Source organism: Arachis hypogaea, chromosome 4, assembly GCF_003086295.3.
Source record: "Arachis hypogaea cultivar Tifrunner chromosome 4, arahy.Tifrunner.gnm2.J5K5, whole genome shotgun sequence".
In the NCBI taxonomy this organism is placed as follows: Eukaryota; Viridiplantae; Streptophyta; class Magnoliopsida; order Fabales; family Fabaceae; genus Arachis; species Arachis hypogaea.
In genome coordinates this window covers 125,298,564-125,370,652 of record NC_092039.1, presented here as the reverse complement: position 1 = coordinate 125,370,652, position 72,089 = coordinate 125,298,564, and the positions used below count along the sequence as shown (strand labels likewise).

The following is a 72,089-nucleotide window of genomic DNA, read 5'->3' as shown; positions in this document are numbered from 1 at the left end:
TCTAATTCTTATCAATATGTATAGATAGTTTTAATTTAAAATTTTAAATATATCTAAACAAATTTAGATTGGTCGAGTGATTAGTTTAATTGTCCGCTTAAATAAGTGTTAGGAGTTTGAATTTTATTTCGTGTGTGTAGCAATTCATTGGCCCTCTTAAACGAAACTCAAAGTCATGATAGATTAGTTCTTAACTTATTAGATATTGTGAAGAACCAAAAAAAATATATCTATACCTAGACTTTATTATTTTTTTGTCCCCACAACTAAATTTTTCTGGATCTATCACTGATCATAGCTATACTTATATTTTATAATAATAAATATTTCCTTTAAAAAATATTTTTTTACTAGTTTTTATTATTTTTTTCTTTTGTATAAGTGAATATTAAAAGTTCAATATAAAAATAGTTTATTTTTACCAAATAAAATTTTTTTTTGACAAATCTGTCTAACGAATTTTGTAATTTTTTTTTAAAGTCTATGACTCAGTATTTTTAACTAATAAGTTTTACAAAAATTTTGATCTGACATAATATAACGAATCGAATCGAACCAACCCTAAAACATATTTTAATTTATTAAACCAGCCACCCCCACAAACTGTTGTTGGGTAGTCCAATTCGCCTCCTTCCCCTAATGGTGTGTTACGAAATATTTGCCTGCTTCAAATCATATTTTAATTTATCAAAATTCAGCTCTAATTTAAAAATAAATAAAAATAAAATAGAAGAGAGAGTATTTTTAATAATTTATCTTGTTGTAGAAAACTAACCATATTTTTAACAACCAATAATTGTTAAAAATTTCACTATCAGACATATGATGTCAATTTTATTTTCTTATATAATTATCAAAAACAAAAGTTAAGTTACTTTAATTAATTTTGTGGTGATATATGAAAACCACAAAATTGATTTCATATATATATAATCTTTCGGAGACCACCTTTCCGGAATCCTCCACTCGCGACAAAAAAATAATATAGAAAATTAAACCTTCAAAAAATGTCCAAGAAACTTCCATGAAAATATGCCAGGAAATATGATGGTCTATAACCACAAGAAAGAAACAACAATTTTATATTCAATCATATTTCAGGTTTAAGGCACCTTTACATATATACGTTAAAAATATAATTATCATATATTTTTTTTATTATTTTAAAATTATAGAATAAATAATTTTATGATATAATATTAACTTCTATAACTAAAAGATATATGTCTTTTATGAAAGAAGATTGTGTGCTCCTACAATAACTTGACCCCGAATCACTTGTTGTCAATTCAGATGCTACCAAAGAAAAGAGGATCGTGGAGAGATATATGTCAAGTACAAATAAAAGAGCAACATGTCAAGTAGAAGATGATTGATAGCTTTGCTATGGAAGTAGGAAATAGTAGATTCACCAGATTTTAGGAGGATACATAACTCCAAGTGGAAAAGCCGAAAGACTCATTTCCGATACTCTTCTTTATTTCAACCTAAAAAGGATAAGTAATTAGGGACTGTGGGTTCTGAGATGGGAAAGAGTGGGTCTGACACTTCCAATAAAGGAGAGAATTACGTCAATGGGAGACTGATACATTAGACCAGCTGCTTCAGGTTTTGCAATCTGTTAGACTAATATCAGATGTGCCAGATAGAGTAGTGTAAAAATTTGACAAGGAAGGAGTTTATTCTACTAACTCATTTGTGCAGGTATTGCAGGAACAGACCTTGGATGAGGAGTTTCACAACTATAGATTCACAAAGGACATTTGGAAAGGAATAGTTCTACTTAGGGTCGAACTGTTCACTTGGTTTGTGTTAATAGGAAGGGTCAACACAAAGGATCGGCTAAGCAGACTGGGAATCCTACAACAGAATGATAATTTATGTGTATTGTGTAAGAAAGATGTTGAGAATGTACAACATTTATTTGTTACTTGTGAATTCTCTTGGCAGGTGTGGTGTGCATGGATCTCAACTTTTGGACAGAAGTGGATTGCACCAGGTAACTTGAAAGAGCACTTTGAGAGTTGGAGATCCATGCCAATGAGAAAGGAGCAACGAAAGTGTTAACTAGTTGGGTTCTTTTTAGTGGTATGGATTATTTGGTTACGACGGAATGATGTCATTTTTCATAGCAAGACAACAAGGGTTGTAGACTGTGTGGATCAATCGTTTTCATGTGCTACAGAGTGGTGTGGTTAATAACTCATGTTGTTAATGGCTATGGTAGAGATGACATAAGAGTTAATTGTTTCATGTATCTAGACTGGTTACTTTGCCCTACTCACTACAAGAAAAAGTAATATTTGTAACAAAAAAAATTGTTACAAAAAATCGAAATTTTGAAACAAAAGGATTTTGTAATAAAAAAAGGAGCTGTTTCCCGTTATAAAAAAATTTTGTAACAAAAAATGGAACTGTTATAATTCAAGGCAATATTTTGTAACATATTTTTCTGATATAAAAAATCAAAAGTCGTTACAAAAGTGATAACAAATTTTAATCTTCAAAATATTTTTTGTGACAATATATTTTTTCCTATTATAAAATTTTGTTACAAAATGTAACTTGATTTTGTAACATTTTTTTCTTTAGTTACAAAACACTATTTATTTTGTAATAATTTTTTTAAATTATATTATTTTTTAATTAATTAATATATTAACTAATTTACTCAACAAGTCAACATTCATATAATATATAATAACATAGATAGTTCAAATATCTTTCATTTAACAAAGATTATTTTATAAATCTTCAACATATAAATATTAAAGTACAAACTAACAAGACACATTGAATAACCCTAATGAACTAGATAAATACATAGGACAAGAAAAAAACAAAGAATTATAAATCTCCAAAATATAAACTACAAATTATAAATTCCATCATGTTCATACATCTTCTTTCTCATAGAGAAGCTTTTAATAAGTGCCACATACTTGAAAAGACGACCAACAATAACAATATGATGTCAATTAATACAATTCTAAAAAATTGTCTAGAAAATTTGAGCTTTACTATCTCTAATACCTATAGTTTCAAATTATTCAATTAGCACATACATGTGAGGAAATCACACAGCCAACATAACTAAATGGTTCAACTCAAATTAAATGAGACCTGCAACATTGAAAACAAGACACTTTGCAGAGCATGGTTCTTCATGTCCTGTCATCTAAAGTTTGAAACTCCATGAACAATGGCAGAGTTTTGCCAATATCAACAATCTGCTGAAATTCAAAACCTTATTACATTATCAACCAAAGGTATAAGCACATGCTTATCAAAGCATCAATATCCTCATCACAGAAACTATACACCCATCCTAAATTTTCCATTCAACAAAAAAAAAAATCAATATACTTGGCAAAGAAACAAGAAATTAAACACACCAAGTTTCACTATATATTAAAATCCCAGAAATTCTAAAGAACTCCATCAGTTGGTTGCAGGTATAATTATATTCAACCAATTCAAACTTCAAAATTAATGCAAAGCAGGTAAACAATAGATTCTATCATAACTTACCTCACCAGCACCAACAAGGATATATGATCCTACAGTTACATCATGTACAGAAACACTCTTGCACACCAAGTTGAATGTATTAGGAAGCTTATCACCACTAGTGTCAAGAACAAGCGTCTGGTTCACGAACGGCAGTGACGACGGAGCACGAACGGCGACGGCAACGGCTTCTTCCTCCCACTCATGCTCCTCCTCTCTGCCTCAGACTCAATGATGGCGACGCGTGGAAGGCAACTCCCTCTCTTGCACGGTTTGTTCAACGGCGTCCCCTTCTCTCCTCTTCGTCAGTGGAAGCGGCGGCGGTTTCGCAGTCCACAGCAGCGTCAACGGTGGTGGCGAGACCCACGGCACCGGTGCTGTCTTGCTCTGCTTCTCTCTTCTCCCACAGCTCTGATTCTCCCTCTCTTCCCTCAAGCTCTCACCATTTCTTTCTTTTTCTTTCTTTTTTTTTTCTGTGTTGGTGAGGGGTAACAAGGTGAGAGTGGGTGGCGGTGGTAGAGGGCTAGAATTTGTGTAGGTTAATGTTAAATTAGGGTTTTGGGTAGTTTAGAAAATCTAAATAAAAATAGGGTAATAATATAATTTTATAAAATAAATAAAAGGATAGAATAATAATAAAAAATTAAATTAAATATAAAATATTCATCTTTAAAATATCTTTTAATTATAAATTTATAAATTAATTTCAATTAAATGCTAATTAAATAAAAATTGGGGATAAATAAATTAATTTTTCTTTATTTATAAATAAAATTAAAAATATAAATATTTAAAATTAAGACATATAAAATATTCACTATTTTTTAATTATAAAAACTCTAAATCAAAATAAGATTTTACTCAACTTTTATATAAAAATCTCCATAATACAATATTAAATAAATATAATGCATAATAAATAATTAATTAATAACTTTTAAAAATTTAAGACTCTCACTGTGAGAGAGGTAGAATTAGAATTTTTACTTTTTATATTTATTTTTATTTTTAAATTTTAATTATTTTTATTTATATTTAATCATTAATTTTTTAATTTAAAAAATTAATTTTTAATCAACATTTAAAATTTAATTATTAGTAAAATTATATATTAATTTTATAAAACATATAAAATAATATATATCATTTTTAAAAATAAATCATTTAATCTTTAATTTTTTTATAAAAAATAATTAATTAACACAAATAATATTTTAAAAAATAAAATTTTTTAAATAAAATAAAATTATCTTAAAGATTTTAACATTTTAAAATAATTTTTTTAGTTACAAAAATTCTTGTATTTTGTGACAAACAAATAACTTGTTACAAACAATATTGAATTTTGTGAAAAATTAAATTTTTGTTACAAAATAATTGAAGTTTTTGAAACAAATGAATTTTTTGTTACAAAATATTTTAAACTTTTGCAACAACTTTATCTTTTGTTACAAAATATTTTAAAATTTTGCAACAAAATGTTAGTTCGTTACAAAAGCCAATATAATTTGTAACAAAAAAATCAAGTCGTTACAAAATATCAAAACGTTTTGTAACAAATTGTATTGTTGTTACAAAACATTATTATTATGTACCAATTACTAATTTTTGTTACAAAAAAAATTTTTGTAACAATTTTAAATTTGTTACAAATGTTCCATTTTCTTGTAGTGACTCGAGAGTTGAGCTCTTTCTTTTCAAAAAAAAAAAGTACTATTATTTTCACTCCTATAAATTTCACCTATAAACTTCAAAAATATATTAAAGACAGATTTAACCTTTTAAATAAAAATTAGAAACCAAAACTAATAACTCTTATTCTAAAATTTTTCTAGCTCAATTTATTTTTACATTCAACCAAACATAAGTTATTTTTAAAAGGGAAATAAATTCATTATTACAGAATGAACGAGGGGTATTTAAGTAAATTAAGAATTATGGTCGCAATCCCATCGTTTACGTATCTAATATAGTATTACTGTTGTACTTTCATTTGTACTCTATAAATTCCACACTATCTCCATCTTCCATCGCATCCAAAAAAACGCAAACTAAACTAGTAAACTCCATTCTCAAAAAACAAAGGTTACAAAAAATATAACCATAGAGAGATATCAAAATAATTTTGTGAGAAAATTCACTTATCAGAACATGAGAACTACTCCATCATCATCATCAAACAACTCAACAACTTTGACAGATTCAGCAAATGATTTGAGAAACTTCCATTCTCCAACTCCTTACTTGTTCGGTGGGTTAGCACTCATGCTGTTACTCATAGCGGTATCACTACTCATCCTAGCTTGTTCTTTCAGGAAGAGATATTCTTCTTCTTCTAATAATTCTTCACCTTCTAGTAGCGATGAAGAAAATAATAATAATAAATCAACAAAAATAGTGATGGATTTGGAGCCTAAAATTGTTGTGATTATGGCCGGTGAGACTAATCCTACTTATTTGGCTGAACCTGTTATTTCGTCAGTAGCTACAATCTCAGTCACAGCTGCAACTACTGCGAGTCACTTGGAAAATCAAACTCCTTTAAACTAAGTACTAATTACATAGATTAGACGTTACCATGTGTATTACACAGTATAAAAAAAATATCATAACTACTGTTATTCATCTTTCTTGAGTTTTTAGAACTTTTTATAGTGTACTCTAATTTTCTAGTCAATTATCATATATGTACAGTATTTTTGTAGGCTTCTTGTTGTTCTCATCAACTATATTAAAGAGTAACAATGTTTAGATGTTATTAATTAATTTCTTATATGTTTTATTTGTATTTTTTTTATTATATTCTTTTCTTCTTGAATTTTGGCTATTTTTTCCAATTTTTTTATCGGATGGAGTAAGTTAAATTTTATAATTCGTAATGAAAGATTGGTTGGACCAGACAAATTACATGAGTTGTTAATTAATTATCCTTATTGAAATATATAATAAACACATAGAAAGAAGAAAGAATAATATAGATAGATATTATTAAAGAAAATACTAATAGTATTAGCTAGTTAGTCATAGTGGAACTAATTAATTATCCGTTTCTTGTATATAAGTCTCTGTTTTTTAACAAACTTTAATTTTTAATTTGAAGTTAAACAAACTCACAAATACACAATTGATTAAAGCTTGATATATAAAACTATTTTGCTCACAATGCAACTAGAACTAAGTCTTATTTAAATTTTGTTTATTAAAAAAATATTAATTTAATTTATACAGACTTTAATTTCTACGTATATATAAAATTAAATGTGAAGTAACGTAAGCAAAAAACTCACATAATGCTACATTGCCACGCATAGAAGCAAAATGAAATTGAAAAGGGCCTCAAATGCGGTGGAAGATACGAGGGAATTGTAGCAAAAGGAAGATGGGAGCGTCCTACCATTCAATTTAACAAAATATTATTGAAGATTGGAACCCTAGTTAATGAGAAAAGTTCAACAAAAATGGGTCAATTCAGATGTCTCATCACTGAAGCTGTATTTGGAAAGGAAAGTGAAATTAAGAAAGAGAGAGATGAAATTTAAATTATACATTTATATTATATTTGATTCAAAATATATAAAATTAAATTATATTTTAGTATTTTATTTAATTTAAAATAAATATAAAAATAAAATAAAAATACATATTAAAATATTTTTTTATTATTAAAAAATATTATTAAAATTTTTATTTTTATTTTAAAAAATTTTAGTTCTTATATTTTTATTTTTTTAAAATATTAAAATGATTGAAATTTTGTATCATATAATTAAAATTTTAGTTTTAATTTTTTATTATTTAAAATTTAAAACATAATATTAAATTTTAATCTTTGGGTCTGAATTCTAATAACCGAAAACAAACATTACCTAATAGATATTAAGAATAAGACAAAAAAAAAAATAAATTAAAAGACTCTTCATGCAAGTCTTTCCATCTATTATAGTATTTAACCATTTATAGAAAAAATTGAAATTAAGTTATTATAGACACTTGTTATTAATACTATATGATAGAATAATGGAATAATAAATATAATTTTTCTTTTAACTAAGGATATCAGGTTTTAATTTTTTGCACAAATTAAATAACTGAGGAAAGCTCAGTATACAAATTAATTTTTAATTAATTAATATCAGTTATTTTTTATTATAAAATTTTTTTAAGAGAATTTAAAATTTATAATTTAAAATTTAGAATTTAAGATTAAAAAAATAAAAAATGACTAATATTGTACCAAAACTAAACACTAGTTGATGATGATGGCATGCAGAAGCTATGCTTGTTTGCATAAGCACTTCTGATGACGTGTGAATGGGTTTTGATAGTGATCAATGCTTATTTTCTTCAAAGTAATAAGAATATGGAACCTAATTGTCATCATCTATATATCATATTTTGTTGGTTAAGAAGCTTGAGTGCATGACCAATATTATTTCCTAAATTAAAAGTTGGATAGAAAAAGATGTAACTAGTTACATAATAAGCATATTTTTCAAATTAAGACAACATACTTTAACATATATTTTCTTCCTTTGGTTGAAAATTTATTTCATTAAGTCATTAGTAGATAGATTAGTATAACAAGACGTGGCGTCTCGGAACTCGGAAGTGTGTATTCAATATATATATTCATTTGGAATTATTTATTAATTAATTGATGCAAATTAGTCAAAGGGAAATTCAAATAGTAGTAACAAAACTAGCAATCAACTCCACAACAATCTACATCATCTTCTTTTCGTAGTGGGAGACAGATGAGAAACATTATTATATTATTTAAATTTAAATTCGTGATGATTTCACTTCCAATGGTGACCACTATTCCAACTAGGTTTCACATTTTTCTCGCTGAGTTTGACATTGGTATTAATTATTTGATAATTAATTTGATGCGTGGACACTAAATCAAAACCAAAGTTGGTTGGTTTCTTTCTTGTTTTTGATTCAATTGTGGCCGCATATATATAGATAGCCCTCAATAATCAAATCCAATGGGCTAGCTTAGACAATCAATTGATAAAATGATGATAATATCAAATTATTGTTTTTGTTTGTTAAACTCAAACTTAATTTATTCAATAGAATCAAATTTGTTAATTAGGGTAAAGTTCATTTTATTAGGATAATTTTGTTATTATCTGTTTATTTTTATATTTTTTTTATCTAAAATATGCAATTATTTATATATACGGAGCACTTACACTGCTATTACATGTTATTTATTAGAATTGAGATTTGTCTTACATCTCTAAAAAAATATATTTTTTAAATAATTTATAACGGTAAAATATCTATTACTCTTTCAGCGAGCGAATTAATTTTTGAGTTAAACCAGATTCAATTTCAATTTTAACATAATATCAAAACTTATCCAATTTAATATTGTTAAGTCATTTATTTACTAATGTGAAAAAAAGTTTAATAAATATATAATAATGTACCCAAAAAAAAGTTTTAAATGTGAGATTTTTATTCATTTTGTGAGAAGAGAGAAACATGTGGGGCTTCTCAATAAATTACAAAAAAGATATCAATACAAAAGATGTTATCCTTGAAGTTCAACATTTTTTTATTAATTAATTTGGAACAATTGAGATAGTATATATATTTAAATTAATTAACATATATTATTACTTAATACAAAGAACATAACATGCACAAAGAATATATTTCTTGCAAGACAGAAAGCTATTCCATAAAAATCTCCACATTGTCCTTCTTCAAATGTTTCCTTCTCATGACAATACTTCTTGCCAGATTGCCTTATGTATGTGTTAATTACAACAACATAAACAATAAATTATATAAAAATATGATCAAATTAAATCATATATGCATAACCGAAATGTTTGGTAATTAAAGAAAATCAGCCAAAAATAGCATAATTTATCTTATTTAACATTTATTAATTGTTGCGACAAATAATAAATACTAAATAAAGTAAGTTTTAGCTATTTTTTTGTCTCTCTAGCATTACCCATGCATAATTGTTATTGGAATCAACAAGAAGTATAACGCATGTAATATAGCACAATTTGTAATATTGCATTGTAATAATAATATATGCTATATTATATAATGTATATGGTAATAAGGCATTGTTAGCCTAATGATTAATTAAAAGGAATAATTTTTTTATAAGCAATTAATTATTAGGATTCTCTTTCCACAATGAATTCCTTCAATTCTGTAAGGATTTTAACAATTCTCCCAATTCTGGTCTTGTCACTATTAATAATGGTTTTTAAATAAATAACTTATGCTAGCTAATAGTTAATTCATTAATCTTCTTAAATAAGTGTTCGAATTTAAATCCTATCTTATACATGTAAAAATTAATGAATTAATCATAAATTCTTAAATAAAATTAACGAATTAATCTTTGATACGTAGAGTTGGAAGATATATTATGTGAAAAAAAAAATTGGTTTTCAGTGAAAAGTGAATAATACTGTTTTCTATAATTTCAACTCCCAACATTAATCCCTATATATATATACATACACTCTTTTTTTCAGCATGTAACAACATATATATATACAATACAAATTAGATATTCCAAAACATCTTTAGTAGTTGAAGCAAATATCATCTTTAAACAATGATAATGACAAATACTATTTTATATAAGTAGTAATTCATTATTTAACAACATAGGTATATATCTTTTTTGTTTTCCACAATGATAATGACAAATATATAAATTAAGTAAGCAATGAAAGATTGTTTGAAAGAGAGCAGCATGAGCATAAATATACACTCACATTGCAATCAAATACACGTTTGATTTCAATGAATGAATTCCTTTCAATCTCAGGTGACTCATCATTATTCATATTCTTTTTTGCCATTAACACTACTCTTATTAGCTAATAAATAAAGTAAATATAATCCTATATAATCCATAGTTAATTGTAGGAGACTAGCGAGTAGGGAAAATAAAGCATTCGAAATTCGTTTCCAAATTGGTTTCTCTGTGGGTTGGTGGACGCGACAACCGGGGTTCGCAAATTATAAAAGTTGACATTACTAATTTTTTTTATTATTATTTTCCATACAATAATGATAATTATTTGACAAGAATGAATGACTCAGATCCTATATCAAGTGGTGGCTGTGATGCCCTTTCAGGACATTATTTTTCTTCACCCCTTTATTCAACAACAATAAAATAATTTCCCACTAAAAATGTTGGATAGATTTAATGGTAAAATAAAGTGGCTTTTTGAGATATGAGAAATTATTATTTTTCTCTAGCAATTATTTTTTTTACTTTCTATGACATCTTTTAAGGAGTTAAACCCTAAAATAGTCTTTGAGATTGACGTCGTGCACTAAAATCATTTTTGAGATTCCAATTACACCAATTATATCCCTAAAATTGAAAAAAGTGTACTATATTAGTCTCTGACCCATTTTCCCTTAACGACGTGATGACATGGCTGAATGATGTGAACGATAAGTGACACGTATCACTCCATGATTTGGCCACGTGTAATGATATGATGATGTGGTGACCAGTGACACATGACATTCTGATATGGATAGTTATGCCACGTGTCACAATGTTATTTGGCCACGTATTGCAACTGTATTTGTCCATGTGTCATCCATTATGCCATCGTTGTAGATGCACTAAATCAGTCCCTCACTTTACATTTAGTGACTCATTTTAGTCCCTGAAATTGAATGCCGTGCACCAAACTAGTCATTTCACCATTTTTTTCTATAAATTCAAAATTCTCAATATTTTTGAATGCATTAATTTCAATTCTATTTTTTCACATGTTATTCAAATAAAAGTGCTTTTATAAAATATTTTTTCTCTTGCGAATACCCTCACCGCCGACTTGGAATTGACGTGAAGGCATTTCAAGCACGTTCACTACTATTTCCGACATCTTTCAGTGCTTTTATAAAATATTTTTTTCTCTTGGGGATACCCCTAACCGACGTCTTGGAGTTGACGTGAAGGCATTTCAAACTTCCCTCATTACTATCTCCGACCTCTTTCGTTTAGACTGCAGAGATCAGAGATGATAGTGAGAGTGTTTGAAGTACCTTCAATCTAGCTCATTTACACATAACGAAAACGTGTATTTCATAAGAACAAAAAATATATATTTTTATTATTGATTTCTTGTTAAAAGCACATGTTTTCTTATAAAAAAATGTGTCCAATCAATTATATAATTATTTTTTATAATAACATACTTATATATTACAAAATTTACTAAGGTTAAATTATTAAAAAAATTATGTAATTAAAACTTAAGTCTTGAAAATTTTTATGAAAGCACCTGTATTTAAACGATATATGAAAAAATATCATTGAAATTAGTGCATCTAAAATATTGAAAAATTTCAAATTTAAAAAAAATGAGAAAAAATTGGTGAAGGGACTAGTTTGGTGTACGACATTTAATTTCAGGGACTAAAATAAGTCACTTAATGCAAAGTGAGGGACTAATTTGGTGCATCTATAACGATGACACATGAGCGAATACTGTTGCGACACATGGCACAAAAGACACGTGGCCAAATAACATTGTGACACGTGGCACAACTATCCCATATGCATGCCACGTGTCATTGGCCACCACATCATCTTATCATTACACGTGGCCAAATTATGGAATGACATATGTCACTTACCGTCCACATCATCAAGCCATGTCATGACGTCGTTAATAAAAAATGGGTCAAGGACTAATATGGTGCACTTTTTTCAATCTGTGCACGATTCCAATCTTAGGGACTATTTTAGGGTTTAATTCTCTTTTAACTCGTCAGACTAATGATTAATTTGTCATGAATTTGGACTCAATTTAAAAATTTGTCGTAGACTAATGAATTATTACATATTTACATATATAAAATAAAAATTTAAAATTTTAACACTTTTTTAAACGGATAAATAAACTAACAATCTGCTCCACCGACTCAAGTTAATTTCTCTAGTAGCTATTATTAGTAATAAATAATAAATGAAGTACAATCATTTTTAAAATATTTATTTTAATTTAATTTCATACACTATAAATAATGATGTTTCTTAAAATAAAAATAAAAAAATTAGGAATTCTATGTTATTACAAGTGATGGTTCTACTGATTTAATTTGCTAACTCTGCATAGAAAGGATGATAAATTATATTTAAAAAAATGAGATGGTAAATAGTCAATCTTTTAAGAAAATATAAAATTAAATAAGTCTTGCAAAGTAAATGAAATATACAATATATAAATATGATGACTAGATGACATGCATCTCATTCATGCACATACCTAGTCATACGTAAGATCTTCATTATTTGCCTAATTCAATATAATTTAATAGTAGGTTCTACTAAAATATTATATATTGTATCGTTCATAATATAGTACCAATCCAAAGTTGTTCAAGTACATGTATGTGAATTTGAGAAAAAAAAGCAGTGCAAAAGAATAGAGAAAATATAAGTAAGAAATGTAATGGATATTCCAAGGAATATTATTCCAATAGTTACCATTTTATAAAAAATAAAAATAAATAAAAAAAAATCTGTACTCACAGAGGGGCCGACCTCTACAGTTACCCAAATCTAATTAAAGGTAGCAGCGAATGCCATGTATGTTGGGATAGAGAATTTTCTTTTCTTTTTTTTCTTTTTCTATTTAAATATATTTTTATTTAATTTTACTTTTAAAACTGTATTGGTTTGGAGTTTGGACACTAATACTGTATTTAATTTTGAAAATAAAATAAGATAGGATACTGAGAATAAAATATAAAAGATATAAATATAAAAATTAGTATTTTTATATTTTATTTAATAAATAATTATAAAAATTTAATTTATTTTTTATTCTTACAAAAAAATTTTAAAAAATATAATAATAAAAATATAATTATAAAAATTTAATAAAAATAATAAAAAAATAAAATAAATTATATTTTTTATTAATATTTTTATGTTATTTTTATTAAAAAATATAAAATATACTAATTTAATGTCGATAAATATAATATCTTTATTCATATTTTATCGATAATTATAATTTGATATATATATCTATATCCCTATTTTAATATCTTATGTCTATAAATAATATGCACCAGACTAAAAGTAACCCTTAGCTTTATTCTAAATTTTAAAGGTTTAAGAATGACTTCAGCTCTATCATTCTTCATCAACAAACACCTAAATTTAAACTAATAATAAGTGCAGCTATGACCTTAAATAATAATTATTATGAAGCTAGGGAACTGAGATGACAAGTATCTAATTCTTGTGTGTGTTCGTCTCAAGAGAGAGAATGTATGTGTCATATATATGTATGTGTGTGTTCAGTAACCATTCGTGCGTGCAGATATATAATTTAATTTAAAGATATTTTACTTTATTTCGTACTAAGAATCAAAGGGTTTTATTTTAAAAATTATGAAAAAAACTTTATTTATTCTATCATATACTAATCAAGCTCAAGCATTTGCTTCAAAAAAAAAAAAAAAAAAAACTCCGGTCATCAAGAGATAGAGATATAATTATATTTTAAAGTTAAATTAGTCAAATTTTTAGTATATAATAAAACTGTAACATTAATAGTAAAATATTAATAATAATAAAATAAAATAAAAAGCAGGTCAGAAATTGAGTATACTAAACTCCAAATTAAAATAGTATAATGGGTTCATTTGTTTAAATTTTCAAAGAGAAGAAAATTTTTGTGAATAATAAGTACTTATATTTTTAGTTATATTTTTTTATTTCTAAAAAAATAAAAAAAGTTTCCATTTTATTTTATAACGTGCTTCTCCTAAAGTTGAACGATGCACCTTATTATTATGGCAGTTAATAATTAGTGTTTTTTTATTTCTTAAACAAAGAAAAAGTTATACTTCAATTCCTATTTATACAAACTCGCTAGCAAGTTCTACTTATGTGAATTTGAGTTCCATGGTTGAGTTGACAATTTGATCATGACTCATAAATTAAATCCTGTAGATTATGACTTATTATTAGTGTGAAAGTCACTCTTTTTGTAGCAAAATGATTGAAAAGTCCATTTTAATAATTAGATCAAACAAAAAATAGAGCAAGGTTTAATTTTTTAATTTCAATCACTTCTCAATCCTGATATTGATTCTTGACCAATCTAGAGGCCTCTTTAACAAATAATAAGATTTTTATGCCTCGTGTCATATTTTGGTTAGATAAAATAACTGTTTCCAAATAGTGTTTAAAACTTTAAATATATTATGTTTTTTAATTAATGTAGTAATGGGATATGATTAAAAAGAAATAAGAGAATAGTAAGTACTATTTCATAGTGCATATCTAATTGTTAAGCACTTTTTTTCCATTATTATTATTTCAAAACATTACAACGTGCACAAAATATCTTTGACACAAATAGTAAAAAAATAGACTCAAAATATACTTTAATTTTGGTTGAATGATTGATGGTTATCGTAAATAAGTGTTTTCTATTAAAAACATACAAAGGTCAATGGTTAATTAAAATATTTCTTAATCAAGAAAGAAATTATGTGTGAATAAATTCAGTGTATTCGAGAGATCAAAATCTTAAATTAAATTATATTAAATTAATTATTTTGCAAATTAGATGATGACATGTCATAAAATAGTTTAAGTAATCATGTGTCATTATTTAAATAACAAAAACACTAATCTTACTTAAATTGTGTTTTATAATTAAACCAATAATTATTTGAGATATATGAGTTTTTTAAAAAGGTACCATTTAAATAAAGATGTCTGAAACATCTTTTTTAAAGATGTTTTATAGTAATTAAAATTTAATACATATAATCAATTAAACCGTGTGTTATTTTTGTCGAAATTAGCGCAAATAAATTAATTTGACCGAAAAAATAGTGAATCAAATTTTAAATGGTCTAAATTAATATTATTTTTTATAAAAGATGGCTACAATACTCTTATTATAAAAAATAACTAAAATATTCCTATTATATATATATATATATATATATATATATATATATATATATATATATATATATATATATATATATATATATATATATCGAAAACTCTAAATCCTAATCCTACGACGATAGAGAAGTAAAGGGCTAAACTTTAGGATTATTAAAATTAATATATATAATAGGAGTATTTTAGTCATTTTTTATAATAAAAATATTGTTATCATTTTTTATGAAAAATAATATTAATTTAGACCAGTTTAAGATTTGATTCATTATTTTTTTTCGTTAAATTAATTTGTTTGGTCCAATTATAACAAAAATAGCACTGTCTAATTGATTATATATATTAAATTTTAATTATTAAAAAATATCTTTAAAAAAATACTTTTTAGATATCTTTATTTGAATGGCTCTTTTAAAAATAAAATCTTTCAAAAATTATTTTAAAGAAAGAAACAAGTACAATGTGTTGCAATTGACATCATTTGCATGAAGCATCTAGGCAAGCACAAAAAAGTATAATATAATCTTGCTTGAAAGCCAAAAGGGTACTTTTGTAAATCAAGGTGTATAAATTGCACTATAAATGCCCCCAACCACCACCTCACCCCATTTCAAAGCCACATAGAAAGAGAGATTAAGAAAGAAATTAAGAGAGAGATTAAGAGAGAAAGAAAGAAAGATGAGGCCATTAAGGAGTGAATCATCATCATCATCAACAACATCATCACCACTAACCAATGGAATCAAAGTGTGGAAATCTCCAATTCCATATCTCTTTGGAGGCTTAGCTCTAATGCTACTTCTTATTTCTATAGCATTGGTCATCCTTGTTTGTTCTTATAGAAAGAATTCATCAAATTCTCAATCATCATCATCTGAAGAAGAAGAAGAAAACAACAACATGAAACAACAATCAACAATGATGTCAAAGAACATGTCTGAGCCAGAGTTACTTGTTATCATGGCTGGCCAAAACAAACCAACCTACCTTGCCAAACCAATAATCTCTTCTTCTTCTATTTCTTATTCCTTTTCTTTACCATTATGCACATGTCAATCTCAACCAACTTCAATTACCACTATCACCCCTTCATCAAGTTCATCAAACTAGTGATAAACAACCAATTGCAATTACGGTCGCAATATTGTTACTACGATGTAGAACACATTATTATCATGTCTACATCGTGGTGACGATTGCGACTGTAATTGCAATTTAAAACCGTGTCAAAACACAAAAAAATCGATAGATTAATAATGTTCTTGCTATAGTAAGAAAAATTTTGGTATATGTAGATAGAGAGTTATTAGTAGTTGATGAATTCCTTTTTTCATATTTCAGTGATTTTGTTGAGCACTGAATATGAATACCGGAATGATTATTATTATTATCATTTGTGATGAGTTGGTTCTTATTATAATTGATCACGGCTTGTTCGTTCTTCAACTAATTAATTAATTGATGCATTAATTACAGATGTTGCTATGCTAATTATGCTTATTATTATTCATCTAATTAACCTTGATTATGAAATATAGAATTGAATGGATGATAATACGGGAAATTAAACAAGAAATTAAATTAAGCAAAAGAACAAAGCAACACTACCTATATTTTAGTACCTAACTACCAAAGCACTGTTTTTTTTTATATTCTTTTTTTTTTCTTTGGATTTGCTATCTTTGAGTCATGGCATGGAATTTCATTCTGTTTAACATAGTCCGTGCATTATTAAAAAAGGGTATATATTGGCATGTCATTCAAGAAAAAAAAAAAAGAAAGAAAGAAAAAGAAAGAGAAAGAAGAAGAAGGGTAATTTTATCTATTTCCTAAACTTGATTTCATTTCCACCTTCTACTTTTTTGTGTTTCGATTTAGCATATGATACCATTTGTTGTTCTTTTAGTTCGAGAGAATGTCATGACAAAAGACGAATCCATGAAAGCTAGAAAAATTATACTAATAATAATCTTAGAAAATTTTAATTTAAAATTGCAATTTAATAATCTATTATTATACTTTTGATTATCCCATTAGTTTTTCAACTTAGCACATCTTCACCAAAGATAATTAAAAAATATTATACACTAATTATATTATGTACATTAAAAATTAATTATCAAATTAATAATATATTTATATATAAATATATTTAAAAATAAATTAATTATAATAACTAATTTAATTACTAATTTTTAATATATGTATTTAATGTACGCCTCTACTCAAACATTGAGTGGAACATGAATAATGAGGTAAGGTAAAGAGAATCAAAATTTTACGAAAAAATAAAGTAAATTAAATTCGTAAAACGTAAAATTTTAAAAAAATTTAAATTTTAAAATTGTTAGACTTAATATAAATTTTATAAAATTGATTGATTTATTTAAAATCATGAATTTAGAATATTTTAAGAGTTAAGTCGAGATTTTAGCAACTATATTAATTAAAAAATACAAATAATGTTATAGTGTTCCTTCATGGAAAGATGAACATGCTAAATATAAAATCAAGAGATAAAAAAGAGAGAATAAATATTAGGTGGTTGGATGAAGCAAATAATAATAATAATAAATAATAATAATCACCGGCTACCATTTAAGCCAAAAGTTAAATGAAAGTGAGTAGGCACTAAAGAAAGGTGGAATTGGATAGAAGGGCATCTAGGCATGTGAAGGTGGGAACCCTCTCTCCTTTTATGTTTTTAGGCAATGCTTTTTTACTTTCTAAGTGCCATCAAGTTTTTGTCATTAATCTTCAAATAGGGCAGCGGCGAAACGTAGTTGTTTTTCTTCCCTCTCATTCAAAAAAGTGCTTTTTAGTACCCAAAAAATAAAATAAAATAAAGTGCTTTAATTTATTTTTTTTTCTTTTTTAGGTTAATTACCTGATTTCTGGTTTTTAATTTGTGAAATGTGATGCGGCGGGTTGGAGTGGCATTAAAAGGAGCCACTATATATTAGGTCAATGGATGGTCCACTACACTTGAAGCCTAATATTTATATGTGACTATGTGAGGTTAGTTTTAAACTAATCTCTAAAATTAATTATATGAACTAAAATAATATTTTAGATTTTAATTATGTTAATGTTGTATTTGAGATTGGAAAAAATACATCATGTTAATTTTTAATAGTATGATGATCAGTTAGTAAATAGTACCAAAGAATTAATATATTGTATTTTTGTCAATTTTAAAAATATAATTAGTACAATTAACATTTTAAAAGCTATTTTAATGTATGTGATCAATTTTAAAAATTACTTTAGAACTTAACTCATTTATATCTGTATTTTTATATTATATATTTTCCTTAATATATCTTTCATTGTATATAATTTATAAAAAATAATTATTTTTATTATTTCTAAAATTTGAACTCAAAACTTCTTAGTTAAATCATAAGTTGCTTGTTATCTTCTCAACAAACTTCGCTTTTATTACATTTACACATTATTGAATCAATAGACATATCAACATGATTTGTAAAGGAATGAAATTAGGTTAATTATTATGGAATTTATAACTTCTATTGTATGTAAAGTCCACAATTTTAATTTAAAAATTAAGGTAATTACACCGTTTTTTCTCATTTTACTAATATTTTTCATTTTAGAGGAATTTAAAAATGAATATAAATAGTCAAATACAAAAGTTGCTTTGGATTATTAAATTATTCTAAATACATAATTTAAAATGTTTAAATGCTAATGAAATTTATAAAGACTTATTCGTTTTAATTGGATTTTTGCCCCACTAAAATAGATTCATATTTTTTATTTTTACATTTAATTAATTAATATATAGTCACAAATTTATCCCTGTTAACCGTTTAACTTCTTTTGAGTAGACTTTTTTGAATTTAAGAAGGATTTATTAACAAAATAGTTATGAAATGATTAATATTCTAAGCTTATATCTTTCTATGACTAAAATAGGATTTTGCTTAATAATAATATAGGTTTAATTATTCTGTTGGTTCTTATAGTTTCGTGAAATTTTTAATTAGGTCCCTATACTTTTTTTTTTTAATTGAGTTCCTACACTAAATTTTTTTTTTAATTAAGTCCTTCTTAATAGTATTGGCTTAATTTTATAGGGATCTAACTAAAAAAAAAAGAATTAGTATAGGGACCTAAATAAAAGGAAAAAAAAGTGTAGGGACCCAATTAAAAAAAGAATTTGGTCCAAGGACTCAATTAAAAAAAAAGTATAAGGACCTAATTGAAAAATTCGTGAAACTATAAAGACCAATAGAGTAATTAAACCAATAATATAATACAAACAATTAAAAAGTTATATACATTATTGTTTTAACTTTTTAAGTGATTGAAATTTTATTAGGTGCTAGTTTTTCAAGGTGGCTGTAGCTACTAGCTAGCTACGGTAACAATCAATATCAATAATCAATATATATGCTAAAGAATATTCTAAGTATAATAAACAGTTGTATAATTTCTAATTGAATTTTATCCAATTAATTATAATTGATTAGTAATTTAGTGTTGTTATTAATTTTTCAGTTGTTACATACATGATGGGGAAAGTTTGTGAAGTAATTACTCTTCTGATGGAAGGAGAAAACTTTAGCAAACTATTTTTTAGTCAGTTCTAATATATAATTTAAAATGGGAAATCAAGAAAAAAGAGGAATTTAAAGTAAGCTAGCTAATTAGATTAGAGAACCGGATCCCAGAATTTATATCTTTGAATTAGATTTAAGCACCTTACAATTGAAATCTTTTAGTTAAAGGTATTTTAAAATAAAAACATAAGAACCAAACTGATAAATAATAATATCATAGATGCACATTGCCATAGTTATGGGTAGATACATCATATGGAGGTGCAAATTGCCGTAGTTATGGTCTTATGGATAGATTCATAGATAGTTAGATACAAAAGCAAAATATGAATTGAAAAGTTACAATGTCAAGAATGGGATTCGAACCCATGCCCTTTCGGACCAGTACCTGAAACTGGCGCCTTAGACCAACTCGGCCATCTTGACTTGAATGATAATAAGTTTCCACTTTTATTTTATTTATAATATTTTATTAAAATAATAACTTTTTTTGTTCAAAATTTTGAGCGAAAGCTATGAGCCTATGACACGTAGTTATAAAAAAAATTCCTATGTTGACATGTTGTGTCATAGAATCATCATAGCTCTGTTTGTTACAAAAATTTTAAAACTCAAAATTATTCTTTATTTTATTTGGTATTGAAACGGGCCAAAAGCCCAACTCAAATGCTTGGATTTTACGCACATCCTGAATTTAATCATATTTGGGCTCATTCTTAAATAGTCTGGGATAATCTTGGGCTTCAAAATCCACAACTCAGAATAAGAAGACTCACATACAATTATTTGACCAATTCAACCAAAAACATATAAGATTTTAATAGTAATTTAGCTTTTGTTACCACTAATTTGCTTCTGCTATGGTCAGTTAATTTTGTTTAAAGACTAGAGGGTTGACATTAATTAAAGTAGAGAACGAGTTAATGGTAAAAAAAAAAAGGGAAAACAAAAAGAAATGAAGAAAAGAATTACTTATTCTTTTCTCTTAATAATTTGATGAACATACATATCAACATGATATCGTCTAATTTTATTATTGTTGCTTGCATGAAATTTTTTTGTTGTTGTTCAATTCGAATTCAAAGCAAAAAAGAGAAGCTTAGTATAAGTGAAGAGGTCATTTTCGAGTTTTTTTTTTTTTGTAAAGTAGGGACACCTGTGATTGTAATAAATATTTGACCCAAAAAAAGATGCTTTATTATTATTATTATTATTATTATTATTATTATTATTATTATTATTATTATTATTATCCCAGACCCCCACCGTGTTCTAATATGAACCACACAAAAATAAATGGAAGTTGAAAAGCAGAGAGAAAGAGTAGATAAGGCCAAGGGTGAAGGAAATAGTGGTGGGTTTCAACCATAATCATGGTCATGGCTTCTTCATCAACCATATTGCCTTCATCACTCATCGCAGGAACAACCTTTTCAATTAACTCACCAGACAAGCAACGGTTGTTCCTTCCAAATGGTTATAATTACAGGTTACAAAAGAAGAGAGTTTCCTTCACTGTCACAGCAGCCAAGCCCCCTGCTGGTGTAAGCACTTCTCTTTTCTTTTATAAATTTTGTTAATTAGGTGATAAGAATACTCCTTAAAAGTTGAATAAAAAGTGTGTATGTGTGTTTATTTGTTCAGGTGGAATTTCCAAAAGTACAGCCACAATTTCAGGCTCCATTTCTTGGGTTCACAAGGACAGCAGAGATATGGAACTCTAGAGCTTGCATGATTGGAATCATTGGAGTTTTCATTGTAGAATTTGTGAGTCTTTTTCACATCTTCATTTCTCATTATAGATATATTGCTGTCACTCGAATAGTAACAGGATGTCGCTTTATTATTAGGTGATTGTTGGAGTGTCTAGTACTATTTGTCTAATTTATTAAAAAAAATTAAAAATTAACATTTAATTTTAAAAATATAAAAGTAAATTAGTATTAAATATTCAAAAGTTATTATATAAAAAATAAGTTAAGTAAAAGTTAGACATCAAGTTATATTATTTTAAAATTTATCTTATTATTATTTGAAAATGACAATGCGATGTGTATTTCAAAATAACTCAACTACCAAAATAAAATATATGTTAAAATATAAATATACACTAAAAATAAATTAAACTACATATATATTTATACACAAATATATTAATGATTGATTTTAGTAATTAATTTTAGTATACGAATAATATTTTTAATTTGTAAATTATAATATTATTCCTATATTTGATAATGTCACTATAGAAAACTTTTTTTTAATATTGTATTTTGACTTTTAGAGAAATAAAAAAAGTGACATTATGAACAGGAAGATAATATAAATTATAGACTAAAATACTCTTAATCTCTAATTTAAACTAAATTCTAATTTCTTTCTTAACATTTGCAATGTAAAAGTCATATTTTCGTCCTTAATATTTGCAACCTCTTGTTTTTATCTCACATTTTATTTTGTCAGGACTATAATCAAAATTCAATTTTTTTATTCTAAAAATATTCTTTTTTTTTTCTCTATTGTTATCCTTTTTCTCTTTTTTTTTTTCTTTTAATTTCAAATCACTACGATAGTCATTATGACTACTACAATTATAATTTTTATCGTTATTTAGTAAAAAATTATAATGGAAGAAAGGATATTTTTAGAAGAAAAAATTTTAAGTTTGACAAAAAAATTAAATTAGGTCAAAATAAAACGTTTGAAATAATAATAAAATGTTTCAAATATTATAGACAAAATTAGAATTTAGTTCAAATATTAGAAATTAAAACAATTTTTTACCCAAAATGATCATATATTTTTAGATTTTTTCTTTCAATTTTAACATTTTTCATTCTAACTACACTATTGATTGCATAACTAAAGCATTTTTGCTAAGTTGGATTATTATGAAATGTTGGTATATGTTGCAGATAATAAACAAGGGAATACTTCAAGTCATTGGAGTTGATGTTGGCAAAGGCCTTGATCTTCCTCTCTGAACATTAATGAAAAACTTTTGTCACACTCAATTTTTTCACTTTACTTTCGTGTTCTCTACGATCAATTTTCATAGTGATTTGTTATTTGGTACTACACGTTTCAAAATTATGAAAAAAAAAAAGTTAAATCTTAAAATGATATTTAAGATTGATGTCATACACTAAAATCATTTTTGAGATTCTAATTGTATTAATTATGTCTTTTGAGATTGACAAAAATGTACTACGTTAGTCTCTGACTTATTTTTTATTAACGACGTGATAACATGGCTTGATGACGTGGTGTGTTAGTGACATGTGTCATTTCATGATTTAGCCACGTGTAATTGTATGATGATGTGTTGACCAGTGACAGGTAGCATACTGACGTGGAAGGTTGCGCCATGCGTCGCAATACTATTTGTCCACGTATCTGTTTGTGCCATGTGTCGCAACAGTATTCGTCCACATATTATCCATTATGTCATGATTGTAATTTGTAAATGCACCAAATTAGTCCCTTATTTTACGTTAAGTGACTCATTTTAGTTTCTAAAATTGAATGTTGTGCACAAAACTAGTCTCTTAGTTTTTTTCTCCTTTTTTTTTTATAAATTCAAGATGCTTTTGTAAAATATTTTTTCTCTTGCGGGTACTTTGAACTGCTGTCTTGGAGTTGACATAAAGATATTTCAAGCACCTCCCACTACCATCTCTGACCTCTTTCGTCTAGACTGAGGAGGTCGGAGATGGTAGTAAGAGTGCTTGAAATGCCTTTAGTCTAGCCCATTTATACATAATGAAAACTTGTATTTCATAAGAAACGAAAACAATGTGTATTTGAGTTCTTGATTTCTTGTTTAAAACACATTTTTTGATGAAAAATTGTGTCTAATCAATCATATAATTTTTTTTATAATAACATACTTATATATTACAAAATTTACCAATGTTAAATTATTATAGAAAAAAATATATAATTAAAACAAAAACTTTAAATTTTTTTATAAAAACACTCATATTTAAGTGTGAAAAAATAGAATTGAAATTAATACATCTAAAATACTGAAAATTTTTAATTTTTTAAAAAAATGAGAAAAAACGGGTAAAGGGACTAGTTTGGTGCACCACATTCAATTTTAAGGATTAAAATGAGTCACTTAACGTAAAGTGAGGGACTAATTTAGAGCATCTAAAATAATGATATAATTGATGACACGTAGACGAATACTATTGCGTGACACGTGGCACAAGCAGGTACGTGGCCAAATAGCATTGTGACATGTATCACAACCATCTATATTAGCATGCCATGTGTCACTGGTCAACACATTATCATACCATTATACGTGGCCAAATCATGGAGTGACACGTTTCACTAACATGCCATGTCATCAAGTCATGTTATCACGCCATTAATAAAAAATGGAACAGAGACTAATATGATACATTTTTGTCAATTTCAGAAATGTAATTAGTGCAATTAGAATCTTGGAGACGATTTTAGTGCACGACGCCAATCTCAGTTATCATTTTTGGGTTTAACTCGACAAAATATGAATTCAAAAGTAAGTGTCAAGAATGGGATTAAAGCCCATGTTTTGTCATAGGGTTATTATAGCTTTGTTAGGTATTAAAACGGGCCAAAAGCCCAACCCAAATGCCTGGATTTTTTCATTTCCTAAATTTAATCGTATTTGGGTTCATTCTTAAAATAGTATGGGATAATATTGGGCTTTAAATTCCACAACCCAGAAATAGAAATTATTTGATAATGGGCTTAGGCCCCGATGTACAACCAAAAAAAAAAAGATTATTTGACAAATTCAACCAAAAACATACAAAGATTTTAATAGTAATTTAGCTTTTGTTACTACTAATTTGCTTCTGCTATGGTCAGTTAATTTTGTTTAAAGACTCAAGGGTTGACATTAATTAACGTAGAGAACGAGTTAAAGGTAAAAAAATTCATATCAACATCATATCGTCTAATTTCATTATTATTGTTGCTTGCATGAAAATATTTTGTTGTTGTTCAATTCGAATAATTCAAAGCAAAAAAGAGAAGCTATAAATTAATGTTGCCTTTTGAAATTTGAAGAATTATTATTTAGGATAAATGGCCTTGACCAATTTTATTGTCGTTTATACTTGAAAAAACCACTTCTATCTTCTTCCTTTTTTGTCATGGTTTTGTTTGTATTGTTAATTTGTTATAATGCTATTAGTTGATTGATTCCATTGCAAAGTCGTTATTTATAGTTGTTCTTTACAGCTTTCATCAACTACTCAAATTAAAGTACTTCTGAAATAAACATTTCATGTTTTTGGAAGCATTATTATAGTCGACTATTAGATGAGTTGTTAAACTTATTATACTCCTTTTTTAAGAGAGAATTGTCATTCAAACTTTGAAGAAAATAACTACTCAAAAGTCGTTTTATTTTTATTTAATCTAAAAAAATAAGTATACAAAACTAACTTTGAATTAGTTAGTGATAACTAATTTTTTTATTCTAAATTATTTTTTAGCTCTTATTTTTCGGAAAAATTATAATTTAGGATTTATAATTTAAAGTTTAGGATTTATAATTTAAGATTTAAAAAAAATTATCTGATATTGATTGAAAAAGATTTATTTTCTAATTGAACGCGATTAGCTTGTTTTTAGTTTAATTAAATAAATGAACTCTTATATAAATAGCAGCTAAAATCTTGATCTAACTCTTAAAATCTTTCGATATTACGATTTTAAATGAGTTTATCGATTTTACGAAATTTGTACTAAGTCTGACGATTTTACTATTTAAAATCTTGTTAAGATTTTATGTTTATGTTTTTAATTTACATTTTCGATTTCACGTAAAATTTCGATTTTCTCTACGTTATATTATATACCATAGTATTTTTTATTATTTATTTATTTATTTTTGAAATTTTGGCAAAATAAATAGGACAACTAACATGGTCTATGGGGTGAGGCAGCTTAATTGTGTAAGCAAGAATTGTGATTATTATTACATTCAAAGGATATGGAGCTAGGTACCTTATAAAGCCAAAAGATGGCTCAATTCAAGAAGAATAATGATTGATTACTCTTACATTGTGCTTGCTCAAATGTTAAGGAAAATTATTGAGTCAAATCTAGTTGAGGACTACTTAATGCAAAGATCAAATCTTCAATTGCTTCGCCTATACTTTGTTAACCTACATTCACCCTCTCTCTACTCCACTTCCTAATACATTACTTGTAACATAAATTAAATTTAATGCACTGCTCTTCTTATTACCGTTACTTGTCCAATAAAATAAATTAAAAGGCTTCCCTTCATATGTTTGAAATTCTATTAGTAGCGAGTTTAATTAAGTGATGTTAAAAATTTGAAACCAAGCTTGTTTTGCTCATTAATTATTTTTAACTAAAAAATAATAAGTAAATTATCAAATTAATTTTCGAAAGATTATTTATTCTTTAAATTAGTCTTCGAAAAATATCAAATTCATCTTGCAAAGATTTTAAATTAGTCATTTTATTACTTCCGTTGCTAATAGCGTCAAAATTTGTTGATATAACACATTAAGTGATATTGTAATACACACCTAGTAGTCTTAATTGGTGGCTAACATGATAAGTTTATAAAATTAGATCAAATCAACCACAAATTGAAGGATTCTAATGCCTCAAGTTCTCCCTCCAATTAGGTTTTGATTTGATTTAATTTTAAATTAGATAAAATTAACTCCAAATTGAGGGATTCCAATGCCTCAAGTTTTTCTTCCAATTAGGTTTTGATTTGATCTAATTAATTTCATAAACTTATCATGCTAATAATAGTGAATTAAAATTCCTATATGTGTGTTGTAGTATCATTTAACGTGTCACATTAATAAATTTTGGTGCCATCAACAAAGAAAATGATAGAAGGACTAACGTGATTAATTTTAAACCTTGAAATGACGAATTTGATTAAAAAAATCTTCTGGAGACTAATTTGAAGAACGAATGATCTTTCAGAGACGAATTAGATCATTTATCCAAAAAATAACCTATGTCTCACTTATGAATTAGGGTTAAGTACGATTTTGATTCCTAAGATATAGGTAAAAAAAATTTTTTGTCCCAAACTTTTTTTTTGCATACAAAATCATCTCTAAAGTTAAAAATCATTTTTTTACTTAAATATTAAAATTTTGGACCAAATTATCTATAACAAAAAATTATAAAATAAAAAAAAAGTAAAAGAGAGTGTTTCTGCTCCTACGAAAGAGAAGGAAAGAAGACGAAGGGGGAAGGAAGAAGAAGAAGTTGTAGACGATCTACCCTTATTTCCATTTCTACCACCACCTCCGTACGATTTTAGTCCTTAGGGTAAGAACGATTTTTAAACTAAGTCTAACCTTAGGGACGATTTTGTATATAAAAAAGGTTGAAAACGAAAAAAAATTTCAGTATATATTTTAGGATCAAAATCGTATTTGACCCTATAAATTATGATCAACACTAAACCACAAAAAATATATCCAAATTATTTTGATGCGGACAAAAATGCTTCTAAATTTTATTATCAACAAAAATATTTTTAAATTATTTAAAAATGTGATAAAAATGTCTTTTTTTTCTGTTAATATAAAACATCTTAATTCACAAAGGATGTATTTTTGGCATATTTTTTAATTATTTAAAGATATTTTTGTTAATAATAAAATTTAAAAGTATTTTTATCAATAATAAAATAATTCTGGTGTATTTTGGTAGTTTATCCTAATTATATTAAAGCTAAGACTTATGATTAAATTATATAGTTGTTGAATAAAATAAATGTATTTATCCTTTTATAGGAAAAGGCACCAGAATAATTCACTAACCGGTAATTGATATTAAAAACAAAGAGGTTTTGTAAAACTCATAGAAATAATACGAACAAATTAATATAATACATTAATGGTAGATTAGCAGCTCAAGTTAACATACATGTGATTATAATAAATATTTGACAAAAAAAGATGCTTTATTTTGATGAATTTAGTTCCCTGTCTCATAGGATTAAATGCCAAACTTAGTAGGCTTTCAAGGGTGGTCTAACTTTGTGGTTAGCATGATCACATCCCACCTAAACAAAGTTTAGCCAACAACCCTTTACCAACAATGACCTGCCATCATATAATAATATTCATATTAATTATCATAATGTATACACACAAAGTTTGTAGACCAACCAATCTATATTATATTAAATTAAAAACAAAAAAGAATTATTTAATTTTTAACTAAATTATAAAAAAAATATTTGTGTTGTTTAAATTACTGAATAATTGAATAAGTGCATTCTTGTTTTTGTGATGATCAAGAAAATGAAATTAATTCATTAGGTTGATGAGTTTAATTTTGATTCTTGAAACCTTCTCATCCAAGAAGATACTCCTTTATTTATTTATTTATTTATTTATTTTTATATTTAAGATACAGAGAATAGAACATACATTAATATTAACAAACACATGTACTTGAAAAAGAAATAGATTAGCCTGTTTACTATAGACAAGACAAAGAATTTTTTTTGATGCAATCATAGACACATGCATAACACAAAGTTAAAAATAAAATAAAAAATAAAAAATAAAAAATAAAAGTGGCACTGCTATAATTAATAGCATATTCAAGGACCATGATTTTACATTCTTTTTCTAGTTGTCAACCTTGTGCAATGTCCAACTGTATTATATGCAAAATTAAATTAAATTAGAGAGTTTAAAATTTTGATATAAATATATCTTATTTTTCTAATTAACATGACAACGACAGAGGTTAAAAACAATTATTATTTATAGATACGTTTTATGACCAAAGACTGCAAGCCCCAACATTCCTTTTGTTTATTTCATGCTCCAATTTTTTTTTTTCATTTTTTATAATTTTCTTTTTATAAGGAACCTTCCTGGTTCCTCCCTTGAATTTAAGCCTTTTGGAGCAAAGTGCTATGCATCTACCATTTTTTTTTTTTTTTTCATTACCACCCTTTTGGAGCCTTTAACTTTTGAAGCTCTATCTATTAATGTAAGTTTATAGTTCTATCTTCATTGTTCTTATTATGCTATAGTTCTATCTATCTATCTTCTCATATTTTTTTTTTCTCTATTTAGATATAATTATTATGGATTCATATAAACAAATATGGGGTGGTGGAGCTGAAGGATGTAGCAGTAGTGAATCTGGTTGGACTATGTATATTGAATCTCCAATGCAAGAAGATGAGGATTATGATGTTGGGTGCAGCAATGTTGAGAATGTTTATGATCATCATAATCATGATTATGTTAGTAATAGTAATAATAAAAATAATAATAATAGGAGAAAAGGAAAGAAAGTTGATGAAGAAGAGAGTGATGATTCAATGGCTTCAGATGCTTCCTCTGGTCCAATTCATTACAACAACAACAACAACACATTTTCCAAGAAAGATAAACATCAAGATCATCATCATCATCACCATGGAAGCAAGAAGAAGAATTCAAGCAAACAAGAGAAGAAACGTGTTGACAACAACAGAAGTAAAAAATGAGTATTCTTATTCTATTCTATTCTTTTTTATTATTATTATTATTAATTTTTTTTTCTTTGTATATGATGCTGGGATTTTATTGAACCATGCATCCTCAAAATTTGAATTTGTTTGTATGGAAAAGAAGAAGAAAAGAAAAATTGAATTTGTTGATTTGTTACTTACTCACACATCTACCTCAGAAAATATTATCTTCTAACATTTTTAGGTTTTCTTATCACAAAGTTTTAGATTTTCAGTTTCACATAATATATGTTGAATGATTATTATTTGTAGTGAAAAATAGGACATTTTCTAATGTATGAACATTCTTAATGTTGTTCAAGAACATGGTACCACTTTTCCAGCAATAGAATTGATGGTTTCAACTTGAAATCTCTGAGTTCCAAGAATGATAGATGCTATGGATTAGGATAACTAGGCGAATTAGTTAGTTATTAAGATTAGTTAGTGATTACTTAGGATATAAATAAAGTCTAATAATCAATGTAACTTAGTGAGTTGAGTTGAATTGAATAGTTAATTCCAAGAACTTTTTGTAGGGTTAATAATCGAATTGGAGATATTGTATGATAAGAATAACCTGAAAGATTTTGTTTAATCTTTTTAGTAACACCTTCTTCAGATTTTTATTGAATCTTATTAGTTTGAAAATAATGGAAATGTTCATGCCAACTCTGAAGAGTATGTCATGTCATCCATCAAGAAAGTGACACGAAAATGACAATTAATTCTTATTCGATTGTGTAGGGTTGGTTACATGAATCAAACGAATGTAAAATTTTCAAAACTATAGGGTCTAGAAGTTTGAAAAATATATATATACAAAGTTAACTGCTGCTAGAATCTTCAACACAAGACTTCAAAATACATTTATTGATTAATATACGCAAAGGTCTTATTGAGTTGGGAGATAGAAGGAACAGGAAAAATGACTCATAAAAATAATTGTTTTCTTTTAAAAACAATTAAAAAAAGAAGTTAGAGATGTGGCCAAAAGATTCTGGATAACAAGAACACAAGGGAAGAAAAAACTTAAAAGAAAAAATTGTATATTTTTCTATGAATAACTTAGGCAATAATAATTGGGGTGTGTCATGTGGTATTTGTGCTTCCAAATTGCAAATGGCACGAAATGGGGCATATGCTTTGCTGGAAAGAGGGTAAGTTTTTTTTTTTAATTTTTAATTAAAAAAAAGTTTCATGGGAATGACAACTATGTTATGCAATAAAAAGGTATTATGATTTGTTTCAGTGACAGGGCATTGGGGTGGTTTGGTTGGTTATGGTCTTTATGTTAATTTGTGAATGTGTTTGTGTGAGAGAGAAAGTGATAATAAAACTTTGTAATGAAATCAATGAATGAATGAATGAATGAATGGGACAGAAGATGCAACAGCAAGGCATTGCTAAGTTTCAGGCTGTATGATTGACATAAAAACATGATGCCACCACATAGACTTTCAAAAGAATCATACAAAAAGGTCACACACTCCTCACTTCTATATATATATAAAGTAAGCATCCAATTTTTTAAGTTCTTGAATGATCCATGTGATATTAACTTTCTTTCTGAAATTAATATCAGAGATGTTTTTGAAGATCTTTTTATTAAAAAAAAATGACAAATTCGTCTGTCACCATTTGATTGAAAGCATGTAAATTATTAGATTACTGTCACTATTATTAGATTAATCACAGAAAATTTAATGGAAGTTTTGCTGGAATTAGGATTGAACTGCTTAGTTTCATTAGGTGTTATGGAAAATAGGTAGTCTTATGTAAAATTTTTACATGTCCTTAACTTTGTTATAACTGACAATGGATTTTTTTTTTTTAATTTTATACAATCTCTCCCAATCCGACAAGTTAATGAATAATCAGTCTAACCTGCTGCAAATATGAGTTTCATTTAAAGGTCTGTCGTTGGCTAATATGTTGCTACATACACAAGGCGGAATTGAACCTTCTACAAGTGGACGAGTGAGTTGACCACTCGACCAACCAACGCGAGTTCATTATCTTATAGGGATCATAACAAAATGTCATGACAAGAAATTATTTGTTGAAGCAAAATGATATGAGCCAATGCCTTTAAGCCAAAAGAAGCAAACCATCATAGGCTTTTCTCAATTATTGAGCTCAAATAATTTGGCACTAGAAACCATTACAGGGTTTCTCAATCTTAATCATACAGCATATTATTGGCAATAAAAGATCTCAAAGAAAATTTAACAAATATCAAGTAGGTCAATACCAACAAAAAGATAACAGACAAGGTAGTAAAGAAAGGAAATAAAGAAGGTGTGAAGATATTATTACATATGAAAGGAAAAAAACAAATCATAGTTTTGTTTTTCCTGAAAGAAAAGCTAACTCATACAGGGACTGAGTGACTTAAAACCTGTAGTGGTTGGTAGGGCCTGAAAATGATGCAACAGATTCACAAATAGCAAGGCTCAAGCTAAGAAAAGAACAGATAAATTAATATTCTCTCTGTTCCAAAGTAACTGAAAATTTGGAATTTTGAGTTGGGACGAATTAGTAGATTAAGAAGTCAATATATTTAGACATGATATGTTGATTTTTCAATGGATTAACAGTTATTTTGATACAAATTTAGTAAAAGAAAAGTATGTACCTTTTTTGCTTTAAAGAGCAAGAGATTCCATAAGTTACTTTTGTTCTAACCAAAACTAACAAAAGGAGTTAAGTGGAGAAATTGGGAAACAAAAGTTGTTCATCTACTTTCTTACCTTGGCAAGGTACCAACAAAAAACAAAAAATGTTTGTCATCCTCCAATGAGAAGTTCCAACTTCCAAATGTATGCAAGATGCAACTCCCATTACCAGTGAAAAATAAGGTGTAATCCTTTCATTCCTTGTTGATAGTTGTTTTGATATCTTTTAACTTTCATAAAACGATGTATCTACATACATCTGAGTTATGAAAGCATAAAAAAATATATCAAAAGGACTATCAATGAGAAAGGAAGGCAGTAAACATTGTACTGTCGATTCGTAAATTAACGAATGACAAATTTTTACCATTCACTTTCATCTGGGGTTGGGTGCAGATATGCAAAAGAAGTTTGACTAAGAAGTAAGAAATAGGCAGGGATAGAATGAAAACAATAAAAGTTTTTGATCCGCTGCTTTATAATATCTTCAAGATATTTTGACTAAACTCTTTTACATTGTAAGCAAATCATAGACTAAATCCAAATAAGTAAATTGTTAAATGAAAAGTAACTTCCAACAGGGAACATCTTATTGAAATGTGAAAATTACAAAGGCACCATGAAATGGAAAATTTTGAATCAAGCTAACTGCATGATCAGCAAAGATGCAAGAATCTTTGGAAGACCAAAATCCAAGCAATTCATAAATGGATATATATAATTCGGGGGTAAAAAATCACCACATTGTAGCAGATATTTATGCTCAGCTCAGCACAAAGTCTTGAGCACGAAACAGTACATTTATTAGAAATTCAGATAGGTCCAAATACAGTAACCTAAATTTTTGATTGCTTGGCAAGCTTGAACCATTCGGTATGGAACGATCCCTCTATATCGATCCTTTCATACGTATGAGCACCAAAGTAGTCACGTTGAGCTTGCACCAAATTAGCCGGCAATCTTTCCCTTCTGTAAGTGTCAAAGTAAGCAAGACTAGCAGACATACCTGGGGTGCTGATACCGGAATTGATGGCAAGGCAAACAACTCTCCTCCAGGCGGATTGGCGATCAATTATTTCCTTTGCAAACTCAGGATCAACAAGAAGGTTTGCCAGATTGGGGTTCCTGTCGTAAGCCTTCTTGATTCTGTCAAGGAATATTGCTCTAATGATGCAACCTCCTTTCCAAATCCGGGCCAGTTCACCCAACTTCAAATCCCATCCTTTTTCGATACTCTTTGCACGAATCAAATTCATTCCCTGAGCATAGCTACAGATTTTGGCCGCATAAAGTGCTTTCCTAACATCATCGATCAACTGCTGCTTGTCTACGGATTGATCAGCCAAGATATCGCCAAAACCAGCTGATTTGAAGACCTTAGCAGCTTCAACTCTCTCTTCCTTCAACCCGCTAAGGAACCTAGCATCCAAAGAAGATTCAATAGTGGGAGCAGCTACTGATAACTCGGCAGCTTGCTGAACAGTCCACTTACCAGTACCCTTCATGCCGGTTTTGTCAAGAACCTTGTCAACAAGATATCCATCTCCTTTATCATCCTTAATTCCAAATATATCAGCAGTGATTTCGATAAGGAAACTCAGAAGTTCTCCCTTGTTCCATTCTGCAAAGACATTGTGTAGCTCCTCATTTGACAACTTTCCAACTGACTTCAGTACATCATAAGCCTCCGCAATCAGCTGCATGTCACCATACTCAATTCCATTATGGATCATCTTCACGAAATTTCCGGATCCACCTTTGCCAACATATGTAACACAAGGTCCACTGTCAGGGACTTGAGCTGCCACCTTGAGAAGAATGTCTTCTATGTATTTGAAAGCCTCAAACGAACCACCAGGCATCAAAGATGGACCATTGCGAGCACCCTCCTCACCACCTGAAACTCCCATCCCAAGATAAAGAAGTCCTAATTCAGCCACTGCTTTCTCTCTTCTTTCAGTGTTCTCATACCACTCATTACCACCATCAATAATACAATCACCCTTTTCCAAATAGGTAGATAGAGTCTTAATGGTCTGGTCAACAGGTGCGCCGGCCTTAACAAGCATTATTATCACCCTTGGTTTTTGAATGGAATTAACAAAAGCTTCAGGGTCATGGTATCCATAAACCGGAAGATTTCCTTCATGTTTTGCTCGTTCAACGGTCTCATCTACCTTCGATGTGGTTCGGTTGTAAACAGAGATGGGAAAGCCTTTATCGGCAATATTGAGAGCAAGATTCTGGCCCATGACAGCCAGTCCAGCAAGACCTATTCTTGTTTTCGGTTGAGCCATAATGAACTTCCTGTTCAATGGTTGATAATGATAATGCATATGAGAATTAAAGTAGGAAGGTTCTGGAGGAAAACAAAAATATGTAAACTACAATCAAAGAATACAGCAAGCACATAAAAAACTTTCAGCTTTATGAATGTGGGACTCAAGATGCCATCAATAAGTAAAACTTCTACCAAGTTCAATAGGAAGTATAATGACCTTGAACATGTTCCAAGAATGAAGACTATGATAATGTCGAAATGTAATCACTAATCAAAGACCAATAAACTTGATCATCAACCTATCTAAACATTGGAGTAATGTTACCCAGCAGATTGAGTTCTTAGGTTTCCCTGTCGAATGTCAATCAAACGTACAATTAGCATCCCAACTACCAAACAAGATTTATACTTTCCTAGATTTGCAGTTTCTGCCTCGAAATTCACAGGCATGCAACTTTTACAAGATCTCACATTCCAGTTATCTTATTTTTCCAAAAATGTTACAACACAAACAGCATAACCCCCAAACCATACTCCCTCTAGCTCAAATTAATTGTCAATTTTGTCTTTTGTACATTCATACATTAATATATCTGGATTGAATTTGTATCTAAAAACATTAATTAGATTTATGAATGTACCGAATAAGGTTAAAATGACAGTTATTGTGAACCGAAACTACTATCAACTGTATTTACTACTACAGGCAGAGCAGTATCAGCAAGATCAAGGTTCAATAAAATAATCTTCATCCCACAACTAAGTAATGTTATCAATCAGTAAGAAAACACAGCACAGCACAGCACAGCACAGCACATAGTCCTAAATTATCATCAACACTAAGATCAAAACCCAGAACAAGACCAATAAAATTCGGTAAAAGTAAGAAAAATTGCAAATTGAAATTCTGGGCAAGCAAATTAAGTCCATGATAAAGCACCAAAAGCAGAAAAATGGATCCCCAAATACAAGAAATAAGAACATAAAAAAGGGAACTTGAAAGTGCAGACCTGAAACTGGAGTCAAATTACAGAGAAAGAGAGATCTGGGTATGAAAAATAACAGATTAAAAGAGAAGGGTAGGTGAACTATATATAAATATAAGAGAGGGAAAAGTTACCAATGGAAAAAAATGACTTTTTTAATTTAATTATAATAATTCGGAGGTTGAAATAGAATCGATGACGGCTTAAGAGAAGAGACCAACAACCACCAACCAACTTTTTAAGCGGGTCAAAGTTGTTGTCTAACAAATGCGAAGGGAGGATTAGGTGAAATGTGATCAGAGGAATGAACACCGTTGATTAAATTGCTTTTTCTTTATAATTTGATTAAATTATTATTTTTTATTGCTTCTATTGTTTTTTAAGAAATAAACTTTGTGCTATATGAGAAAAATAGCTAACAAATTTTTTTTAATATCTCTTAATTCAAAAAGTCAAAAACAAATTTATCACATATTAAAATTTTATTTAAAAGATATGTTATTCGTTAATGAGTTACTGTATAGAAAATAATAAAATTTAAACTCTTAATATTTAATTAAATAAACAAAAAATATTTTATTTTTTTAAATTAAATAATAAAAAATACATGTAAAAGTAAAAAAGTTTAAAGGTGTAATTAAAATTTTAAAATATTTGTTATTCCTCCTAGATCGTAATCATAGTACCTCCTACTTTTCTTTTTATTTTTAGAAAAAATATCACGTGAAACAAAGATTTTTGTTTTATAAGCAATTTAGATTAAACTAATAATTAGATCACTAATTCGTTTAAGTAAATATAAAAAATTTAAATTCTATTTGATGCATGTACTAATTTATTAGTCTTTAATAAAAAGATCCAATACGTAGAAAAACTGTTTTATATATTAAAAACAAAGATATTTTTCTTACTTTAATTTTTTTGGACAAGTTTTTCGTACTTCTTGGAACATCTAGTAACTTATTTATGGCTTCGACGTTTTTGTCGAATGTCTGTTATTGACTATTTTCTATAGTTCAAACTTGGGTCACGATCAGGCCCAATATGTAAGAGATCTAGACTAGAATAAATGGATTAAACCAAATTGAGTTGGTCTAGTGGTTAGTTCATTAGTCTGTTTAAATAAGTGTCAGAGGTTTGAATCTCATCTTGTGCATACAGTAACTCATTGGCCAGCGGCAAACCTTTAAATGGAGCTCAGTATCGCGACGGATTAGTCCTTGACCTGTCGGGTTGGAGGATACCGTGGGAAACCAAAAAAAGAATAAATGGATTAATTGTATCGGTCAAAAATAAAAAAATCAAATAACCAACTCGTCCGCTTAAGCAAATATTCCCTTAAATGGGATCTCTGATTCGCGACAGATTAATTCTTCACGGTTGTCGAATACCGTAAAAAAAAAGAAATAAATATGCTTCTGTTGTTCTTTACTTATTTCCCATTTTAGCATTCACATTTGAAGTCAATTGATAATGAAATGAAATCAGCATGATGGATTAATTACGACAGAAAAACAAAAATCGAAAGAAAGATTTAAATATTTTTTACTAAAGAAAAAAAAAACCAAAGAATGTTCTAAATATTGTTAAGAAGGTTAAAATGAAAATTTGACTTTTTTATGAACATGTATAAAAACAAAAACTCTATTAAAACTTTTTATTTGTATTATTCTTATAAATCTGGTTAAGAATATTTGCTAAGGTGTTATATAAAATTTTTTTATTAACACATAAAAACTTTAAAATTTCTAATATTTTATAATATATATATTTCTTGAAAAATAAAAAATAAAATTATTTCTCCTACATATAAATAATACTATTAACAAGTGTCATAGTAGCAAAACCATGTTCTTAATACTATTATTAACAAGTGTCATATTCGCAAAGCCATGTTCTTTGAGTATTAATAATTAATCGCTTTGGGATTTGCACCTATTTTATATTGGTGCACCGATCGACCAGGTCCATTCAATTATGTTAAGCTCAGCTAATTTATTCAATGATATTCAACGCCAAATTTTAATTTGTCCACATACATATGCATGAATTTTTTTTTTTTTTTGGTGTCTACATGCATGTAATGAAATTAAAAATGTTAAAGGATGCTTAACAAAACATATACTAATGTTTTTTTAGTTAATACTTAATACTAGCTAGTACACTGAATTGAATAATATGCAATTTTTCATTTGCCGCACTCATGTTCTATATCCAAAGTTCAAAGTAGTGCTCAGAGATTTAGAGTGCTTATAGATAAGGTAGAGAAAATAGAAATTTTATGTAAAATATAAAAAATAAATTAAGAATGAAATAAATAAGAGTTAAATCGAAATTTTAATAATTTTATTTTATTTATTAAAAAAAATGACAATTCTGGTGATACTATAATTTAAAATTTCAAAAATTGAATCAACCAACTACATAAGTTTAAGATCAAGCCCAAAAAGTATAATTTGTTTTTTTTTTCAAAAATATATATTGTTATTTTCTTATTTGAAAACAATAAAGGTGAGTATAATATATATATATATATACATAGTTGTATGAAATTTATAGTTTGTCAAATTTTCTAAAAATTTATAAGATTCTTAATGAATAATAGAATTGTAATGAGTCAATATGTCTAAAAATTGTAATGATTCACTTATTTTAAAATGATCTATAAATTAAAAAAAAAAACATTATACTTCTTGGATTTAAATTTTTTTTAACCGAAAATAAGAAAACTTGAATATATAACCTCTTAAATAAATATGGAGAGATTTATATCATTTAAACTATAACTTGTTGGTGTTGTTGGACTTGATCTTGAACCTGTGAAATTGGTTGATTCAATACCAAAATCTATTTCTTCTAAGGTTTAAGAGTCCCCATGGTTCTCTAATATTAAAACTTGTGCCTTTTGCAATATAAAAGTTTCATTCATTTCTACGAATTTCTCTTATCTAAGCCATGCATATTGCGAAAAGAAATATCCATAATTTGACCAATTGTAAGTTTCTATTCGCAATGTGCATGGATGGAAAGTATATATACAATTATACACACTACCAATACCTTAGTTATTTTCTAATAATATTCATACAAGTTAGCACCAATAAATAACGAGTTAATATATAATTTGATATTTGAATTTGTATACAAATTATAGTTTAATTCTTAAAATTTTAATTATTTTTATTTAATTTTTAAATTTTAACTCATATTTATTTTTAAGATAATTTTTGACACACAAACATTAATAAAATATTGATATAGATAATTATTGTGTCACACTAAAATTTATAAAATGATACCGTATTAGTTTTAGTGTTTATATAACTCAAAAATAATATTGAATCACTTGTTTTGGGAGAAAAAATTTTAATAAACATTATTTATAACTTTTTTAGTATATTTGATTGCCAAAACTAAAATAACATATTTTTACAGAGTTCATTGTGACATGTGACTGTCTATTTCAACATTTCATTAATATCTGTGCATCGAAAATTATTTCAAAAACTAACATAAGTCATATTCGTAAAATTTGAGGACTTAGGGCTCGTTTGAAAAGTTTCAAAAATAACTTTTTTGAACTTTTGACTTATGAAAAGTAGTAGTATTAATGTCTGGTGCAATTTTTAAAACTAAATTGCAGCTTTCTAAGAAGCTATATTTAGGAGTTTATAGAGAAGTTAACAAAATGACTTCTCTCATAATACTACTATTTTTTATCACATTTCTATAAAATAAGTATTTTTAGAACTAAAAATCCAAACACAAAATAATTTATTTGTAAACTACTTTTAATATAGCTATTTATTGTTTAAGCTATTTTTTCAAAATGAGCTTAATTAAGGTATTTACCTAAATTGGACCTAAATAAAAAAATTGAAACTTCAATAACTAAATTAAAATTTACATGTTAATTCAAAGACCAAATTGACTATTATCTCAAAAAAATATTAGTTTAAAATCAAAATAAAATTAAATAATAAAAATAATAAAAAAAATTAATAAAATAATAAAAATAATACTTTAATTATCCTTAAATTAAAGTAATAATAAGAATTCACACCTGCATGATAAAAATTATAAATTTATGAATAATTAATAAAATATTAATTTTCCAGTTACCACTTTATTACTATTATTTCTTCACTTTATATATGTATGGATACTAATCAAAACATGAAAAAGAACAAAAAAAGGGTTAAACTTTATTTTACGACATTTTTAATGTATATGATAACAAGCTGAATTTTTAAATAATTTCACAATTCTTTTTTTATTCCGTAATCACATCTTTAGTAAAACACTTACAAAATATTATGAAGTTATTTACTATTACCAAATAATATTACATATTTCTATTCTTCCAGAAAAGAAAATGACATTAACAGATTAACTTTAAAAAAAAAATAAAATAAAATAAAAGATAAGAGTTACAAGAATTAATTTTAGTGGGTAACGGGTCCATATGATCTACTTTTTCTTGCAACCAACTTTTGTATAATCAACCAATTGCCACTACAAGACACTCTTTTATGTCTATGCGTCATCTTCAACTCTCTCCCCCACCCATTTTCACCTGACATTATTACTTCTATTATTTTAATCAAACGAATATTAATTAATACATCATATAACATTGGATTATTTTCGCTTCACATACATTTTCTTTAATTTATTATATATTATTATAATATAATGTTGTTGTCACTATATATATTATTATTTTTCTTTACCTATGCTGGAAGATGAGGTCATGAAGGAAAATTGAAGGCTTCTTTTTCTATATTGTTTTCTAGCCAAGTATTATCATAATGGCGTGTTATATATTGAATCTCTAAGTGCCCTACAACTTATTGCATTGGTTGGTGCTAAGTGCTAGCAATTAACCTAGCAAGATTATGGATAGCTCTTTAGCCACTTTGACGTTTATTATTGTTCATAAGCCATAACATATAGAATTTAATTTGATACGCCGTTAATATAAAATAATTTTACGTTATATCTAATTATGTAATGTTACATTAACAAAATAACCTTTTTTTTATATTAATTGTGTGAATAATTATAAAAAAACGGATATAATTATACGACTGTATAAAACGTTTTACACTTTCGGCACATTAAAATTAAACTCTAACATATATACCATCAAAACTTACAATAATATAATACTATAGTATTATTATATATAGATAAAAGGCAGCAGTTTCATTTCATCACAAAATATTATCCAAATAATAATATACTCTGAACTTGATATTGTCGTTTGTGGTTTCATTTCTTCTCTTACGCACGCTATTCTTAACTTTCACACACATAGAAGAATCAAAGAAGATGAAATATTTCAAATGGTATATATAATTATATATAGTAATACTTATTGAGATTGTTTAGTTTAAAATGCTTGTTAAGAATTAATTAAATGACGTTAGTCTGCCATTATATATTTGCATGAGTTTGTTAAAAAATAAATGTCACTATTAAAATAAAAGTGATAATATACATTCTCTTATCAAAATATATGTTTTATATGGCGTAATTGCTCGATTATTGTTATCTCCTAAAAGAAAACAAATGACGTAAAACAAAAAAAAAATTATACAAAAAATTTATGCATACGAACAAAAATTCGTACGTGTGTTGATTTATTATTGTTGGGAGGAGTGATTTCATGATATAGTTTGTAAAAAAAATAAATACGAAATATCCAAAATGTCTCAATTATTTAATTGCAGAATAAGAAGCAATAAAAACAAAGACAAACTCTTAGAGATTCTAATTTATCTCGATTTCTTGTTTTCATATATTAGTAAACACAAACAAGTAGCAATATATATTCAAAATCTTAACCTGTTGGGGTTAATTATTAATTATCCGAGTAGGTTCATAGAACTTGTGGTGTTGGATTGGTTTGAGGAATCATCATCATAGTTGAGATATTCTTCTTCTTCTTCATCATCATCATGATGAAAAGGACTCAAAGGAGGAGGGCAAATTGGACTATGTAGCTGCATGTCACAAAGCATTTGGCGAAGTTCTGAAGCCTCTTCTCTTAATTGAACATTCTCTTGAACAACTTTATCATGTGACTCTGAAACATTATTTAATTTGTCCAATAATTGGTGATTCTCATTCCTCAGCCAAACAACCTGTGACCAAAGCTCATCAAGGTGTTTTTGCTTTCTCATCCGGGACCGGCGAGCCGATTCCCGGTTCGATATCATCCTCCTGTGTTTCCTCTCGTTCAGGATAAGACTTTGTTGTTGTTGTTGTTGTTCGTCTGCTTCATCAGAGGTTGAGTTGTTGCTACTTATGCATGATGATTGAGTAGGACTATTGTTGCTAAGAATAAATTCTGGTGGAAAAAACATTTGATTAAGGAAATTGTTGCCATTATAGAATTGGTTGTTGTTGTTATTGTATGGTTGAAAAGAGGTAAGGGTATTGTTGGTATTTTGGATCATGGAGGTAGTATAGTTATATGTTTCTGAAGGGAGAAAATAATTATTATCAAGGCCTGTGATTTCATCCCTTAAGGCTTGCATGGTGTGGCAATAATGAGAGAGATTTGAAAAAAAATGAGAAAAGGTTTATTAATTGGAAGATGATGGTGAATTGAATTGAATTGGTTTACTCTGAGAATTGAAGGAAATAAGAGGTGGGAGAGTAGCATTATATAGGGAGAGAATAATGGTGATTAGAGGTTTCTTTTTTTTTTTTTTTGAAAGCATAGATTATTAAAAGGTATATGTCATCCACATTCCCATGTATGTAGTGGCCTAGCATTGTACTTGATTTTATGCCATCTTTTTCTAAATGTATTACTTTTGATAATTTTGTAGAAAAATTATGACTACACTATAGTTAACATAAGGGAGTCATTGTAAGTAGTATTGGTTTTTCATTTATAAAAAAAAATAATACTAGCTAGTGAAAAAATATAAAATAATTTTGACTACACTAACACAATAACAAAAATTATTTTTAGTGACAATAATATGATAACTATTATATATATTATTTAATTTATATTTTTGCATCAATTGTATATTTGCTGTTATAATTAGTTAATTACTATATGTATGTTATAATAGTAATTATATATTTTTTTACAGTTATTAAAAAAATTTTATTGACAATTATATAATTATTATTAAAAATTTTTAACGATAAAATATAAGATAATTAATTTCTAATTATTAATAAATATATTAATAATTATTTTTATTATTATTAAAAATAAGATAAATAACCGTTAAAAGTAATTTTTGTATTAGTGTAGAAAAAATATAATAGAAATGAAGATACATACGATTGAAAACACCAATGAGTGCACTAGCATATATTTATTTGTTATGTGGGACAAGGTGTTTATATTATTTGTGTTTGAATTCATGTGATGGTGATGAAGAAATAAAGAAAAGGGAGGGGAAGATGCAACTTGGATATGTGGATAATCATCTCTTATTGGGACAAATTATATGCTTACATCAAATTAAATACAGGCACACGCAGTTCATATCATGGGGTATTATTATTATAATAATTCTAATGGCAAACTGTTTAGGCTAAAGCAGGCACATAAGAGGAATATATATATGAAGTTCCATGAAGTCAATAATTTATTATAGTGTGTGAGTGTGATGAGTGCTATATTTCCAAGCAAACTCTCTCTTTTGGATAACAATAATAGATAGTATTTCACTCAAGATGACATAAGAAATTGTATGGGAAAATGATACCAAGAAATTATATATTGATTTATATATTTAATATACATTGTCTTTAATAGTTAAAATAAGATTAATATAAAAAAATATTTAGAGTTTGAGATAGTTCACCATAAAACATTAAAAAAATTGTATTTTTCAAACCTCACAAATAGAAATAAAAGCGATATTTTTTTAAATTTCGATTTTATCTCAATAATTACTAATTAAATATAGTATGAATATTACTATATTAAATAGACTGTAAATTTAATTTTTTTTAAAAATATCTTATGAAATGATAATAAACAGAGTGTAACTTAATATCTTATTAGGTTGTACAAAAGATTTTTCTTTCTAAATTCATTAAGAGGGAAGGAAAGAAAGGTTAAGAATTTGATGACTCAAGAACCACTCTTGTTGGGACCTCTAGGCTCTAAAAACAATAATATATGTATGGGTTATATAGAAGCCAAATCTTTGATCACGCCCCACTCCTGTAATTTTTCTAAGCATGGTTAGGTACAAATCAAAGTCAATTACGCAATAAATCAAGAAAAAGAGATTCTTAATTATATTACATTCAATAATATAATAGAAATAGAATGAAATTAGGGTTTAATTTAGTTCTTTATATTTTACATTAATAATTAATTTTAGATTTAGAGTTTAAAATTTAAAATTTATAAATATTTTATTTTTTATTTTAACACTTTAAAAAGCAAGTTAGTTAATTTTTAAGAAGTGTTGCATTTTTTAATTTTCTTTAAAGCATATTTACATTTACTAAAAAGTAGAGTACTAAATAAAAAACAATTCTTTTAAGGTGAAAATTTATATGAAGTCGACTTCACGTGAAGTTGATACCCGAGAGTTGTTGAATGAAAATTTAGTCAAATCAGTCAAATCATCTAACGGCTCTCAGATATCAATTTCACGTAAAATCGACTTCAGCTAAATTTCCACATTCTTTTAATACATATACATGTATAGTGTTAATGATGACAATTTCAATAATAATGGTGATCAAATTAAAGAAGATTGAACTATTGTAAATGGAAAAGTCTAAGGACCAGCAGTTTTGATGAATTTTGGCCAGCATGTAACCAGCAGAGGAAGGTGAGCCATTGGATGAAATCTCACACCAATCTCACACCATCAAATTATCATTGATGGCTAACAATCACAAAAATTGCTGGCCCCTAGCATTGCTCATTGTAAATTATGTAGAAGTGAATCAGCATGCTATGTCCCATTCACGGATCAGAGCTGCTAATTAAAAAGGTTATTAACATAGGTTTATGTTTGAGAATGATGTTCTATACAATTAATGTGAGGTAACTGTGCAAATTGATAGTCACATTATTATTATTAGGACAAGATGATGTGAAAATGAAAAACAGGTTCCATGAAATTATGCTTGCATTGTTACTTCAACAGTTCATGTTTCATCACCACTTATGGCATATTCTCATGCTTATTCCTCATACTAGCTAAGTAGCTATAGCTAGCTACCTTTAATTACTTTTAACAAAATAGTATTAGTTTTATTTTCGCCCTTATTATTAGGACTTGATAAATTTAACATCTTAGTCCATGGTAAAATGTGTTTAATTAATGAAACATATTGTATTATGAGCACTAATAATAATTGTAAAATATTTGAAACAATTACTATTCAAACAAAAAGAATGGGTAAAGTATATTTTTTATCTCTAAAATTTATTAAAAGTTTTAAAAATATTTATAAATTTTATTTTGTTTTAATTTTGTCCTAAAAATTTTTTATTTGTATCAAATATATCACCGATAGCTAAATTTTTAAAAAAATTAAAACCAATCTAATAATAATAAATGAAAATTATGCTTGATTTATTTGTGTTAAAAGTTATTCTTATAAAATTATTATTACATTGGTCTTAATTTTTTTAAAAAATTCATCACAAAAAATATATTTAATCTAAATAAAATTTTTTTGAATAAAATTAAAACGAAATAAAATTTAAAAACATTTTAAAAATTTTTACCAAAAATTTCAAGAATAAAAAATATACTACTTCACTTAAAAATAAATCTATCACCACAAAAGGATTATTGCCATAAATGATCACAATGATCATAATCAGTTCTCTTTGACACATACTAATAAAGTTTGTTTTCATCATTCGAACTTGAAAATTAATACATTGTTAGGCCTTATGGAGAAGCTAGGGAAAAGGTGAGCAAAATTACAAAATTTTTGTTAGTGGTGTTGACAAGTTGTTCAATATCCAGTCAGAAAGGAAAGCCAATGTTTCCACAATAATCCAACACCTTCCAACATTGGCTAATTTATTTTTTATTTTTTAATAAGAAATTGACACATTCATTCTTTTGCTTACCACAACAATATCATACAATTTTCCTAATTGCTATCATAGTGATGTATGTTATGCTTGATATATGACAATAAAATAAAATAAAATAAAAATAAAATAAAATAATTGATTTATTTGATGTTATTACTATCATACTTTGTGAGTTGTACGTGCAGTGACACTATAAAATAAATTAAAACAGTGCCCCTTTTAATTTTACCCTCCTGATTTTGATTATATGGTTTTCCAAAAAAATGAAACACAAATTCATTCTCTCGTTATTAAGAGAGAAAATATATGGAAGTAGATGGATGATTTTGGACTTAACCACTCAACTTTACTTAGTGGAACCGAAAAAATTAAAAATGATATATCATGCACAAAAATATGGTGCGTCCGTGGAAATTAATGAATCAAGAGCATTTATTATTAGGGTTAAGTACGATTTTGGTCTTTAAAATATAGACTGAAAATTTTTTTATTTCTAATCTTTTTTGCATACAGAATCGTTCTCAAGATTTAACTTAGTTTTAAAATCGTTCTTATTTTAGAGACCAAAATCGTACGAAAATGACAGCGAAAGCAGAAGTAGATTATGGACAGCTTCTTCTTCTTCTTTTTTCACTTCTTCTTATTCCCTTCTTCGCTTCGCAGGAGCAGAAACACTTTCTTTATCTTATTTTTTTATTTTATAATTTTTTTGTTATGAGTAATTTTATCCAAAATTTTAATATTTAAGTAAAAATGACGATTTTAAAATTTGATTTTAAACCTTAGAGACAATTTTATATGCAAAAAAAAAATTGAGGACAAAAAAAAAATTCGACCTATATACTTTAAAAATCAAAATTATATTTAACCCTTATTATTACTATTATTTTAAAAAGGATTCTAAGCAAAAAAGGAAGAAAAACTATATTATGAGATGGGAAAAAAATAAACTTATTTCAAACATAAATGACTTGTTTTATTTAGTATTTATTAAATATTGTTAAAATTAATAAATATTAAATAAATTATTTTTTTTCTAACATTATCGGTCGATAAATATGTGGCATCCGAATATTTATTTTCTTATATTGCATCATCCACTTAACCAAAAAAATAATAATAAAAAAAGAAGCTTATATCAAATTCAGAAGTATGGCAATATATATAATCATAAAAAATATAGTTGAGACTTTAGAGGAATAAATGCTTTTTTTTCCCAGCACTTGTTGTGTGAGGTATATGGTTTATGTAGTGGACTAAATGGTCAACAATATCATTAGACAGATTAGGACTCACCTTTCTTTTCTTGTCTTTTGATTGTTATCAAGTTAAAGGTGTTTGTATATACACCAAGAGATCATCACTTATTATCAGTATATTTCTTTCATTTTGACCAATCAATTTGTACTTGTATAATACTTGTGCTGTACTATATAATACATTATATAGTTTGGTCAATATCATAAATAAACCAATAGGACATAATCAACCTAATTTCTCACCTAGCTATTTGCCATTTTAATAATATTTATATATTAAAATGAATTTGATTCTATTTCCCTCATTTTTCTTTTGGTCAAGTTGATCATTATTATTGTTGGCTTAGTAGTGCATGCAACTGCAAATGGTTTATACGAGGCTGACTCATATACATGTCAACGCGCCCCTAATAATATATATTAATTTAACTTTTTTTTACGGTATCTCCCAACCCGACTGGTCAAAAACTAATTCGTCGTGAATCTGAGTTTCATTTAAGGGTTTACTAATGAATTTCTGCATGCACAAGATAGAATTCGAATCCCTAACACTTATTTAAACAGGCTAGTGAGCTGAACACTCGACCAATTCAAGTTAGTTTAATTTAATTTCTTTTAATTGGAATAAAATATACCCACCAGAAGATACATTTTTATTATTGGAAAAGAATTCAATTCAAATTAAAATTTTTAAATAGGGCTTGGTTAATAAGTTTTTATAATATTAATTTCTTTAATTTTATAACTATGGTTCGAATTTGAGAATACTATTAAGTAAGATAGATGATTTATCACTTGAATCAATTATGTATTGATTATATTGTTATTTTTTTACAAAATTGCTATGTATACGCCAAAAATCAGTTATTATGTATTTTTATAGATATATATATATTAATTAATTAACTCATTTTTAATTATATTGTACATAAATGACTAATTTAATAACTGATTTTTAGTGTACATATATAGCATAATTATTTTCTTCTAATCTATAATTAAAAATATATGATCTTACTAGAGATATAATAATTTATATATTTTTCTTCAATATCAGTTTAGGATTTTGAAAAATTTTGAAAAATGATATCATGAGATAATATTAAAATTAAAATCTAGAATTTGATCAATCTTTGTTAATTTAAAAAAAAAGTATAAAATAAATTAAAAAAAGAAAAAGACTATGTATATATAAAAAATTCGTGCGAATAATAATATAGAGTCCTACTTTCTAATAATTACCAGTATTTTATGTTATTGGTGGTAACTGGTAAGCATGCTTGAATTATCCATGTTTCTTGTTTTATCCTAATGGTAGCTCAATCCATACATAATCCATGTTTATTTTATTAAGAGTTGTGGTTTAACTAATAAAGTGGATAACTTGATGAAAAGTTCAACTCAACTTGCCAACAACAAGTCAGTATAATTTTAAAAGTCAACTTTTATAAATCCTCCCACCATTGCATGATTATTTTCAAAATGTGATTGTCGTCATAGAAACTATGGGGAGAAAATAAATAAAATAAAATAATTAATACCAATAAGTTTATATCATCTCTCACTACTTTGCCGAACATTATCATATGAAGAAAACACACATACATATAAATATTAAGAGAAAATTTTTCTTTTCTCATTTACGAGATGTTAAAATGATATTTTTTTTCTCTATTTTATAAATGTATAATTTTTTCCCTTCTAATTATTAAAATTTTTTTTATCTATTTTAAATTTTTTGTATTAACTAATATTAATTTTATCCATTTTAAAAAAAAATAAATTATTTTTTAAAAAAATACCCATTAACACAAATTTTATTTTTTATCATTAAATTTTGCTTACTAAAATATCTTTTTAATAAATTATTGTTTTATTAATTAAATTGTATTTTATTAAAATACTTTTAAAAAAATTTATAATTAAATTATTTTTTTAAGATACCTATTTTTCAATAAAATTTTAATTATTAAATTATAATTTTACCAAAATTTTTGTTAACAATTATTTTTATATTTTACTATTAATTTTTTTATATCAATTTATATTATTTTAATATTAAATAAAAAATCTTACCACTGTTAATATATATAACAATTAATATATATCGATATTGAAAAATAATTTTACTTAAATTTTTTGTTTAATGTTAAAATAATATATATAGATATCGAAAAATTAATAATAAAATATAAAAAATTGTTAACGAAAATTTTGGTAAAATTATAATTTAATAATTAAAAAATTATTAAAGGGTATTTTAGAAAAAATTATATAATAATTATTAAATTTTTTAAAAAATACAATTTAATCAATAAAAGAATAATTTATTAAAGGATATTTTGGTAAGCAAAATTTAATGATAAAAAATAAAATTTTTACTAATGGGTATTTTTTAAAAAAATAATTTATTTTTTTCTAAAAATGGATCTAGTTAATATTAGTTAACACAAAAAGTTTAAAATGGATTAAAGAGGAGATTTTTTAAAAATTAGAAGGAAAGAAAATGTACATTTATAAAATAAAAAAGAGGAGAGTGTTATTTTAATATCTCGTAGAAAAGGAGAGTGTAATTTTCTCAAATATTAATTCTTTACAAATATGAGGCTTCACAAGCACGTGAATACGTGATGGGCTCAAACATTACAATGTATATTAATTAATTAATCCGCATTCTCAATCAAGCTAATGAGTCTATAAGCCTTTATTAGATACAAAATTAATTAATCTACCTAGTTTCCTAGAAATAAAAAAGACTAAATGGCTAATTCAACTTATTTATTTATTAATGCATAGTAGTGAATAAAAAATTTGTTGTATTCTATATTGATTTCTAAGTGGGTTAGTTACTGCTGCACTGCTCTTTATTTGTCTGTATTATTATATTATAGTATAACAATAATTCATAATTAATCTAGATTTTACTATATAAATATAAACCATTGTACACACATATGAAAAAGTGATTAATTGCTTCTCCATGCTGAATTACTTTTTTTTTTCTAATTTATTGGGTCTATTATAAATTACATTAATTATTACAAGTACTTGTTACCTTGATGATCACAAAAATTGAGAGCATATTGTTTACCCTAATTTGTGAACAATAATGGTGTTATTATTTTTTATATGATAATGAGGCTTTGTATAAGTTTATTAATGTATATGATATATATGTAGGTTTGATTCACTAGCTAGTTAGTGTTAAGTTGATTATTTATCTCCATGTTATATGTTTAATAATTAATTTGTTTTTATTTTATATATTGTGCTGGCTAGCATAAAAAGTTGTATATATAACAACATTTAAGATGCATTATCATCAGATCATGAATAACAAATTGTTTAATTATTGTCTTCTTTGTGAATTATTTAAATATATATAATTGAAGAAGCTGTATAACAATATTTGTCAATCAAATTAAAGTAAATCTCTTTAAGAATTATTAGTTTCATTATATATTATACCACATTGAAATTGAAATTAATCAGAGAATGCCACCTCTTGCATATCTTACCTGCCTTTTTAAAAAATCATTTCCCCTTATGTCTTTAATGACTAGAAGGGTATAATATATATATTATTTGTGAAAATATAATTAACATTATAATTAAGAGACATTCATGCCCCAGCAAAAAGTTGCATATATATTGGCATGGGTCTTTCTTGTACAATCACAAGGGTTCTTGATTTTACCGCTGCCCATATCACCACACCAAACATGTATAAATAATAAAAGTATAAAACCAAAGTTATTTCACATCCATATATCATCGCAAAACTTTTAAGTATATTAGTATTTTAATAATTTTTAATCGTTCATTTTAACTATAAAAAATATATCTAATATATATAATTAAAATTTATTAAAAGATTGATATATTGATATATTTAAATTTTTTTTATATCATCATGTCCTATAAAATTGGAATTATATATATATATATATATATATCTTTTTTATTATTAAAAAGTATATATATTAACAAAATTATTTTTTTAATATATAAATAAGTATAAGGAAATAACAAATAAATGTTACACAAGAATGAAGAAACATAATGGACTAATGGTTGATAGAAGTCGGTGAAAAATGGTGTAGAAAAGGTTTGGGTTAGGCGCACGATAGGTGTCATATTGTAGGGTCCATGCTAACAAGCACGCATGGTTGTCTACTTTTTTTTTTTTATATATTCTCTAATTTTGACAGATCAAAAATTAATTTGTTATAAATTTGAGTTTTATTTAAATTAAGTGTCCGTCGTAGATCAACAAATTACTACATATAATACAAGATAGATTCAAATCTTACATTTGCTTAGATAGACAAATAACTGAATACTCAATCAATCAATTTTTTTTTCTTTCTAATCTTTAATTTAGAGGTTAGATGGTAGGGGAGGAATAAGCGCATGGCTTGGGTTGTCACATAAATCATGCGTGTGCACCCCACTATCACAACCCACATATATATAATAGTTTTTTTCCTTCTTTTATCATTGTCCATGAATGACAAGAAGGTTGATATTTCATCAAAACATATATGTATAGCTAGACATTTAATTTCAATTATCATAATAGGAGCTACAAACAATATTTGAAATTATTATATTGCATGTTACTTTTCTTCAAGATTTCATTTGTTTTCGACACGTATTAGTATGATTTTTTTTTCATTGCAAGAATCTCAAAAAAAAAAAAAGTGATTGGATTTTTTTTTTTTTTTTTACTTTCAGAGAGGTTATGGCTGGACATGATTTCGGATAATTTATCTTCTTTTATAATTAGCAAAAAGCAGGCACTTAAACTAAGATATTTTGCTTAATTGGTGCATCAATTATTATTACTACATGCAGCATATGCTATAATTTATTGGCTTGCTTACGTACTTCCCGTAGTTTTTAATTTGGGCCACTAACAAATCACAATATATAAAGAAATTAAACTAGTGGTTTATTCTAATTAATTATGCTGAAATAAAAATTTCTATATAGTATCCCCATAATAATAATAATAATAATAATAATAATAATAATAATAATAATAATAATATAACTCAATTATATTCATCAATTAGGAGTTAGTTGTAATTATATATGTTATTATAGACTTATAGCTATAGCTGCTATATATAGGGTTTGCTAAGATCATTTGTCGTAGATTATCCAATCATAGTTAACATGCTCTTGCCACGTGTCCAACTTCAATTTTTTTTTTTTTGACAGAAACTTCCATTTTCAAAACTTTGGGTTGTGAGTTGTGACAAAACTTGATTTGATATTATTTATTTTATTTATTTATGGCTAAGTGCCTAATAACGTCTTCCACTTAGTTAATTAATTTGATTAATATATAGTAATACAAATCATATGGTAGTGCATTAACTGTGCTCAAACCAATATAATTGTCTAATTGATGAGTTTCATCACCAAAGTGATCACTAATAAAATAATAATCTAATCAATGGAAAACAGCAAACATGATGGTAGATATTTTTGAATTTTTTGAATCCTAATGTAGAATTAACAATTAAGAATTGCTCTAGCTAAATAAATGAAGAATTTCACTTTAATTTAAATATAAAAAGCATTTTGTGATCAATTACAATACACATGATCTGTCCTTAAATAGTAGAAATCTAAATAAATTCTTAGACATTATAAGATTAAGAAATTAAACTAGATAGTTTTTCCCTAATAGCCTGTTTATGTGAAACTTGCAAATTAAATAAATTAAACCATGAAATTAATAATAAGATGAAGTAGAAGGAGAAATATTTAAGAAGCAATATATTATTACAGTTCCTCCTTTACTCATGACGAATCCAAAAACTTTAATATGGAGAGGCTGAATTTTAGATAATTTTTTTATTCTATAAAAATAATTAATATATACTTATTAGGGTTAGTTTTTTTAAAGATTTATCAAATATATATATATATAATTATAATTTTTTTCATAATTTTATTTTTAATATGATAATTACATAAAAAATATAACAATATCAATAATACATTATAAAATTATAAAATACCAATAATTTATAGCATGTTTAGTAAAAAATGATCACATATCTTATTAATTAAAATTAATTCTTTTAAAAATTTTAAAAAATTTGAAAATAAATGATAAATTATTAATTATTTAAAAGATATAGTACTTTTATAAAATACAAGATATAAGATATCTTTATAAAAAAATTTTAACAACGTAAATTTAGAAAAAAAAAGTATTTTTAACAAAAAAAATAATATCTAAAATACATAATGTGATAATCAAAATATAATTATTTAAGTTATTATTAATATAATAATATAAATGTTAAATATATTCATATAAAAAATAAATGATTCTTTTAAAAATAAATATAGAGTTTATTATATAAAATTTAATTTAAAAGGTACAAAAATTTAAGAATATGATATTAAATTAGTTAAATAAAAAATATTAGTAAATTAAATAATTAAGATATAAATTTATCACATAGTAAAACATAATACATATAAAATTAATTACATAATATTTTTTATTTTTTAAAAATATATCTCATATATAAGTATAATTTCTTAAAATTTTGGAGGGCCGAAGCTGCTGCTCGCCCCCTCTAACTCTGTGCTGCCTTTACCGTCCTATCCATAAAGAGAAGACGACACACCTACATACATCAAATCCCAAATAGAATTATCAAGAATGTGATCATACCATAGAAATATTATTATAAATATGATATGATATGCTTCGATATGCACCCCTTATGAGGATTTTGTTTTTCTTGTCTCATATAGACTCTCAATCTCTATATACTTCTATGGTTTTGTTTTTTTGTGTCTACCCTTCAACATTATATGTTGGATGTGTCTCTGCAATAATCTACATTCACACAAATTTGTTTTCATAATCCATTGATGGTTTCTTGACCAGAACTTGTTTTTGGGTCTTTGCATGACTGTGAGATTAATAAGCACTCATTGAAAGGAGATAATAATGCCTAATAATCTCTAGTAATGGATAAGCTTATTATTACATAATCATTATTAATTTTAATTTTTTTTTCAACCAAAATTGATGGATCCAAACCATTATGAAATATTAGTAGTGTAAATTATATTTTGAGTTTGTTTGGGTATCATTTTCGAAAAAAAAAATTGTGTTTAAATGATATTTTTTTAAAGATCTTTTACAAAAATAAAAATAATTTTATATTTAAATATATCTCTTGAAAAAATATATTTTTATTTATCAATTATATTTGAGTAAAATAAGATAAAAGTAAGTTTTTATTCGTTTATTATGTGAAAAACATCTTTTTTTATTAAAAAATATCTTTTAAATAAAGATGTAAATTATAACTTTTAAAAAATAATGCATTTTTTTAATTTTTCTAGTGTTTTTATTTTTACTATTAAAAATTTGTCAAATATATTAAAAAATAAAAAAACTTCTTTTATTGTAAAATTTTTTTAATCAATTTAATAGAACCCAAACAAATACTTTAATGTAAAATGTTAATATAAGTTTACTGTTGTCTTACAAAATTAATGGCAACAACCACCCTCCAAACAATACAAAAATCTTAGTTCAGAGTTAGAGAGAGGAAATAGAGCCAATGAGCATTCTTTTAAAATAGTAAAAACTCACATACACTTTATATATTCATGTAGAGTTGGTAGTTAATAATCGATAAATAACGATTTAGTTAAATTTATCAAATCAGTTAATAGTTTTCAAATATTAACTTCACATCAAATTAATTAATGGACACGCGAATTTTCACCTATTAAAACAGATAAAAAAATAGAGAATAAATAAGTATAACAATTTTACTAACTCAACTTCTCCACAAATACTCATATAATGAAGTCCTAGAGACAACTCTAATGAGTTAATTATGACAAATGTACGATGGAAATTGGATTTATGTAGGGTTAAAATAGATGAAATTTATGGATTGTAGAAAGATTTGTGTTGGGTTAAGGCTAGCCTCACATATGTGTTGGGTGTGCTAATTAAGATGGTGATGGTGGTGGGGGCATAATGCACCTCTTAGCTTAGACAAAAGGAGCTTACCATAACAACATGGGAAGAAGCTTATTAAGCTCAAGCTATAATCACATAAATCTAAAACAAACAAAATAAAAGGAGGGGCACTAACTTATTAGAGAGGGAGACCCTTCTTCCTATCATCATTTTCAAACATAGAATCATTCAAGTTATAATGATTTTTAGTCCCCACTACTTACCCATTTTTATATTAGAAAGATAACAAAAAATTAATTTAAAATATTTTATTTTGGTACTTTATAATTATTGTTAGAATAATAATAATAATTTAATTAGTTAATATAAAATATAGTTATTTTTATTAATATAATAATATATGGATAAATAATTATCTAAAATATTTTTATATTTAAAATATATAAAAATTAAATTTTAATAGAAAAATAAAATGGAGGAAAAATCTTTTGGGAGAGCCGTACTTGGTAGAAATGATGAACCAAAGTCACTCTCAAAGGTCACCCATTGCAAAGGGTTTTTGTTTTAATTTCTAGAGAGAATGATGACAATGAGTGCACCCTTTAATTGTGAATTTGAACACTATGGAATCAAGATAAGACTAATTAATCCTTTCGCTTCCGTTTAAACAAGTGTCAAAAGTTTGAATTACACCTTGAGCATGCAATAATTCATTGGCCAGCGATAAACCCTTAAATAGAGTTCAAATTCGCAACGGATTATTTCTTGACTTACCATAAAAACAAAAAAAAATAATCCTTCCCCATTGATGAAAATGACAAGCTTTTGTTTTTTGTTTTTTTTTTTTTTTGGTTTCCATATCTCCAATTGTTAATATTGCTTAATAAATAAATCTTGAAAAAAGTGGATGTATAGGTAAAGTAATAAAATCCACCACCATAAGATCTAGCACATATTAAATTTTATTTTATTACTATTATTTCACTTGTGTATACATGTGTTGATTGCATTTTCCTATGATTTATGTAACGTTTACTGCTGTAAAAAGTGACAACCATTTCATTCTAAGCCTCTCAAAAGATTCTTTTATGATTATGTAATAAAGTAAGATTTTGACATCCTCACCAATCAATGAAATGACACCAAAAATTAACCATTCAGGTAAAGGCACAGAAACATTCTTAGATATACTATTGATGATTCTTCTCTGACTCTGACTTTTACATTAAAAAAAACTTTATGTTTGGTTTAGGAAAAAAAAAAAGAAAAAAAAATTAAGTGCATTTTTATTTTTCTTAGATATGTTTTGATAAAAAGAAATGTTATAAAAAGATAAATTTATCTTTGTATTATAAAATATATTAAAAAAATAAAAAGATAATATTGGAAGTAATGAGAAAAAATAAATTTTTCTTCTCTTTTTTTTTAACATTGAAGAGAAAAAAATTTGTGGATCCTACCAATTTTTTTTTTATTCTTTTTTTTCTCTTTATTTTTTTTTCATAATCAAATAATAAAAAATAATTATTTTTTTTCTCTTTTCTTTTCTCCTTTTTCTTTCCTTCTATTTTCTCTGAAAACAAACATAACTCAAAGTATGATTATTATTTGGAGACATTTTTAATAAGTTCATAACCCACATGAATATTGACATAACATGTATTGAGGAAGGGTAATTACTTATATGTCTCCAAAATTTGAATCCAATATTTATAATCAAGTTTTATGCCCTCTAATTTCATTTAAATTCTTTTTGTTTTGCGTGTCTGTAATTATTTATGAAGTCGAATATTAATTGAAGAGAAAAAAATGTTTTATAAAAATTTATATATATTTTAGATGTATTTTGATCCGTGAATGAAAGATTTTACTGTTATTTTTGTCATCAAAACAAAATCAATTCAGAATGTCAAAAATAATACCAGAGTTAGTGTTAGAATAGATGTACTATTAAGGAGGTTGAATTTTCTTTATTATTTATTTTATGCTTTTATTTAATCTCAATTCTCATGATTTCATTGTTATCATTGTACTTTCATTAAGTTGTGGCACTGGTTTCTTGAAAAAGAAGTCACATACTAAGGCATTTTGTGCAAGGGCTTAATTTCAATTCCCTTGTCTAGGTCTTTTTCAACTTTTCATAATTCAAAACACAAATTGGATGAAGATATTTATTTTTGTTGGAGAACCACCAAGCCAGTGGCCTCAGGTTATTGTAGCCATAACAATGGTATTAGCAACTGCTACAAACTAATTGATAAAATTCTATAGTAAAAAATATGGTCTTATTTTTTATCATAAAAATCTTTTTTTTTTCACTCTTTTTTAATAAATAGACAAAAATACACACAAAAATTATAAAAAAATAAAAAAGTATTCTAAAGATTAAAAAAATCCAATACATCCCAAAAAGTATTTTGCAGGTCAAAATAATTTTTGGGTCATTTTTTTTCTCTCCAATTTTCATGGTGTAATGGTCTTAGTCTCTTAGAAGATGATAAATTTGACCATCTAATCAAAAAAGGTCTTTTCAGCAGAAAGTGAAAAATTATGGTCTCTTTCTTTTCCCCTTGCTTATAGCTTCATGCCAGTCTTCTAATAAAAAAGCAATTAGATTATGTGCTTTTTCTTAAGCACTTTAAATTAAATTCCAACACTTTCTGATTTTGATGTGGTTTATTATTTGCTATAAGAATTGGCTAATAATGAAAACTAATGTTGTGATGTACATCTAACCTAATTATAAACTATTATTTGTTATGGTGTCTATATATAAGTATATAATTTATTAAAAAAAGATAAAAATTAATATTTAATTATAAAATATAAAAATAAATAATTTTTAAATATTAAAATTTTATCATAAAAGGTAAGTTCGACAAATTTAACACTAGACTTATAGGCATCAAAGAATTTGTCGTATAAATTTTATTATTAGATTATTTTAAAATAATATTTCAAGTAAACCAATAATTCATATAATCAAAACAAAAGCATCATAATATATCCTAGAAAATTACTTTTATGTTCAATAATCAAGATAAAGAAGCTAATGAGTTATAATTCAAATGATATAATCTTTATATACTCATTTAGAGGTTGTGGATTTGAGTCTCGTATCTTTGGTAAACAAAAAATCAAAATAAAGAATAGCCAAATTAAAAAAACAGCTTAAATTTAGCTAGTGATTAGTTCATTAGTCCGGTTAAGTAAGTATTAGAGGGTTTAAATCTCGTCTTGTGTATATAACAACTCAATTTTTAACGACAAATTTTTAAATAGAGTTTAAATCTGTAACAGATTAATATTTGACCTATCAAACTAGAAATACGGTTAGAAACCAAAATAAAAAAGAGTAGTCAAATTAATTAATTTCAATACGATACAATACTTAATATCAATAATATTTGTTTGATCAAATTTTTTTTTGGATCATATGTTTGTTAAAGATATCGAGAACCGATGACGTCAACAGTCCATTCCTATATCCAAAACCGTCAATTAAAAAACCAGCTAAAAATCACTGAACCGGTCAAGAATGGATCGGTTGGATTGGACTGGACCGATTTTTACTAAACCACCCTATTTTGCTTGATTTAAAAAAAAAATCAAACAACACGCGTGAGCCCCCTCTTCCGCCAACCCCCCCTCATTCGTGACATTCAGTGCTCACTGCTCAGCTAAGAAAGGGAAAAGCAAAGCCCTCAAACCCAAAACCAAAACCCTATCTTCTTCAACGGTTCCACCGCCGCCGTCCGTGATTGTCGGCGCCTCCGAGGATTCCCTCTTCGCCCTGTCCCAAACCCAAACCCTCGGCTCGACGTCCATCCTCCCGTGGCTTCTGTGTTCGAGCTGCTCTCCGTCGCTTAAAAAAGGCGTTCGCTGTCGTCTCGACGCTCTCCGTCACCCTCCACAGCTGTCGAAGGTTAGTGGCAGTGTTTATAAGGATTTTTTCTTTTATGCGCTGATTTGATTTATGATTTCTATAAATTTGTGGCATTCAAATACTGTGCTGTGTATTCTGTAGATGTTTGCACTTTAGGGCCTCGACTGTTTCTTCAAGAACTTGTGTTTTGAGTTATTATGGTAGTGAACGAAGTGGTCTTGTTTATGTCGCTGCTTCTATGTGTTTATACTTTATACAGATTTTGCTGGCTAGTTCTTTCATTGTTATCATAATGAGCTGTTTATTTGTAAATTTGTTTTGGACACTGCGGTGATAAACTAGATGAGAATTGAGAAATATGGCACGCCATTTTGCGTCATACTCCCAAATCTCTCTCTCTTTCGGTTGAATTATGTAGTTAGATCGGCTGAATCAGTGAACTGTGAACCAATAATTAAAATGGTTTGATAATTTGTCCGGTTCTCAAAACTTTGGTTAAAGATAGGCCTGAAATACCCAGACCCGACTCGAAGTCCTACAACCATGATTGAAATCCGACCCGGAAACCAACTCCAAACCTGACATGGTTCCAGATTCCTCTGTCTAGTAATGTTTTAAAAATCGGACTGGATTGCCAGTCGAACCGGCAGTATTAACAATTCGGTCAGGCATGAAAACTGCTGAAAGAAAAACCGATAAAAAAGCGCTGAACCGACCGAGAATCGGTCGGGTGGACCGGTCCGGGAACCGGCCGGTTTGAAGGAAACGGCGTCGTGTGCAACTTTGGCCTACTGATTACTGAACTGAACCACTTCACTTCTCACTCCTCCCAGCCTATGTTCTGCTTGCCCGAATCATTCACTCTCCCTTATCCAACCCTAGCTACTCTTTTCGAGCCACTGCCGCCTCTCCGTCGAGCCATTGCCGCGTCCGTCCGTCGAGCTCGGCCGTCGTCCGTTCGTCGAGCTCGGCCGTCGTCCGTCCGTCCGTCCGTGTAGCCACTGCCCCCAAGTCTCCAACTCCCCTGCTCTCTTCTTCCGCGAGCTCTCCCCATCTCCTACTCTCTGCATCTTCTTGCCATCGGCTTCATCTTCTTGCCGTCGTCTGGTCGGTGTCGTCCATCAATCAAGGGTCTGTCGGCGTCGTGTTCGAAGGTCAGTGAATGTCTTGCTCGCTTGTTCTTCGGTTGTTCAGTTGTTCTTCTTTTTTTTTTCCTACTTTTTTATGCTCTGTTTTTGTGATTAGCTCTGGTTTTGTGTGTTGCGATTTTATTGATTAATGAATGTTTTGTGATTAGCTCAGGTTCTTTACTGATTATTGGTTTTTTACTAATGTGATTAAACAGCATGGCAGTTAGATTACCTCCAGAAACGGTGCCAAGAATTGGGAATCCGCAATATTATTTTTTATTTAGGATTTAGGATTCAATCAAGAATTGGCTTTGGTATTATTTAAGAGGAGATTGCTGTTTTTGGCACCTGTATCACTAAAAAGTATTTAAAAAACAATCGTGTATATGAAGCTGAAAGTGAGTGACATATTGTTTTCCTGGGTAATTCAGTTTGCTGCATTGCATTACTAAGTATGTTTTTTCTAATGAATAAGAAAAAGACTTGAATCGAACAGGTTCTCCTCTTGTGAATAGGTTTTGCACTTGACTATGGAATAGGTAACTGTTATTGTTGAAATTATTGCTTAAAATGGATTTGTTATGCTGCTGCTGCTATAAATTAATTTCTTTCTAGCTCTTGACCTCTTGTTAGGAAGTTTCACATGCCACATACTTAATTTTGTGTTGCATGTATTGCAAAGGATACAATGAAGGTAGGCCGGTTAGCAAAGGAATTAGCAGCCGATGTAAATATTAAATGCAAAGCTAAAGGACTGCTTCCTCGTGTAACAATTAAGTGTCAATTTTAGTCGTGTCATTCCTTTAATAATTATTTGGCAAAAGAATTTCTCTTATTGCTCAAAGGAATTCCTTTTCTTAGCTAATATCTATACATGGAAAACATAATTTAAATAGTAATTTTGTACTTCTTTCTCTGTTGCAGCATTCTTATAACACCTAAATGATATAAATATAGTGAAACACATTGTTTGAATGAAAGTTTGGATCAATAAATTGCATAACCAAAATAATGTATCTGATTGCTGTGTATAATCTTTAGGCTATTTCTTGTGTTTTTCATTTACAAAAATAAGTTTATTTTTCTTTTTAAGTTTTACAATAGTTCTTACTCTTTAGTACTTGTTTCAAATGAATATAACTAAGTTGAAGTGAATTATTCATGTCATTGTATAAAGGTTCGAGCTGGAATAGTTGGATACCCTAATGTTGGAAAGTCATCATTGATAAACCGTTTACTAAAGTGAAGAATGTGCCCTGCAGCCCCAGACCAGGAGTTATCCTAATTGTTCATGAACTTGTATTCTGGTAAAGTTGAAACTAATGGCTTCTAATGTTGAGTACTTAACAAGTTTTTGCGAATTTTGATGATTGATGACAAATTTTCATTTTGGAATTTAATATTTAGATATTTCTTTTTACTATTTAACTTTTGAGTTTGTATTTTGATAAGATCATATAGTTTTGGTTGATGGCATTTCATGCAGTGTTTTAAATTTGGAAGATATTTTAAGATTTATATTAGATTATAATTATATTTTAGGATGTTTATTTATAATTTATTTATTATTTTATTTTAAACGGTTTTTCCGGTTGAACCACGGTTGGACCGGTTGGACCAGTAAATCAGTGAACCAGTGAATAGAGCAGTTCGATGACCAGTCCGGTTCTCAGAATCTTGCTGTCCAGCTCCTTCCATGGCCTTTTAGAGCTCTTAGACGTACCTGTGGTTGGTCCTGCTAGAAGCAACGCATAAAAGAATCACTGGATTTCCGATGAGACTTGGTGCTGCGGCACTTTGCAAATGATGATGTCTTGATTCTCCTAGCCGTGGCCCATTTTCTACTGATCCCTCGCTATTCCGATGAACCCAACCAAGAAGTTAACATTTTCCCACATTTTTCAAAGATGTTCCTCTCTCAGAGCCCTCAATCCTGGAAAGCAAGCCCATGCCCAAATGATAGTAACTGCCTTTGTGCCTAGCATCTATGTTACCAATTGTTTGCTTCAATTCTACTGTAAATGTTCCAATATGGCCTATGCATTCAATGTGTTTGACAGAATGCCACAAAGGGATATAATCTCATGGAACACCATGTTGTTTGGCTATGCTGGAGTTGGGAACGTGGGGTTTGCACAGTACTTGTTTGATTCAATGCCAGAGAGAGATGTGGTTTCTTGGAACTCTATGCTTTCGTGCTATTTACAAAATGGCACTAATCGAAAGACAATTGATATTTTTATTAGGATGAGATCACTGAGAATTCCACATGACTATGCTACCTTTGCTGTAGTTCTGAAAGCATGTTTAGGTATTGGAGACTATTGCTTAGGTCTTCAAGTGCACTGTGTTGCAATTCGCATGGGTTTTGATAACGATGTTGTAACAGCTAGTGCTCTAGTAGATATGTATTCAAAGTGTAAGAAGCTAGACAATGCTCTTCAAGTTTTCTATGAAATGCCCGAAAGAAATTTGGTATGCTGGAGTGCTGTAATTGCAGCCTGTGTTCAGAATGATCAGTTTATTGAGGGTTTAAAACTGTTTAAGGATACACTGAAAGCTGGTATAGGGGTGAGTCAATCAACCTATGCTAGTGCATTTAGGTCTTGTGCAGGATTAGCTGCATTCAAACTAGGTACACAATTGCACGGTCATGCTTTAAAATTTAATTTTGGATATGATACTATAGTGGGAACTGCCACCTTGGACATGTATTCAAAATGCAACAGAATGTCTGATGCACGAAAGCTTTTCAACTCATTGCCCAATCCTACTCGGCAATCTTATAATGCCATTATTGTTGGATATGCTCGTCAAGACCAAGGTCTTAAAGCTTTAGAAAATTTTCAATCTTTACAGAGGTCACATCTTGGCTTGGATGAGATTAGTCTGTCTGGTGCTTTGACTGCTTGTGCAGCAATCAAAGGCCGGTTGGAAGGGATTCAGCTACATGGATTAGCATTCAAATGTGGTTTAACGTTTGATATCTGTGTTGCAAATGCCATTTTAGATATGTATGGTAAGTGTGGAGGTCTGCTGGAAGCTTGTGTAATATTTGATGAGATGGAAAGAAGGGATGCTGTCTCTTGGAATGCAATCATTGCAGCTCATGAACAAAATGAGGGAATAGAGAAAACACTTTCACTCTTTGTTTCAATGCTGCGGTCAACAATGGAACCAGATGATTTTACTTATGGTAGTGTTGTAAAAACGTGTGCTGGTCAGCAAGCTTTAAACTATGGTATGGAGATTCATGGACAAATTATTAAGTCCGGGTTGGGGTTAGACAGTTTTGTTGGCAGTTCCCTTGTTGATATGTATTGTAAGTGTGGAATGCTAGAGGAGGCTGAAAAGATTCATTACAGATTGGAGGGGCAAACAACAGCTTCGTGGAATTCAATGCTTTCAGGATTCTCATCGCAAAAGCAAAGTGAAAATGCTCAGAAGCATTTTTCACAGATGCTGGAAATGGGTGTCATACCTGACAACTTCACCTATGCTACAGTTCTAGATATTTGTGCTAATTTGGCTACTGTTGAACTTGGAAAGCAAATTCATGCTCAAATCTTAAAGCTACAGTTGCATTCAGATGTGTATATAGCCAGCACTCTTGTAGATATGTATTCAAAGTGTGGAAATATGCAGGATTCCAGACTAATGTTTGAGAAGGCACCTAAGAAGGATTATGTGACTTGGAGTGCTATGATTTGTGCATATGCATACCATGGTCTTGGAGAAGAAGCCATTAAATTATTTGAGGATATGCAGCTTTTTAATGTGAAACCGAATCATACAATTTTTATTTCAGTCCTCAGAGCTTGTGCGCATATGGGTTATGTGGACAGAGGGCTGCATTACTTCCAGAAAATGCAAAACTACTATGGTTTAGACCCACGGATGGAGCATTATTCATGTATGGTAGATCTTCTGGGGAGGTCCGGACAAGTAAACGAAGCATTGAAGCTTATTCAAAGCATGCCTTTTGAAGCTGATGATGTAATTTGGAGAACTTTGCTTAGCAATTGCAAGATGCAAGGGAATATAGAAGTCGCAGAAGCAGCAGCCAGTTCTTTATTGCAGCTGGACCCCAAGATTCTTCTGCGTATGTCCTTTTATCTAATTTCTATGCTATTGTGGGGATGTGGGGTGAGGTTGCAAAAATAAGAAATATAATGAAGAATTATAAACTAAAGAAGGAGCCTGGTTGTAGCTGGATTGAAGTAAGAAATGAGGTACATGCGTTTCTTGTGGGGGACAAGGCACATCCAAGATCTGAAGAGATATATGAGCAAACTCGTCTACTTGTGGATGAGATGAAGTGGGATGGATATGTTCCAGAAATTGATTTCATGGTTGATGAGGAGCCAGAAGAACAAGATTCTTATGAGGGTCTCACAGTCACAGAACAGCAATTAGTTGTAGTGTGAGGTAATGTAGAAAAGATTTTGATCCCTGCCTACAATAGCTTGATGGATATTTCTACACTTCTATGTGGTTATAAAGTTTTGGAAGAGGAAAAGAAATATGCCAAAGTTTGAAGATAAACTTAAAGCCAAGCAGGAAGGAGTTTATAGGCAATGCAATAGAAAATTCGAAACTGAAATTTAGTTGCTTGAAGGGAATCCAGGGAAATTATAAGGTAAGATTTTGTTTATTATTTGTAGCTCTTTAGTTTCTGCCTGTAATGCTTCTAATGGCTGCTATCGCATATGAATTGTGTTGGTCTTTTGACAAGCTTCTATGTGCTTTTTTTTTTTAATTTTTGTTATGAACCATAGGTTTTGCTGATGTTCTAAAAGACTAAAACAACATGAAAATTTGCCTATTTTCTCTATGTTATCAAGCTGACCACCAAGACTGCAATTTTTGATACTTTAGCATATTGTATTTAAGCCCTCATTCTCATGGAATGCTAGAATTTTACTCAGCCATTTCTTGGGTTGACCATTACCTGGTGATAAGGAAACCACCATAGTGATGTTTCTACAGGTTCAATTTGTTTAGTACTACCTCACTCAAGACAGAAAATACAGATTCATTGTACATATTTTCTTAAAAAAGAAATGTGTAATTTATCTGTTGAGACATCAAAATTTTATCTGTGTAAACTAATACATGTGGTGTTTCCTGAAAACCCTACAAAATCTAATTCAGTTAACGTGATTTCCCTTAAATATTGTATTGAGTAATATATCTCGAATTCACCTTGAGGAAAAATAATGTCACTTTAAAATTAATAATGTCACCTGAGTTCTTGATACTAAAGGTTTTCAACGAATGGCCTAGTTAGTACAACAACATATTCACTCATCATGTTAGTTATTGTCATTTCAAAATGCATGTTGATGTCTTAACCTTTTTTTGTCAATATACTATAAATCTCGAAGTACTAGTTTTAAAACTGAGTGAGTTTTCCTTTCCTTGTTTATTTAATAACAGTGTAAGACTAGTTTTATGACATTTAAGTAGAAATAATTATGTCAAAGGAACTCAGATATGCAACAATAATGCTGAAGCAGGAAAGTCTGATATTATTATTCTGTAACATTTCAGCATTTATCACCTCCTATTATCAGCTCTTATTCCCCCCTCCCCCCAACCAAAATAACAAGCTTAACTTTCCTACCAGAAAACTGAACCCTGAATAACAATCCACTTTTGCTCGACTTACCGTCAAGATGGGTTATATTTATGTACTTATATGCAGAAAATGGAATTTAATGGTGCCAATACATCTCACTCTTGGCAAATAGAAAATCATTCAGAAAAGTGAATTGATAAACTGACAAATCCACAATTTTCAATGTGGAGTTCACATGTTAAATCTCACACTAAAGTGTGATATTCTGTGTATACATTGCACAACCTGTTACATTGCTTCCATCAATCATCAATGCATAGAAGGAAAGGCAATTTGTTATGTAAGCCTTTTAGAACCATTTAAAGAGGTAATAGTATTGGAAGAACAAGAGTTTTGAGAAGCTTTTTTGCTGCCCAACTTCCCAATGCTACATTTTATTTACAACAGAATCAAGTGTCCAAGTTGTTCCCATGTTTACCCCTGTTTCCATTCCCTTGTTTGACCTCTTTTTGATTCCGACAGCCTGCGTAAGATCAACCAGTAAAATTCACCGCATTAGACTCTAAAATAGTAATAGTATTAATCTTTAAAAACCTCAATTGTTGCAAGACATGGTTTAATGGACTTCAAAACTTACATTTGGTTGCAACTTAATGCATAATCCATCCTACTTTTCTCTCTAATCAATCATAACGCAGGCAAAATTAACTGTAACAAAATGGATCCTTGATGCTGCTAGAGACTGCCATGAGACTGTTCGCATACACAACAAACTGTATGCGGTTGGGAAGCACAGCATAAAGATATCGAACATGTTTGAGCAGCACTCCACTGACATTATATATGTAGAACACTATTTCATTATTTGAAGGATGACATGGTTTTTTTATTTAAATACGCATGAAAAAATGATTTATTCCCTAAATGCGTATAATTTGAAATTGTACTCAAAATACGCACACCTATTTCATCTCTGTCGCCCAGAAAATAGATTCTAACTCCATTGCATAAGAAACGCCCACAAAATGGATTGCTGCGTGTCAGAGAACAACTCGAGCCTGCCTTTTACGAAATGGCCAAGCCATCCCTGACACCAACGAATTGGTGGACATCAGCTGAGCCAACAACGAAATGCTCTTATATACTATGTTTCTATCAACTTTCTATAATAAGTAAGTTTAATTATTTTTAGAAGGCACTTCAATATATAGAAGAGAAAAAAATTATTTGTTAGTATTTTACTCATCATCAGTTAAAGTAGTAATAAAAAGTTATCTTAATTTTTGTTATATTTTTTAAGTAATATCAAAATTTCTGTAATTATAGTCATCTTAATTTTTAGTGTTTGTTACTATAAAATAATAGGGCAATTCATGTGAATAAAATGTTTGGATTTTAATTTATGTAAATACAACTTTTGAAATATGAAGATGCAAATGCATTTTTTTATATGACAAATGATGTTGGCTTTTTTTTTTATTTTCTATAGTGCTCTAATTTTTTAGGTATTTTATTTATTTTTATGATATTTTTATTATTTTTTGTTAATATAAATTCTTTTTATCTTTTACGACATTGTATTTATGTTGTGCATGAAATTTTTTTATTTGATTTTATTCATATGAATTTTATTTACTTTTTATTGTATTTTGTTGTTGTTGGTTTTATGAAATTTTTCTTATTTATTATCTGTATGATTTTTTTTATTTCTTTGATGTACTCTATAAAAAAAAGACAAAATAAATAAAAAATTAATCATAAGTAACAATATAGCCATAAATAATAAAAATTTATAGTTCAAAATAATACTAAATTAAAGAGTACTAATAGTGCTAGAAAAATTATAGAATATTTTTTTTTGTTTAAAATTATAAAATTGATAGTACTCTCTTTCATATTTTTATTTTTTATTGTATTTATTTTATTTATATGATAAATATTTTATATTATTTTTGTTAATGTTCTGATTTTGCATGCATATAAAAAAATATTTAAATTGATGTCTTTTTTAATAATTTTTTATTTAAAAGTGATTTTGAATAGTATAATCCAAAAAATATTTATTTTACTATAATTAATTTTGATATAAACATAAATCACGTTATATAGGCACTGCATGAAGGAGTTTACGCACAATTCTCCAAGCGATTTATGCACATCCTCCATCAACAGAAACCGCTACCCTAAACCGCTGCTGTCTAAACGCAATTATTTTTGGAAGTAAAAAAAGGAAAATAAATATAATAATTGTTCATACCCTGACCCAACAATAAAGGCACAGGTCCAAATAAAAGGCCTAATCCCACGGATTGAGTCTCACCCAGTACCAACCTTCGTCCTACGAAGTTGGTTCTCACCACGACTTGCTCTAAAGAAGTCGGGTACGAGGGTTAGCTGGCAGATAAACACTCATTCAAATGAGTAACTGCCCCTAGAATCTCTCTAACCACTTCCAAGAGCCATATCCTAACCTCCCTAAGATAATGGGACGGTTAACACCCTAAAAAGGTGGCACTACTCCAACGGCGGTTATTGGTTCACCACTATAAATACACTGACACCCCTCAGGTATCTCTAAGATCCAATACATTATAAACCTGCTTAATCCTTTGCTGACTTAGGCATCGGAGTGTCTTTGCAGGTACCACCCCCCATCTCTTGGAACACACAAGTCGGACGGAGGTTCCTGAGTTGCAGATCCACTTGAAGCCTCCTTCTTCATACGTTTGGGCCAACCAACGCCATCCAGCCCATTAATCTCCGGTTACCCACCGTAACATTGGCGCCGTTGCCGGAGACCCGAGAGATCAACCAGTGATGGCGGACAGATCCCCCGAAGAGGGTCATGTGGAGTCTGATTCTGAACAAGAGAATCTGAACACAGACAATAATAATGCAGACTTGACCCTCCACCAGGGAACCAATGATCAACACAGGGAAGGTACCTCCGGAATAAAAAATCCGAAGGTAAACTCTTCAGAAGGTCGCGAATCAGAGAAAGAGGGACCATCCCACGCAACCGAACTCATGGGATTAGTCCACAGTCGCCTGGAACATTTAGAACAAGAACGGGGGCGACAAAAGGAGACCGAAAAGAACCTAAAAGAGGAGATGGAACGACGAAAAGAGTTAGAAAGAAAGCTCTTAAAGTTAGAATCCTCCCTCAAAGGCCGGAACTCCCGTGAAGAGCAAGAAGAACCGCCCCTAGGAGGGGAGGATCCTTTCAGTGAGGACATAATGAGGGCAAAAGTTCCGAGGAACTTCAAAAGCCCCGATATGGACCTCTACGATGGAACCATGGATCCGAAGCATCACTTAAGCAACTTCAAAAGTCGGATGTACCTAGCTGATGCTTCCGACGCTACGCGATGCAAAGCTTTCCCGACCACTCTATCGAAAGCAGCGATGAAGTGGTTCGACAGCCTCCCCCCGAGGTCGATCACCAGTTTTGAAGACCTCTCAAGGAAGTTTCTGATGAGGTTCTCTATCCAGAAAGACAAAGTGAAACATGCACCGAGCCTCCTGGGAATAAAACAGGAGGTCGGAGAACCCTTACGAGCCTATATGAAAAGGTTCAACAAAGCATGTTTAGAGATTCAGAACCTGCCCACAGAGGCAGTCATAATGGGGCTAGTCAACGGACTTAGAGAAGGTCCCTTCTCACAGTCCATATCTAAAAGACACCCCGTCTCTCTAAGTGATGTACAGGAAAGAGCTGAAAAGTATATCAATATGGAGGAAAATGCTAAGCTGAGAGACCTGAGTTGGCGACCTGGACACCCTCCTTCAACAAAAGAAAAGGAGAGGGAAACCAAGAAAAAGGAAGAACTCGGTCTCGAGAGGCCAAGAAAATACCACTCTTATACTCCTCTGAAAGTTTCTATAGTGGATGTATACAGAGAGATTTATAACACTGAAAGGCTGCCGCCCCCTAGACCCATTAAAAATAAAAAAGGGGGAAGCCGCAGCGACTACTGTGAGTACCATAAAATATATGGTCACTCCACAAACGACTGCTACAACCTTAAAAATGTGATAGAAAAGCTGGCTAGAGAAGGTCGGCTTGACAGGTATCTCATAGAAAGGTCGGACAGTCATGGAAAGAAAAAGCGAGATGATATGGATAGAAGAGACCCACTACCGCAGACTCCGGAGAGACATATCCATATGATCTCAGGGGGGTTCGTGGGAGGGGGCTCACCAAATCCTCTCGCAAAAGACATCTCAAAAGAATCTACCAGGTCGGAGAGGAATCATCCGACCTCCCTACCATTTCATTCACAAAAGAAGATGGGCAAGGAATAATCCCTGGACACGATGATCCAGTAGTAATAACTATGATCCTGGCAAATGCCCATCTCCACAGAACCCTAGTAGACCAAGGAAGCTCAGCGAACATCCTTTTTAAGCCCGCTTTTGACAAACTAGGGTTGGATGAGAAAGAATTAAGAGCCTACCCCGACACCTTATACGGATTAGGGGACACGCCGATAAAACCACTGAGATTTTTGCCCCTCCACACCACTTTTGGAAAGGGGGAAAAGTCAAAAACTCTGAGTATAGACTTCATAGTCATCGATGTGGGGTCAGCATATAATGCTTTAATCGGCAGAGCTACTCTAAATCGACTCGGAGCAGTGGTATCCACTCCCCACCTTTGCATGAAATTCCCAACTTCAGCGGGGATAGAAACGGTTAGGGGAGATCAAAAGTTGGCAAGAAAATACTACAATGAAAGCCTAAACCTAAGAGGAAAAGGCAAAGAAGTTAACACAATAGAGCTCGGTGGCGTAAGGGCTAGAGAAGAGCTGCGACCACAACTGGGAGGAAAAACCGAGAAAATACAGGTCAGCGAAGAGGAAGGAAAAAATACTCACATAGGAGCCAACCTAGGGGAAACCCTAAAACAAGAGTTGACTAAGCTCCTAAGAGATAACTCCGATCTCTTCGCCTGGAAGGCCTCCGACATGCCTGGGATAGACCCCGAGTTCATGTCCCATAAGCTCTCGGTCTATCCGGGATCCCGACCTGTACAACAAAGAAGACATAAGCTCGGCCCAGAACGAGCCCTAGTAGTGGAGGAGCAAGTACAGGCGCCCCTGGAAGCCGGCTTCATCAGAGAAGTCAAGTACCCAACATGGCTAGCCAATGTAGTGCTGGTCAAAAAACAAAATGGCAAATGGAGAATGTGTGTGGACTATACCAACCTAAATAAGGCATGTCCTAAGGACCCTTATCCACTGCCAAGCATCGATAACCTAGTAGACTCTAGCTCGGGGTATCAATACTTGTCGTTCAAGGATGCCTACTCGGGGTATAACCAAATCCCGATGTACGAGCCAGACCAGGAGAAGACATCATTCATCACACCCAGAACTAATTTCTGTTACGTGGTCATGCCATTTGGATTGAAAAATGCAGAGGCCACATACTAGAGGTTGATGAATAAGGTGTTTGCTTCTCACCTTGGGAACCTAATGGAAGTATACATCGACGATATGTTGGTAAAGACCAAGAAAGAAGTCGACCTCTTGTCAGACCTCTCACAAGTCTTTGACACCATAAGGCTGCACGGGATGAGGCTATATCCCGCAAAGTGTGCCTTTGCGGTGGAGGCAGGGAAATTTCTAGAATTTATGCTAACACAAAGAGGGATCGAAGCCAATCCCGATAAGTGTAGAGCCATCCTGGAGATGAAAAGACCGACTTGTTTGAGAGAGGTCCAACAGTTGAATGGCCGACTTGCAGCCCTCTCCAGATTTTTGGCAGGATCAGCACTAAAATCCCTTCCAATGTTCTCCTTATTGAGAAAGGGATGTCAGTTTGAATGGACCCCTGAATGCGAGGAGGCGTTCCAGGAGTTCAAAATATTCTTAAGCCAACCTCCTATTCTGACCCGACCCGTAGCTGGAAAAGACCTCGTCCTATACTTATCTGTAGCAGACAAGGCTGTCTCATCAGCCCTGATAAGAGAAGACGAGGTCGGCCAACATCCAGTATATTTCATCAGTAAAGTTCTACAAGGCCCTGAGCTAAGGTACCACAAACTAGAGAAGTTTGCCTACTCCTTAGTAGTAGCCTCACGAAGGCTACGGCCTTACTTTCAAGCTCACACAATAAGAGTCCGTACGAACCAACCCATGAAGCAAATCCTCCAAAAGACGGATGTTGCAGGGAGAATGGTTCAATGGACAATAGAGCTCTCTGAGTTTGATTTGAGATATGAAACTCGGACGGCGATTAAAGCCCAATGCCTCGCCGACTTCGTTGCAGAATACGCAGGGGATCAAGAGGAAAAACCAACTACATGGGAACTCTATGTAGATGGATCCTCCAACAAAACAGGAAGCGGTGCAGGCATAATATTGGTAGATGAAAGAGAAACCCATATAGAGGTTTCCCTAAATTTGAATTCCCAGCTTCAAATAATCAGGCAGAGTATGAAGCCTTGATTGATGGATTGAAGCTGGCAGAAGAAGTCGGTGCTACAAAGGTGATGATATACAGCGACTCATAAGTGGTGACCTCCCAAATAAGTGGAGAATATCAGGCAAAGGACCCAAATATGAAGAGGTACTTGGAAAAAACTCTGGAACACCTTGGGCGCTTCGCAGAAATCGAGGTCAAGCACATAACTCGGGATCTGAATAGCAGAGCAGACGCCCTATCCAAGTT

The 72,089-nt window shown here is 28.7% G+C and overlaps 3 protein-coding genes, 1 non-coding gene and 1 pseudogene across 6 annotated transcripts; 2 read left to right on the top strand and 3 right to left on the bottom strand.

Annotated features, from left to right (window-relative positions):
• Positions 1-20,397: 20,397 nt before the first annotated feature.
• Positions 20,398-20,478, bottom strand: TRNAL-CAG (transfer RNA leucine (anticodon CAG)). The gene has a single exon. It is a non-coding gene; the product is annotated as a tRNA-Leu (tRNA).
• A 588-nt stretch (positions 20,479-21,066) lies between these two features.
• Positions 21,067-23,592, top strand: LOC112797972 (light-harvesting complex-like protein OHP1, chloroplastic). 2 transcript variants are annotated; one of them, XM_025841102.2, is made up of 3 exons: positions 21,067-21,596; positions 21,697-21,819; positions 22,968-23,314. In XM_025841102.2, the coding sequence occupies exons 1-3, from the start codon at positions 21,426-21,428 to the stop codon at positions 23,034-23,036; spliced, it is 363 nt and encodes a 120-aa protein (XP_025696887.1). In that variant the 5' UTR covers positions 21,067-21,425; the 3' UTR covers positions 23,037-23,314. The 2 variants fall into 2 exon arrangements, with proteins under 2 accessions (XP_025696887.1, XP_025696888.1); XM_025841103.2 differs by lacking the exon at positions 22,968-23,314 and adding an exon at positions 23,386-23,592 and having other exon boundaries at positions 21,107-21,596.
• Positions 23,593-32,824: 9,232 nt separating this feature from the next.
• On the bottom strand, positions 32,825-35,833 carry LOC112797970 (6-phosphogluconate dehydrogenase, decarboxylating 2). 2 transcript variants are annotated; one of them, XM_025841098.2, is made up of 2 exons: positions 35,548-35,833; positions 32,825-34,563 (listed from the first exon to the last, which is right to left on the bottom strand). In XM_025841098.2, exon 2 carries the CDS (start codon positions 34,551-34,553, stop codon positions 33,093-33,095), a length of 1,461 nt encoding a protein of 486 aa, XP_025696883.1. In that variant the 5' UTR covers positions 34,554-34,563; positions 35,548-35,833; the 3' UTR covers positions 32,825-33,092. The 2 variants fall into 2 exon arrangements, with proteins under 2 accessions (XP_025696883.1, XP_025696884.1); XM_025841099.3 differs by having other exon boundaries at positions 35,658-35,833.
• Positions 35,834-41,227: 5,394 nt separating this feature from the next.
• LOC112797969 (uncharacterized) lies at positions 41,228-42,212 on the bottom strand. Its single transcript, XM_025841097.3, has one exon. The coding sequence runs from the start codon at positions 42,066-42,068 to the stop codon at positions 41,394-41,396; it is 675 nt and encodes a 224-aa protein (XP_025696882.1). The 5' UTR covers positions 42,069-42,212; the 3' UTR covers positions 41,228-41,393.
• Positions 42,213-58,436: 16,224 nt separating this feature from the next.
• On the top strand, positions 58,437-64,705 carry LOC112797968 (pentatricopeptide repeat-containing protein At3g02330, mitochondrial-like; annotated as a pseudogene).
• Positions 64,706-72,089: the final 7,384 nt, after the last annotated feature.

Coding starts and splice junctions, on each gene's coding strand:
- LOC112797970 (XM_025841098.2), bottom strand. CDS start 34,553: ATGGCTCAACCGAAAACAAGAATAGGTCTTGCTGGACTGGCTGTCATG.
- LOC112797969 (XM_025841097.3), bottom strand. CDS start 42,068: ATGCAAGCCTTAAGGGATGAAATCACAGGCCTTGATAATAATTATTTT.
- LOC112797972 (XM_025841102.2), top strand. CDS start 21,426: ATGGTCATGGCTTCTTCATCAACCATATTGCCTTCATCACTCATCGCA. Junction 21,597..21,696: donor CAGCCAAGCCCCCTGCTGGT/GTAAGCACTTCT, acceptor TTATTTGTTCAG/GTGGAATTTCCAAAAGTACA. Junction 21,820..22,967: donor GAGTTTTCATTGTAGAATTT/GTGAGTCTTTTT, acceptor TATATGTTGCAG/ATAATAAACAAGGGAATACT.